The following is a 72,089-nucleotide window of genomic DNA, read 5'->3' as shown; positions in this document are numbered from 1 at the left end:
TTCTGATGAAAAAGCAGTTTCAGATGCAAAACTATGGCATGCTCGTTTTTGTCATCTAAACTTTGCTAGTTTGCTGCGTTTGCAGAAATTTGATATGGTTGCTTCATTGCCCCCTCTTGAGGCACCATTGAAACATGTTTGTGAAGGCTATATTTTGGGCAAAATGCAGCGTTCTGCGTTTCCAAAGGATGGTTCTGTGCGGGCCACTCGCAAATTGCAGCTTGTACATAGTGATGTATGTGGGCCTATGCAAACTCCGTCATTTGGTAAACACTTGTACTTCGTGACTTTCATTGATAATTACTCAAGGCATGCATGGGTATATCCACTGAAGGCAAAGTCCGAAGTGTTTTTGTGCTTCAAACATTTTTTTCTTATGGTTGAAAATGTATCCAATTGTACTGTGGGCACCCTCTGTTCTGATCGAGGAGGGGAGTACTTGTCTAAAGAGTTTGATGCATTTCTGGCTAGTCGTGGGATAAAACACCAATGTACAGTGCCGTATACCCCTCAGCAAAATGGTGTTGCTAAGAGAAAAAATAGGTCACTTATGGAGATGGCACGATGTATGGTCAAGAGCCAAGCTTTGCCACATGCGTTTTGGCTTGAGGCTGTCATGTGTACTGCATATGTACTCAATAGGTGTCCCACTAAGGCCTTGCAGTCTATTACTCCATATGAAGCCTGGCATGGCAGGAAGCCTTCTATTGGTCACTTGCGTGTCTTTGGTTGCTTGGCCTATGCTTTAGTGCATGTGCAACAACGCAGAAAATTGGATGATAAGGCTGTATTTTAAGTTTGATGGTAGGAAGGTTGGGAGTCAAAGTGAACATTGCAAAACATGCAAGCACTGTGTTGCTCCACACATCCTTGAAATTGTAGAGTCCATGTAATTCTTATTCTTTCAAGTGAATACTAAAAACTGTTTCTCTAAAAGTGTTGTAAATTTAATTTTATTTCATTTTCATAAATTATAGTGATTTTTTTAAGTCTACTGTGTTTCGAACCCATTAATATGTAAGAAAATAAAGATAAGTATAAGTTAGTACAATTATAAATATAAGTATAAATATATATTTAAGTGTAAACAATAATATAATTGATTATCCTAGAAATATAATATGATTTATGATTTCTTATATTTTAATGAAGTGTCATTAATTTTAAGTCTATGGATATAAGTATAAAAATACATATAACTTTAAGTATATATTTAAGTACAAATAATAATATAAGTAACTTTGTAAATAATAAAATATAATAATAATAATAATATGTAACAAGAAATAGAAGTATGATTTATTATTTATTATATTTTATTGAAGTGTCCTTTATTTACTAAAGTATAAACAGAAGGTATTAAAATAAATATAGGTTTATAGATATTTTAAGTACAATAATAAACATAAGTATAAATTGCATCCATCCAGTCTTACGAAACCCAAAGTCATGACCCACCACTAGCTTCATTGAGTGCCATCACCTCCTCATGAGTTTTAATGAAATAAATATTACTCCATTAAAATTTTAATAAAATATATATATTACTTTATTAAATTTTTAATGAAATAATATATAAACTTATATTTATAAGTATAAGTAGGGATTATTTTCATTCACTTCTTTTGCATTCTCTATCTCCCACGCCTTCACGATGGCTTCTCATCATGATGCATTCGCACATTGGATGAGTTTACGGTCAGATGTGGGACCATATCTACCCTACGTTTTGTCAGAGTGTTGAGCTAGAGAATATATTTAGGACTCTAGAGCCCGATAGCTCAGTGCTTGCATTTTTTGCACGGGATGTGATGATATCACATTTTTTATCCTTGAATCCACTGCTCGGTGAATACCCCTAGAGTTCCTCTTCTCCATGAAGAGTGGTGACAACCATAGAAAGGTTGTGCAAAGAGCACTTGCACACATTCCCCCCCTTTCGATCTACCTCTGTGCCCCTCACTTTTGAGGAGGTTGACCAGATCAATCTCATCGAGCGGGATATTGCCTTTGCTATTTATATATTATGCTTTGATTTTGAAGAGGAGAATGATGAGGAGCCAGTGGTGCCTCTTCTCACCTATGAAGAGAAGGAGCCAAAGGAGACAGTCCTAGTGACAAGCAAGAAGAGGAGGCACGTAGCTTGTCTTTGGACTTGTCGACTATCTGCCCCAAGAGGAGGCAGCCCATCCTACTGAGAATGCAAAACTTGCATCATTGAGTGCCATCACTATAGATGGTGTTGAGTACTTGCTCATGCAGGATGTTCTTGAGGTCTTGGATTTGACGGAGGAAGAGCTATACTGCCACCTTGTCCGGGATGTTGATGAAGACCTCGTTGACTTTGACACTGTGGATGTCCCTCCACAAGTAACTGAGATTGGCCGATACGATGGCATGAGCATGGATGATGTCTCTGCAATCATCCACATCCAAAGAAGTGCTATAGAAGATGCTCCTAAGTTTTTGAGAGGCTACATGAGGAGCTCTTTGGACCTCGACCACGCATTGACCTCTCAGACCCCATACATGGTGATAAAGCGATCCGAGGGCAGACCTAGAGGCATCGGATGGGAAATAGAATGATGAGGCTGAGAAGCTACGTTTAAAAAAAAATTTAATCTTCCTAAAAATTTCGGTGCAGGGTCTCAGGGGCCTAGGGTGTAGATTCAGGGCCATCCTCGCCAGCCTTCGGTTGGCATGCCTGGAGGGCCCTGATGTATCCCTGATGCATAGACGATTTCATCTCATTTGAAAATATTTTTTTTCATGCAATTGTATTTTTGAATAATTTTTTATATTTTATTTTTGCATGCAAATATTTTCTTCAGGAAATTATCTATGCCGATGAGTTTGCATCTAGAGCTAGTGGAACAAGGAGTGGCGGAGGAAGAGTCCAGGATGTAGCTTTGAAGGAGTACATTGGCAAAATCTTCCAAGACATTATTGTCTTTCACAAAGTATGCTCCCCTGATGGACAAGTCTCTCTCATGAAGATCAAGGCTTTAACAAAGGGTGCTGCATTCAAGTCCATGCATGTGAAATCAAGCTTAGAGAAGGTGGTGCTTGTGAAGCGCTGCAAGCTCCTATACTTGTTTGAAGCTCCTATACTTGTTCGAAGCTTAGTGTGGTGGAGGGAAGATTCATTCACTAGTTGGCCTAGGCCTTGCCACTATGAAGATTGATCTTCATGCTATCCATCTCGAGCTCGAAGGAAATTTTGTTGTAATTCCTTCGCTTAAACCTCCTACTGACTTTGCTGAACCTAGTTCTAAAAGGCGCAGAGTTCAAGGTTTTTGTACTTGCTTCTATGTCATGATGTAATAGTTTTTATATTAACAAAAATATATTTTTGAAGTTTTGTTATATTCGTGCGATCAACAAATAATATTTAATCATTAATTTAAAATTAAAATCAACAAATAATATTTAATCATTAATTTGAAATTGAAATCACAATACAAGTAGACACTTTGCAAGAATCAAAAAATATACATTTTCATTAAGTAAAGCATTTACATCATGATCACATGAGATTACATTGTGAAATATACATGAGCTTATCCTAAACCCTAAACTACGGCTCATCATCACCATAATCTTCCCTCCACTTCCGCATGCATAGAACTAGCTTCATATCTTTGTCAGTGATGGTGACTATCTTGGCATGGACTGCTACGTACACTGTGTCACCATATATGTCCATCAAAAAAGCTTCAATAGCCTCTTGAAGAGCTTCCAAAGCTACTGTTGTCCATCGTGTGGGAGCCTCACGATTGTCGACCCGATGATGCCATCGAGATAGCCGGCTCACGTTCAAATCATCCATAATCTCCCTAACAAGACGATGAAAAGGCCTCCTCGGGATCAGAAGGTCTGCCGTCTTTTGATACTTTCTGATTTTTCGAAGAGCGACGGTGCCGGTTCTCCACCGACGTTTGCGATGTGTGGGCAGTGGTGGGGGCCTAACCTTCACAGGATCAACCCTCTTGGTAGTCTGCTTCGTGCGAGCCATGTTCTTGAAGAAGATAAAACAAGAATAGAATGAAAACGAAAGACTCTAAACTTATATTTATAACTTCAAAAACTGAAAATATAACTTATATTTATATTTTTATAGAATGAAAATAAATAACTCTTAAATTTTTTAGTAATTTTTTATTATATTTAGTAATTTACTTATTTATAAGAGCCCCTCTGATGCAACATATCACTAATTTCCTAGGGTTTCTAGAACTTCGTTCCATGTTTAAAGTAATCTAATTTTTAGAGTAATTTTTATTATATTTTTTAGTAAAGACAAAATTTTTAAAACTTCTAAATTCATTGAAATTTTATACACTTATAATCTTTCATGCATACATGTTGTGTAAAAAATCCTAAATCCATATGAGGCCTGTGAACAAAAAAATAATGCTTTTGATAAACTTGAAAAACTATACGAGAGAAAAAGATAATAACACCCAAGATATTGAGAAAGAAACATCAAATTGTGCTTGTATTAAAAACACTTCTCATAGATTACAAGTACATTGAAACAAAGGTTTACAACGCATCATATGATTTACTCAAATCATATTATTCATATTCAAACTGAAGGCATCACCATTATTATGAATCCTTCGTACAAGTCTCAAATCCTTGTCCATAAGAGTGATACGCTTCGCATGAATAGCTGCCAACTGACCATCATGCATGAGGTCCACCGAATATGCCTCAGCTTATTCTTGAAGAGCTAGCAACGCTTGGGTTGACCATCGCTGCACATTATTGACTGTAGAACTAAGTCTTGCATAGAACCTATTACGAGACATTCGCTAGAGATCTTGCAATATCTCTCTCACCAGTCTTAAAAATGGCGCGCCCTCGGTATGATTAAGTTTGTGCTTTTCTAATACTTCCTTATTTCTCAAAGAGCAACAGTGCCTGGTCTCCATCTACGCTTCTTGTGACGTGGCGGATGTGGATGCGTTGTACCTGTAGTAGTGCCTCCTGGATTGTCAAATTGAGTGCGCTCACTATCAGTCTCCATTGGTATATTGACCTGGGGCTATGTTGGGCGAGTCTTAGTCGGGTTCCTCTTAGCACTTTTCTTGGTGCGTGCCATGGCTTGAAAGCTAGAAGACTATAAAATGTAAATGTCACCACTTATAAGTAATACTTTAGTCAACTTTAAAAATAACACAACTGTTCACACACAAGTATGCATATACTCTCACACATAAAATCGTTTAATATTATGGTTATAGTTAGTGAGATTATGGGTGATATATCACATCGGTTTACAAGCTCTATGTGAAAGCCATTTTGGTTTAGTAGAGTAATACTTGCATCAACAAAAAATTACAGAGTTTCAACTTGCATTTGCTCATTTGAAACACTTGACTCTCAGGTTTTCCACTTGCTTCCCTCTCTTTCTTGAGTTCTCAACCATTCAGCATGTTTCTCTCTACCTGATGAATTCTCAAATTGTGCCTTTCTAACCTCACATATGACTCTGTGTATTGCATGTGATCCATTGGACATAGGTTTCTTCTCCTCTAACCATATTACTATCTTTCTATACCACCATAGAAGCAATTGTTTCATTGGATTGACATCATAGATTCCACCTCCATGCGCAGTTGTCTTTTGGAAAGCACATCGTGCTTGCCAATGAGATTGCTCCATGCCCTATGTGGTGTAGACCATATCGCTAAACTTCCTTCATTTGCAAATTAAGGACCATGAGCATGCAATATATGCTACATCAATAAACAACGTAATCATAGTTAGTCTCTAAAACCATATAAATTAATTGTAATGTCACACTTATTGTAATGTCACACTTACCATGTAATGTGTTATACTACTTGAATTCCAGGATTCAACAACTGATGCATAGAATATACCAATCACCTCCTTAAACTCCTTGGAATCATTTGGTCCAAATGTCATCTTCTGTAAAAGCACTGCCAATTTGTCTCAAGAGCAATCCACACATTTGCTTTTGCTACTCTACTCTTTCCTCCATTGCTTCGATCAGGAACAGCCATATGTAACTTTTTCCATGCTTCATATTTCTCTGGTTGTTGTACTAGTAGTTCTCCATTTTCATTTGGTGGTGCAGAGAGGAATTTCCTTGCTTTTGAACCGCCAAAGCAAGGTTTGCATGGTACATCGCCGCTTTTTCGGACTTTTTTTCATCCTCCTTTATTTCTACCCGACCTCGATGTAAACCCATCCTAGATAATACTTCTTCCACCCTTTTACATGTTTCTTTGGCATCAGAAGCTGGCTGCATTTTATAAGCAAAACGCACATATTCATAAACCAATTTGTCTATGATCCTCACTAGTGCATGCAAAGTGCAAAAGTGTACTCTTGTCTAGGGGATGTCAAGAATAGGATCCCACTTAGGATATACTCGTCCCCACGGCAAACAAATTGATCACGTGTAGGACACCCTTCTCTACCTGTTTCTTCCCATTCTTACCTTTCTTTCTAGAACGCATACAATATATGTAAGAAAACTCTGCATTTGCTGTATTTGACACACCAAACATGCACTTCAAAGTTTTGAGATCTCCAGCAAGGTGCCATTCCACTTGATACTCACCATAACCTTTCACGTGCAAGCTTTCACCATGATTTTGATGTTGCACTGTATTAGGTATCTCTGTCAAGTTAAAGAAAATCTCATGATCTTCCTTTGGTACTTCAAATGCAACAAGCCACCAAATTTCATTATCAGACTGTACACTAAAGTAATCAGGATGACCAAGCAAGATGTTAGGATCCAGTGCTGTATTCATGAGAGTTAGACTAACACGTTCTAACTTCTGACCTTTGATAACCTCACTTTCATCAAGCTTCAAAATAAATTTTAGCTTGCCTCCACATTCTACAACAGATATACTATAAAATTTTACCATTAGAGATTGTAACTTGCATACATCTAATACAAAATTGTTATTTATGTCCAAGATAAACGGAACTTCCTTTGACCCATACTTGCATACATGTCTGTGACATAAGTGCATTGGCTCACCAATTAATTGTTCCACCTTAATGTTTAATGATTGTCGTGCTTGCACCACATGAAATGGTTTAGGAAGAGGCAATACCCTTTTCTTTTGCAACACTTTTTTAAACCTTGTATCTAAATGTTTGTATATCATGCCATAAGACTAAGAACTTATTCCTACCTTATCACATATTCCCTGCATATCATTTGATGTTGTGAAGTAACCACTTACCTCTTATAAGCATTGTATAATAACTTCATCACCAACTAACTTAAACTTTGGGCATTGAAGCGCGGACTTCACCATATCTTTAGTGAGTACCTTTTCAATTCCTTGATTCACTTCATTTTCTAGATTGCTAAACATCTTTTGCATGTTATCACGTTGTGCATAGATCCTTCGCCTGTATTGTCCACCTGTCTTTACCAACATTTTGGCGTTCACGTACCTCCCGTGTTGTTGTGGACCCATAAGTGACAATCTTTTCAACATTGTCTTCATCTTCTTATTGCTAGCCTGTAAATCATTAACATGGTTAATCAAACTGGCATTTTGCATTACCATGTCATGCATAGCATCTTGCAAAACATTGTTCTCTTCTTGTTCTGCCAACAATGATCTATTAAGTTTCATGATCTGTTGTGCAGAAATACGGGCTTGGGTTGCAAGTCTCCAAGTATAACCCTGTAACCCTGCATTACCCTCAGAAACATACTTGACAAATGATGTTAGTCCTGAGAATTGGGAAGATTGTTGTGTAATAGGATCAGGTGGATATATAGACCCATCAACCCAAAGATCTATATGTTTTTTCCGTGCTATTCTTGTAATTGCATCACCGATGGATTCATCATTCATGTGACGCAGCATTGGTCACACACGGGTGACACTGATCTAGCTCCCATCCATGTGACACCAAAAGTGTCACTGGCCCCATGTGAACATGGCACAAATCTAGCCGCTCTATGGAGTGACAGTCCCATAGAAGTGGCTCCAAAAATGGAGATGGACCAAATGGTGACATTCTCTCTGGCGGTGTATCATCTTGATGCTAAAGTTCCTTGGGTAATGCATGGGTTTGAGGTGGCTTGGTTTATTGTTTTGGCTTTTCGAGACAACCGTGTGTCCCCTCTTTCCACATTGGAAACACTTTCCTTCCTTGACATATTCTTCAAGTTGCTTGTGGGATAACTTCTTGCGAAAAAGTGGAGGTTAGTCCCCACTCCTATCCATCTTCTCTTGTGGCTTGTTCTTTGATTGGGATCCCACTTTGAACCTCTCTTTTGACAAGGATCTCGGTTGTCGTTCTTCGTCTTGCCCACCATCCAAGGCATGTGCAAGGCCTCCACTTGTAGAGCTTTGTCTTGTGCTTCCTCCAAGGACTTTGGACCAACCATGTACACTGCTTGCATAATCTTAGGTTGCAATCCATTCACAAACTTACGCATTTCTATCAGTGGTGGAATGGAAGTATAAGAAGTAAACTTTAATGAAGCGGCTAAAAAGTTGTTAAGGTAAGTTGCCACATTCTCACTAACCTTTTGCTTTACCTCATCCCATTTTTTTTGCACACCACTTCAAATTTTGTAGGTAGAAACCTCTTGTTGAACATAATCTTGAAATCGGTCCATGTCTTTGACTCGATCCCGTCTTGTACCACCTCTAGCCACCAATTCAAGGCGGCATCCTTTAAATGCATACGAACCATACGACGCTTGGACTTTTCAGAGAAGTCCTCTCCTCCAAAGACGGCATCGAATTACTTGACAAAAGATAAAGCTTTTTGAGTGTCCCGCTTTCCATAAAAAGCATCAAACTTGACACTCTTCTCTCCTGGCTTGAAGTCTACTTTGCCGGTTGTCGAATGCTCTTTTGCCTTCCTTTCCCTTACTTGACCCGAAGGCACTGCATCCAAGAGAGCGAGCCTAGGGATAGCCTCCTTGTCTCCTCCATGAGAAGCAAATCTGGTGGCTTTTGATCCTTCTCCAATGGTGACCCCTTTGGCTCGAAGATAGGCAGCTTCAATTCCTTCGGCTTCGATGGCTCGATCCTTGATGAAATCTTCAAACATTTGAGCCCTTCTTTGGTCATGTTCCCTCTTGGTTCTCCAAGCAAGGAATTCTTTGTCTCTCAAAAATCGTATGTACTATTGAAAGTCATGGTACTATGCTGATGACATGGCCGCGGTCTCATGAGTAATAACAAGATGTAACCATCAGTCATGGAAGGATCGAGAACAAGAATAAAAATTCGAGGTACTCCAAAGTTGGCAGTAACCGTTGCTACAGAAGAAGACGAAGGAAGCCCTAGAAGGACAGATACTTCCAAGACCTAACAAAATGCAAGTCCTATGGAAGCCAACAGCTTCCAAAAAAACCTGTGGAAGAGTGAGAAATCTAGGAGAGACTGGAGTAAGGCAGTGATTCTCTGCCACAAGACTTAGAAGAAACCTCGTCCAAGGAAAGGTGCATCAACAAAGTGCATAGCCAGCATCAGCCTAAAAGAGAAACCTACAGCTTACTATCCTTTCCTCAGCAGTTACTTGATAGCCTCAGCATTGCTCCCTCCACAAAACTCAATTAGAAATGCTAGCTGGTGTACCCTACACTGTCACTATAAACTCCAACCAGAGTCTCAGGGCAAAGCACCAGACTTGAAACTTACAATCCATTCAAATTTTACACAGTGCATGCCCTTACTACAATGAGAGAATACAAGCTAGCAAGATTTCAAACAGGAGCTGAGAACCTTCACCGTTGTTTTTAGCACTAAAGTGTTCGTATTGAAAAGAGTCTGAGAAAGGGTTTCTCAAGATAGATATATGATCAAATATGCACAGCCCCAGTTTGACATGTGCATGGGTCAAGCTTTTTATTGAATAAGCGATCCCCTTGATGTGTTTCTGTGGTCTGCACCCTTAAAGAGTAAACTGCTTTTCCAGTGCAGCAGCCTGTTCCAGAAATGCTGAGGAATGATGAATGGGCAAGACTCAAATCAGGAAAATCCATTCAGACAATACAACCAAGCGTTCCCCACGCCCCCATCCCCCCCCCCCCCACACACACACATACACACCCCCCTCCGCATCTAAGAGGAGTATTTAACCACGAACCAATGATGCATACATTGAGGACATGAGATTGTTGGGCTTACAGTAACCTAGCCCTTGAGTAATGAAAAAACACAACTAGAAGCAAGTAATCCAAACTGTGCACATGCTCATGATTGGAAAACAAACAAGCAACTCTCATTAATAAACAAAATGGTAGTTCAGGATGAATATCTTACAAGGCATTCGAATCCAATAATACTCAACTTGAGTTTGGAGGACTGGCACCTATAGATGTTTGCCAGCCATTCAAAAGACGAGAATTTGTTTAAAAACCTACAAAAAAGGACCAGCAAGATATACTGCATGAAAGTGATGAGTTGAACACAACTCATATTTACATATGAACATAAAGTAGTACCACATACACAATTTGGTTGCTGTCCACATCCCATAACTTGGGGCCTAGGGCCAATGTGTTCAATTGAAGGACTCTTCATACTCATGGAAGGGCCCTTCATGTGTGTCAGGCGCGTCCATACCTTCACCCCTCAGTCTTCCATGTAGACCTCCTAGAGGCCCTCGTGTACCCCACAGTCCACCTCTAAACGGTGTGTTACCAAAGGCAGGATAAATATCATAATCCCCACCAATGATGCCACCCATCCGAGGATATCGAGGAGCAAACCTTGACGAGATACCATACAGAGGTCTCTGAGGATGAGCTCTTCTAGCTAATGCCCTCTTTCTTTCCAAAAACCTCTGCTTATAAGCAGCCTTCCAGCCACGAAAACCTGGAAGTTGCTGACCTGCTGATGAAGATCCAAACTCTTCGAGAAAAAGTCTTTTCCATATCTCATCATTGGCTGACAGATGTCTAAGCTCGGAACAAGTACACCCAACTTTGGCAAGATCCGAGGCAGGAAGCCATTCCAGTATTTTCATCTTCAGATCCATTGGAATTACTAACAGGGATGAAGGCGCAGGCAAACCTGCCCTCTCACACAGGATGGTCAACAAAGGCAAAGACAATTCATCTTTGGCACATTTCCACAGTCCAAACAAGTCAGAAAACAAACTGATAAGATCATCACATGAGAGAAAATTTTCTGTTAGATACTTCGAGGTCCACAGGGAGAGCCTAAAGACTGGCAGCCGACTCCCTGTTGTGATGGTACCATAAATCACCACAGTGTTGCCAAGTGTCTGAGATCTCAAAATCACATGGCCTACATCATTTGATGCATCTCCTATCTCCCGGAGGGTGTAGTGGATATTCATGGTTCCACTTCCGGACCATCCAGTGGGGAGTGTACACCCTTCCACCATGGCATCCAAAACTACGAACCCTGTCTCCAGCATTACTGCATGTACTGCAAGCACAAGGAGATCGCTCCGCTTACTTACATTTCTATGCTCAGCCATCAAAACCCTCTTAAGGATGGCAGGGATGGAGTTGGAAACTCGAATGGGAGAGGCATCCACACCATCGATGGGTATATCATCAGGCAAATTCTCTCCATCAGTCTGGATCTCCATAGAAGTATCGGAAACATCTGTTACTGCACCAGGCCCATCCATGATCGTTGCAGCATCCCAAGAAGGACCGGAAGCCACGCTCACACTATTCATAGGCGACTGTAAAGCTGAAGACGCCCTTCTGCTTGCCGCCACAGCACAGAGCTCTCTGCGGATTTTTGCCATGTCCCCATCTGTAGTGTTTGCAGCCGCAGAAACCCTAGAGCTTGGCTGTGTTGCTCCAGAAACGCTATGAGAGTCCTGTGCTACCCTGGAGCTTTTCTGTACCGCTTCCGAAACCCTGGCCCTATTACCTGCTGCCTCCAAAGCCCTAGATCTTTTCTCCGTCGTCTCCGAAACCCTAGCCCCGTTCTCTGTAGCCTCCAAAATTCTCACACTCGCCCCGAGCAAATCCGAGACTCCGATCTCACCTGCAGATTGCCCACCTTCCATAGGCCTGTCTATCCCTCCGCTCTCAAAATAGAAGAGAAGATCCCCACTTCGGATACCGAATTGGCTGAGCATCGCAGAACCGTGGCCTTCGATCGCCTCTACCTTGTTGAGCGAGACCCCTATGGGCTGAGAGAAGGAAATCCCCTTCGAGTCCAGAGATTCCCTGATGGCATCCCGAAGCGACTGCAGAGAGCAGGTTGCCGGCACTTCTAACTTGAAGGTCGAACCACCACGCGCAGACCTGATGCGAAGCTTCATGATTTCTTGTCTAGACGACGCGTTGAACGGATACATACTAGAAAGGGGAAAAAAAACCTAAGCTATTGTCAAGAGTGTCATTTTTATCCAGTTTTCTCAAATTCGGAAATTTTACAAAATTTATCGCATCAAAAATATGTAAGTTTTCAAGATAAATGTCTAAAATCTTGTAGTTGGTGAGAAAAATGTGTTTCCTTCGCCACAGCAACTCCTAGGCCAAGCATAAAGATGGGATGGACCTTGAAGCAGGTGTGCCACATGCAAGCTCCTTTGTCTATAACTAGTTGGTTGACCCGTGCTTCGCATGTTTCCTCAAACCTCCAAATACAAATTGTACCCCAGCTCCTTTGTCTATAACTAGTTGGCTGACCCGTGCTTCACATGTCTCCTCAAATCTCCAAATACAAATTCTACCCCAACCTTCTCCGCCTCTTCTTGAATTTATACCACGTGTGGCAGCTTTGTGAAACTGTTCCTTTATATAATATAGAGAAGCAACGAGAAAGGCCATAAGCATACAAAGGTAAACACATTGTATTCAACCTTTCACTGATGCCATACATGTTGGCACACTCACTGTTACGCACATCCATCTCTTGCATCCGCCTCCGCATGTGTCGGCACAGTAGTGCGACTCTGAAGTGTGAGCCATTACATGGTCTCCTTGCAAAATAGTGTTAACCCATTTTAGGGTTGACAAGGTTTGCCACAGCCACTTATATGCCAAGAATGAGTAATCTACATCAAATGTCAAGCAAAATTATGTACAAACAAGCTATGAAGCATTGGTGTCCAAATCTCAAACTTCAACGGGTACTCTTAAAGGTCCAACAAATATTTAATGGTGTTTTCCGTTCCAAGTGTGTGTGGTAGTGAGCTAGGATGTGCTCCCTAGTGTTGTAATGCATCAATGTATTATGAGATGAAGTGATGTACAAGCAATCTCTAAGCAATAGGCTAAATAGAATCTTTAGGCACTTGCTCCGCCACCACAATTTAAGTGTGTATAAGGCAATTTCTTTCATAATGCAAGGACACTCTCCCATTGTGCAATTGAGCTTTCCCTCTTGCTAAACCTCTCTCTAATCTTACATGCTAATGAGAGTGTGAGAGTGATTTCAGGTGAGAGGAGGGAGTAGTGCCCATAGTGCACCGCAACGCTCCCGAGAGAAGGCGAATGGTAAGCTACCCATGGTGGTGTTGAGTTGGAGACCTCAAGGGTTATGAGCTTGGCCCCATCGGAAAGATCCCCATTTTTGGCGCCACTCTGTCTCGGGGAGCAATCCCTTGGCTTTATCATTTGTTTTTCTCTAATCTATGCTTTACCCACCATTGCTCACACTCTTGAATAGTGGAGTGCCACATTTGATGGAGATTTATGTGAAAATGGTGTGATTTTTCTTTTTTTTGCTCTCTTTTATGTGTTAGCATAGAGCCTAGATGCTTAATTTTGGCATGTTAATAGGGTTTTTTGTTGTAATGGATTACATTAGCATGTTAGCATTCATACTAGGTAGCCTAACCAACAATAAATTTCATTTAAAAACAAAAACTCTTGATTTTTGTTTTTAAATTTCATTTAACAACAAAAACTCTTGATTTTTGCTAATTTTCACAAATATAGTGGTTTTTTTTTATTAGTGAAGTCAAGAGACAAAAAGGGGACAAAAATAACAAAAAATTAGAGTTAGAGGGTAGATTGGGCGCTCCATTGAGCCCATATTCATGATCTTCATGCTTAGGAGACCCATACTAGACAATTTAGTCAAGCAAAAATATTAGAAACTTACCAAAGATCAAAATTTGAATTTCTTATAAAATCATGGCCGTGATTCCTCAGCGTTTATGCGATTACAAGGCCAAAAATAGTAAACCTTATCTTATCTTGATTGACATGATTTTCTAGTCACGATAAAAATTAGCGTTTTGACAGTTTTATAGTCTTGTAGTAAAATGCTCATAACTTTTCGCTCGATTGCCCGTTTTCAAAAGTTTTTATATAGACGCGAAGCTCTCTTCAAGCTCTACATACCTATGTAATCCTCTTTTGTACAGTCTGTATGGATTTAAAACTGTAATTCTCTGTGTATCTCTATTTTTATAGACTTTTGAGTCCCATATGCTAGAAACTTGAGAGAAAGGGAGCTCCTTAGCTAAGAGACTTGCAAGAACAAGGTCAAAAGAGGAAAGAATCGATAGTCTAGGAGGTCAAAGCTTACCCCTATACATGCAAATGTCTGATTTAGATCTTAAAGCCAGCCTTGAGATCTATATCACACATTGAGGCTTCAGACTTCTTAGGGATTTCATAGCCACATTCGACCAACACTGTATACATAAGTTCTCTACTAGGTTTCACCAAACCTGTAAATAACCATAACGCCACTAATTCCAAGTCCCTTGCATAACACTGCTTTCAACCCAATCATTTCTCAATCCCCTTTATCCTTTAGTGAACACACTCTTTCCATGCTGAGTGCTCTAGGAAGAGGGGTGGCACAAGGGTTGTCACACACATTGAACCTTTCTAAGCCACCTAAATATACCTTTATCATGGGACCTTATATATCTCTTGAAAAATTAATCAAGTTCACATACAAGTTAAAAGAACAAAGCACAGACTTGAATCAAATTGACAAGATTAAAGCATAACATAAAACCATGACATAGAGTAAACATCACCATTGACACACTATTGGGTGCAATCTCCCAAGACCCTCATGTGTGTAGCTTCCACTTTCTGACATGAGTATTTTTTAGAATTGTATTCAAAATATAGCCCAAAGAGCCAATAATAGTTTGCTTTTTCACTTTACAAAAATAACTCAAGTACTAAAGCTTTCTCACACAGTAAGTGTAAAATAACCGAAATTCCTATAACACACGTGCTAGTAAAATAGCAACATCATGCACAAGCGTGCATAAATAATATGTACAATCACTTGGCACATGGCCAACAAAATATCCCTTATGAAATAATAATCCGAGATGATTTAGACAAGATCCTCCATGTGCGACACACGCACTGCTCATCATCTATCTCACAAACATAAACACATTAGTTGTTCTAATTAATTTCTATCATAACAATTAATCCCAATATAAAACATTGATAGGCACAATCCTAACACACTCACCATTTGTTGTACTTCGATGAGCATATCACTATAAACATCAACTAGCATAGCATGTCTCACCACTTGTTGCACTTCGACAAGCGTATCACTATACACATCATCTAGCATGGCGTTTCTCAATACTTGTTACACTTCAATGAGCGTATTACTATGCACATCATCTATCATGGTGTGTCTCACTGCTTGTTACACTTCGATAAGCATATCAATATACACATCATCTAGCATGGTGTGTCATTTGCATAAAACACTTAGACCATGCAGTTGTCTAGCATAGTCCACTTGTTTCACTTTTACAACACATAGTCGTCAACCATGGCACTACTAGTTACACTTCGATAACATACGCCCATCAAACATGGTCTCAAGCTATACCAATAACACTAGCTAACTAGTATTTAATGTGGGGTCACCCACAATACTAATTCACTAGCATGACACACTAGCATCATAGGTGTCCCCGTTTAGCCAAAGGGTGGACATTATGTAACATCCCTCCTGCTTGGGTAAGCAATTGACCTCAATTGCATGTTTGCTTATTTCAAGTAAAAGAGATCAAGGTTTTACAAAATATAAATTCTAGTATTTTCTCTAATTATGATAAAAAAAATTTGTGTAATAAATTCTAGTGTCCCATACCTCCAGAAAATATCCCACATAAAGTCTAAAGATAAGTATGCATCAAGATACTTCACACAGTATTAATCTTTGTGTCTTATACCACGAAGACTAATATAATGTGAAAATTCATAAAGTAGAGTTTAAGATGGAAGTCCCAGTTCCTCCAAGAAGTTCTACTTTGATGCATGAAAACTCTCCTTGAAATTTATAAAAACTCTTGAATAAAATTTATTGTAGAAATTATTAAAAGACATGTGTATGTTACCTTAGGAGTCGGAATATACATCATAGTTGGAGTATTTTTGTTCATCGTTCATCGATCATATTTATCCCAATTGAAATATTCTTTGATTTTCATGGATAAGTCGATGCCATATGTCCAATCTCGTTGCACCTGAAACACTTCTTTGAATCCTATTTATTAGGTTATTGAGAATCATCAACCTTGGTATCAATACATGTGTTATTGCCATTGAGGGGTTTCTCAAATGGTGTTTGAAAGGTTTTAGGCTTCAGGAACTTTGATGTTGAGGTTTGAGGTGTTATTGCTTCCTTTGGGATTCCATTTTTCCTTTCACAATTTATCACTAAGGAAATAGCCGAGCTACGAGAGTGCGGTCAAAACATGTTCACTTCTGATCGAATTATGGGTTTCAAGCCTGCTATATAAACTTCCTTCTTTGACCCTTGCTACAAACTTTCTCAATTGCTTGTATTTATACAAGGTGTGCCAAATTCTATCCACATAAGCGGACAAATTCTCCTTCAAGCTATCTTAAGATGGCCCATCATTGTCTAGCCCTTGCTTTGTACTGTGAAGGTAAGAAATCCTTCTTAATGAGATTTTTAAATTTCTTCCAAGATTTAGGTTTGTTCTTAATGCTAGTTTGCCATGCAAGTGAATGGTATCGTGGGTGCCCCCGTATTAAATACTAGTTACCTAGTGTTATTGGTATATCTTAAGAGACCATGTGGTATACCAATAACACTAGTTACCTAGTGTTATTGGTATATCTTAAGAGACCATGCTTGACGGGTGGATGTTATCGAAGTGTAACAAGTAGTGCCATGCTTGTTGACACCTGTGTGTTGTTGAAGTGAAACAAGTGGACTACGATAAACAATTGCATGATCTAAGTGTAACAACTTACAAGTGGTTTATGCAAATGACATGCCATGCTAGATGATGTGTATAGTGATACGCTCATCTCGAAGCGTAACAAGTGTGGAGACACACCATGCTAGATGATGTGTATAGTGATATGCACATCAAAGTGTAACAAGTGGTGACTGTGTTGTGTTTGTGCCTATCAACGTTTCGTATTGGGATTAACTATTATGATAGTAATTAATTGGAACAACTAATGTGCTTGCGTTTATAAGAAAGGTGATGTGAGCAGTGTGTGCGTCACACATGGAGGATCTTGTCTAAATCATCTTGGATTATTATTTCATATGGGATATTTTGTTGGCCATGTGCCAAATGATTGTACATATTATTTATGCACACTTGTGTGTGGTGATACTATTTTACTAGCACGTGTGTTAGAGAAATTTTGGTTATTTTACACTTAGTGTGTGAACAAACTTTAGTACTTAAGTTATTTTTATAAAAGTGAAAAATCAAAGCCCTATTTTGTATGCACAACTATTATTGGCTCCTTGGACTATATTTTGAATACAATTCTAAAAAATACTCCTGTCATGAAAGTGGGAGCTGCATGCATAAGAGGGGAGATTGCACCAAATTGTGTGTCAATGGTGATGTTTACTCTATTTTATGTCTTCATGTTATGCTTTACTCTATTTTATGTCTTCATGTTATGCTTTACTCTTGTCAATTTGATTCAAGTTTATGCTTTGTTCCTTTAATGTGTGTGTGAGCTTGATTAATTCTTCAAGAGGTACATGAGATCGCGTGACAAGCTCTCTTCCCTTCCCCAATCTTTTCATGGTATCAGAGCCTGGTTCAGGCGAAGGAGCTAAGTAGTAAAGCAAAGGAAGCTATGAAGGCAAAGCAAGTGGTACACAGGTAAGAGATCATCATCGCTTCCCCTTCTTGTTTTGGTACAACACCCCTTGGGTAGCTCTAGGAGCTGCACACCTCCGATTAAGGAACTGTCTTTGTTGGTGCATAGGTACCTGTATGGTGCGTAGCACTTCATTGTTATAAGCAAAGATGTCTGACAACGTCAACCAAATTGTTAGTGAGAAGCTTGACACAAGGACAACTTCCATGCATGGAAGTTTAGAATGACCAATTTCTTGATGGGAAAAGGATTTTGGGACTATGTTGAAGGAGACAATGAGGAGCCTCTAGAATTGTATGAAGAAAACGTTACTCTAGCAGAGATAAAGGCATTCAAAGGCTGAAACTAGGACGCAAGGAAAGTTATGTATTGGGTTTTAGTCAGTGTGACAGACACTATGAGACAGGATGCCGACACCCCAGTAGTTACATGGCAAAACCTAGTGAAGATGTTCTAGATAAACACAAAGGCAAGGAAGTTAACGAAAACAAAATCTACATACAGATGGTTTGCAGTAGTAGAGCAAACACACACAGGTGGAAAATGCTAGCCTCAAGGAAGGGGGAGCCTGAGAGGCCGATGCAATTGAAAAAAAATAGCAATCGGGATTAGGTTCAAAGGATTACTTTTATTGTGACACACCAGGTCACTTTACATCAGAATGTCTCAACAAGAAGCAAAGTGATGTAAGAAGTGGCAAGTTGCAGCAAAACAATTCTACATCTTCAAGCAAGCAAGTTGAAGATAGACGTGAGCATTTGTTTGTAACAATACATGTTGAATTCAGTGAGCAGATGTATCCACAAATAGTGAGAAGATGTATCCACGTTGAATTTAGTGATGAGCAGATGTATCCACAAATAGTGATGATTTATGCTATGTAGATTTGGGAGCCTCTAACCACATGACTTATCATGGTGAGTGGTTTAGAGATGTCAAAAATCTAGAAAAAATAGGTTATGTAGAGACAAGGGATGACACAACTCATCCTATTACTCACACTGGGAATGTGTCATTGGCTATGCAAGATGGCAACATAACAAAAAAATTAGTTTATGTTGGTTAGATGGTTGAATAGGGTTTGAGGGCTACTAAGTTAAGGACTTCAATAACATATGTCATTTGGTTGGCAAAAGACAAAAGAGTGGGAAGAGTGTTTACTTTGGATATAAGGATGCCTGAGGTGAAAGCTACTATGTTTACACAAGGTGCATGTGTTGTGGCAGATATAGATATCTAGCACAAATGTATTGGTCATGTGAATGAGTAGCGATTAAAGTCTATGCAGAATTTAGAAATTGTTACATGTTTTAAGGTAGATGGAATGCACAAAGTATGAAGTATGCTAATTTGGAAAGCAAACAAAGAATGTATTTCCACATGACGATAGGAATGTAAGTAGGAGAATGCACTCAGATGTATGGGGGGGGTGATAAATACAACGTCAATGGGAGGATGTTGTTAGTATGTATCTTTCATTAATGACCACACAAGGAAAGTGTGGGTCTATTTCATGAAAGAAAAGTAAAGTGCTTACTCACTTTCAGAATGTTGGCTAAAAAGCAAATAGGTTTGTCGGTTAAGTGCCTAAGGTGAGATGGAAGGGGAGAGTACTTCTCCAATGAGTTGAGAAAGCATGGAATTCAGAGGCAATTCACATGCACGTACATTTTTTAGCAAAATGGTGTTACTGAATGGAAGAGTATGCACATTGCAAAGATTTCTTGTGCATTGATGAGCTGAGAAGAGCATGCCTCACCATTATTGGGCTAAAGTAGTTGACTATTGTTTACATTATGAACAAGACACCCACACCGGCGGTAGTGTATGGTGTGACTCCATACAAGAAGTATAATGGCCAGAAACCAATTTTTTCACACTTGAAATGTTTAGATTCATTGCATATGTACACATTCCTGATGAGAGAAACATAGTAAGTTGAATCCAAAGGCTTAAAAATGTGTGTTCACTGGTTACTCCCTTGAGCAAAAGGGGTACAGATGTTATAACCCTATCACACATGAGATGAGGGTGATCAGGGATGTTGTCTTTCATGAGATGGGTAGTTGGTATGCTGCTGTAAAAGACTCACTTGGGGCTAATGCAGTCAAATGCATAAATATGGTAAAACCAATTATTTTAAAGACTTAAATAGCACCACGCGTGCAATTTGTAATGCAAAGTCAAATGCATAAATATGGTAAAACCAGTTATTTTAGAGACTTAAATAGCACCACGCATGCAATTTGTAATGAAAAGTCTACTGCTAATGTAACTTATGCATACGACTGCTATATACTAATTAAAGGACACTTTACACATTGTTATAGTCATAGTAGTCTAAAGCATACATTTTGAGTCTCTATAGCAATCTAAACCCTACATTCTAAATACTCTTCTATAGTAGTCATTGTTTCTATGTAGTGATCATGATAGTCCCAAGTCTATTATGATTGCTATGTAGCACTCATAGTAGTCTGAAGTCTACATTGTGTGATGACTACTATTAATCAATCATGCTTGCTACATTACTACTATATAGCAATCACAACAAAATCATGTATGTTACACGACAATCATAGTAATTAGAATGCTACATGGCTGCTATTATGTGATTATCATAGTAATTAGAATGCTACACGACTGCTATTATGTGACAATCATAGTAATTAGAATGGCTCCAAAATCATATCTCTTGAAGACTCCAAGCTGCTATAGTGGTTCCTAGCTCCACTCATTTAGTCCTTCCTCAAGCTGTCACCAAGAGGTTTCCTCTCTCCATACAAGGACTCTCACTCCTCTCAACTCTCACACTCATAAATATAAGCATAAGAGGAACATGAACCAAGAATGAAGTACTCTCTCCTCTCAACTCTGTCTCACACACACACTATAGACACGAGAGTAAGGAGATAAGAGCTAGGCTGAATTGGCATAAAGGGGGATTTTTTCTTTACATTATAAGAATTTGATATTTATACAATTGGCTCTTATTCACTCTTGGGCACCCAAAACTTCATTTGATCTCTCATATGTAGTAGAGAGCTACTAAGGTTAACCTCAAAATGGGGTTAATATCCCCCCTTACCTAATATACAGATTTTATCCTCAAAATCTATTTCCACAGGGCATGTCGCCCTAGATATTCCTTGTACAACTTTTCCTAGTATGGAGCACGTGAGGAGTTCTTCAGAGAAAGAGTAGCATATTCCAAAAGTTGGTGTCTATAATGTCTTCAAAGGTAGTATGCATGTAGGATGCAAGAAAACAAAGCATGTGGTAATAGTACATTATTCCACTATCTAAATGCCCTATATTGAGATCAAATTTCATGCCCTCACGGTTGTAACTATGCACATCTAGTCATCTTGGATATCCATTAGAAGTATAGTAAGCTTGAAGAATTTGATTGTGGCAACAATTGCTAGATCTATAATGGCTCTCCATTCCTACACCGTTGTGAGCATAAATTGGTGCTATTTATTTAAAGTCTCAAACTTTGTGCTCAAAGTGAGGCAAGTGGTAAATGAAAAGTGAATTCCTAGCCTACCTTTCATTGAACTCCTTGTGTCAACAAATCTTCTTTTAATGGGCATCTATAATGGATCAATTCTAAGACGCCTTAGGGATGCCCAATAAATGTCTGCATCATAGAATGGCAACAGCCTCCAGGGTGGCTGGATACCAAAGTGGTCAACTGGAACTTACTGTGCTCAAAGTGAGGAAAGTGGTCGGTTGGAACTCACTGTGCTCAAAGTGAGGAAAGTGGTTTAAATGAAATGTGAATTCCTAGCCTGCCTTTAATTGAACTCCCTATCAATAAATCTTCTTTTAATGGGCATGTATAATGGATCAGTTCTAAGATGCCTTGGGGATGCCTGTTATGACCCATGTTATTTGAATAATAATCATGGTCATTTAAATTTGTATATATTTTTTTATGATGCCTATTTCTCATCATGAACACGTTAGGATTGATTGATGCGATGTCAATTGATTGTTACTACTGACGTGGTTTATGTTTATGAGTTTAGGTGATGGGGTGTGCAAGGGTACCGATTTAGGTGTTGCACAGTGCGAGGGTACCGATTTAGGTGTCGCACGGATGGTGGATTGAGTCATGGCATGTGGACTGATCTCACAATATTTTGTGGGTGTATTATGGCATTTGAAATTATTTTGACATCAGTGTGATGTGTGTGTCATGCGTCAATTTATTGTACAGTGTGTGTACGAGCATTAGTTGATTTATTTTGTAATGTGCATATGTGCACAAGTTAGATTATTGTATTAGAAAAATAGTGCAAACATTAGAAGGTTTGAGGACAAAGGCTAATTAAATGGCAAAGTCCAAATATGGATGTATACTTTATTTTTGGCTTAAAGCCTGCTTTTTGGAATATATAAAAATACCCACGCGAGAAGAAGCCACTCACGTTGGGAGGGGAAGATTGCACCCAGTCTTGTGTTGCCTTGTGTTGATGGTGATGTATTTCTTTCTCTTACTCTATGTTTTGTTATATGTTCTAATTTTTAATTTAATTCAAGTAGTTGTTTTGATGTTTGATATAATTTTTGTGAGTCTTTTGATTATTCTCTTCAAGAAAATTAAAGGTCCGGTTGCAGTGGTATCAGAGCTTTGGTGAAATTTAATTTTCTTGAAGGCGGTGAAAAGAGGTGAAAGAGACAAAAACAGAGGTGATTTTGGTAATTTTTTTGAATTTTAATTGAAGAAGAACACGTTTAGGGATTTTTGTTTATGTATGGATGAAATAAAGGTTGTTTTTGACCATTGGGTAATAAATCTCCATGAAGCTATTGTCCAAAGGATAAAATAAAGGTGGTAAACCATTCTATTCTCAGAAACCATGAAACCTCTCTCAAAAGTGAAAAGCGGTTTTGCTAAATTCTTGACCTCTTTGTGATCTGTCTGTATGGATGGGTTTCAAAATTGATAGTCAATCCAGCTTAGCTTTCCAATTGCTAAACCATTGAGGGAGGAAGCAATCTATAATGGACGGTGTATAATTCACCAAGAGCTAATTTATAGAGAAATAAGCTCTGTGAAAGAAAATTTATGAAATTGATTTTTTTCTCTCTCTCTCTCTCTTTCCCTCCTTCTTACCCCGGCGGCCAGCTCTGCGAATTCAGAGGGGGGGAGGAATTTTTTTAGACCCGGCGCTTCTCTCTCCATCCGGCCGACGGCCTGCGCCCTGCGCATCCAAGGTAGTTTCATAGATTTTAATATATATATATATATATATATATATATATATATATATATATATTATTTTTCCTCCTCTGCGCTGCGCTGGGCGCAAGCTTTGGGCTTTTATATATATATATATATATATATATATATATATATATATATATATAATTTCTTATTGATCTCTATCTCTCCCTCCTGCATACCCCGGCGGGCGGCCGCCTACGGCCTGCGCATGCTGCCCAAAAACCAGGAGGCGTGGATTTTCCCTCATCTTTTCAACCGACGACCTGCACGGAAGCGGTTTCCGCAATCTAGGAGGCATTATTTTTAATAAAAATAAAAATAAAAAAAATAAAATCTCCCTTTTTACTCTTACGGACTGCGGTGTGTGAATAACTGTGGGAGAAAAAGAAATTCTAAAGCTTATAAAAGCTTTAATAAGCTCAATTAAAGACTTATTAACCAAGCATAAAAGCTTTATATATATATACAAGTTGTAAATATTGAAATCATTATGCACTAATTATAATTTCTTCCAAAGTTTTTCTTTAACAAATCTACGTTGAACTTTATGAATTCCAAAGTTTTTCTTTAACAAATCTGCATTGAACTTTATGAATTCCAAGATGATTGAATTCACCTAATCATTTCATTTAAGCTTTTATTAAGCTTGGGTTTAACTTTGCGTTGGATTTAAATTAGTTTTAAAAAAATCATGTTAAGCAAAGCTTTATTTAGTAAGCTTAATTAACAAACTCTTTGAGCTTTAATTAATAAAGTTTTAATTTTAAAAGTACATGGATTATTTCTTGAAAAAAATTATGCATTAAGCTAACTTGGCAGGACTCACATCTAGTTCGACATTCCATATGAGATAAGAAACCCTATCTTTTCTCTTGTTTTAAATTTTTTTTCTATTCTTTTTAATTGTCAGGAAATGGGTGAATATCCGCAACATTATCGTACTATTCAGGAACAGCTTGATTCTCTCTATATTCTTTTGAATCAAGAACGAGAGCATCGGGACAAATTTCAAAGAAAGATTGAACGACGTCTATCTAGAATAAACAAATATATTAAGAAGAAAGTTAAAACTGTGGAAGCATCTGACATGCATAACCTGACTAATGACATCGTATCCAAGCTGCCTATTGTCAAGTGTTTCAGGTGTAAGATGTTGGGACATTATGCTAAATCTTGCCCAACTAGAAAGAAGAACCAAATTGCAGCAAAGGACATGCTTGACACCAAAGAAGTTAACGGACTCGACACATTAACCAAAGGTGAAGGTATGTGTTAAAAATTATTTATTGTATACAATTTCTTGTTTGCTTTTGTTGTATCTGTTTTCTGAATATTCTTTGTTTCTAGACCTAGTTAAAAAACTTTAGCTCCTGAAAAGAATTTTAGATACAGTGACCTAAGTAGAAAGATCAAGACAAGATTAGCAAAAGTTATCTTCAAGATCTAGTTGCCTAAATTCAAGTAAAAATGATTGCTAGACATTTCATAGAAGATTAAGACCAATCTGAAGATTCAAGAACCAAGCAAGTTTCTCCAGTCTTTGATTCAAGTTATCAATTGCTTCACCATCGAATTTAGTGATGATGAGAAAAGAAAAGAAATAGCTCTCAAGTGACTAGAAACCAAGTTTAAGTTATATAATCACAATTACGAAGTTTATACCAATTCAAGTAAAGTTTTGTTTAAATTTTCAAGTGTTCTAGTTTAAGATCTATCTGAGTACAAGATTCTTTCAAGTAAAGTTTTATCTAAATTTTCAAGTATTCTAGTTTAAGATCTATCCAAGTACAAGATTCTTTCTATACCAAGAATTACTCTAAGTCAAAGATATACTCAACCACAAGATTTAAACCCCTTAAGAACAAGATTTATTCAAGAATTATAATTATGATTAATTAAAGACTGATCTCTCAATTTTCGTCCATTCAAGTATTTTTAATCTAAGTCAAGATTCATTACTAGTATATCAAGTTCTTGCTATCAACTAGGACGCAAGATGTCTAATTTTATTCAAGTTTTGATTTCAAGTATAAGATTAAGCTTAAGATCAAGATTAAGATTAAGATCAAAAACAAATCTCAAGAATTCATCAAGATTAAGATCAAAAACAAATCCCAAGAATTTAGTTAGACAATTACAAGATCAAGATTAAGATCAAGAACAAATCCCCATAATTCATCAAGTTATTGACAGCAATGTAAGTGATTATTTTTCAATCTTAAGCTGATAAGAATTTCCATTTCAACCTAATTTATTTTTCGAATAAGACTTGTAGTTTAATTTTGAGGATAGAGAAAAGTTATGTCGGAATGAAAGTTTCAGAGGGAATTAGCTACTCCGTCTCAAACTTCTATTCTTAAGGTAGTGTTCGTGTGGAATTAATCTATGGTATGGGACATTAGATTGGTTTTACATACCTACCCCAGACGTATCTATGTCTTCTATCTTTTATCAGCGAGTGTTTGTATGTGGAAGGTACCTATGTGGTATGGGACACTTAGATCCTTTTCACATGCATTCATTTGTTTGGTTTTATTTTATTTTCAGAAATCGTTTGATGTGATGATCTCGTCCTCCACTTGTACCATGAAGCCATCCACTCATTGATTACGCAATTGAGGACAGTTGATTCCCAACAGGGAGGACTGTTATGACCCATGTTATTTAAATAATAATCATGGTCATTTAAATTTGTATATATTTTTTTATGATGCCTATTTCTCATCATGAACACATTAGGATTGATTGATGCGATGTCAATTGATTGTTACTACTGACGTGGTTTATGTTTATGAGTTTAGGTGATGAGGTGTGCAAGGGTACCGATTTAGGTGTTGCACAGTGCGAGGGTACTAATTTAGGTGTCGCACGGATGGTGGATTGAGTCATGGCGTGTGGACTGATCTCACAATATTTTGTGGGTGTATTATGGTATTTGAAATTATTTTGACATCAGTGTGATGTGTGTGTGCATGCGTCAATTTATTGTACAGTGTGTGTACGAGCATTAGTTGATTTATTTTGTAATGTGCATATGTGCACAAGGTAGATTATTGTATTAGAAAAATAGTGCAAACATTAGAAGGTTTGAGGACAAAGGTTAATTGAGGACAAAGGCTCAACTAGGCAAACACCATTCAAGCTCGTTTATGGGTTGGAAGCAGTTATGCCTATGGAATACGTATATGTGGTACCCAATGTGAGAGTGGCCATTCAAGAGAAGCTACCAATGGAAGAATCCCTGGAGCATAGAATATAGGAACTCCCAGCCTTAGAGGAAGGAAGGAAAATCAGCTCTCTAAAGGCAGACATAGTGCAGCGGAGAAGAAAGGCTTGGACTGATAGGCATCTCAAGTATAGGATTTTCAAGAAAGGAGATCTTATATTTGTCTACAATTCCAAGTTAGGACCTCACTCTAGAAAAATTCAAAATCCAGTTAGATAGGACCGCCACTCTTAGTAAAAGACCCAGTCAACCAAAATTCCTTTACCTTAGAAAGCTTAAATCTAACACCTTTTTCAAAGACAGTAAATGGCTTTAGGATGAGAAAATACAAGGGCCAATCGGTGGTAATTACACCGGAAGAAGAAGAAATATAAGACTAGGAGCCTGTCTAGAGCATATGCTGTGGCATTATGCAAAAAAATCAAAAAACCACAAATCCGCGAAGGGGTGGCAAGTCCGCAAAGGGTTGCCAGACCGCAAAAGCTTAGATCTCCACAACCAATCAAAGCCAAGATATTAAAAAAGTAGGTGACCAAGTGTACGCTAGTCCACGATGTCGGCATAGGCAACTGCATGGAGGACAGGTGTCACAACATCATTAAAACCCCACTCGCTAACAAGCATGGATAAGAGGGGAGGACAGAATGCTTTATTACCATTAAGCTGAATGGCGAACATGATTTGAATCAAGAGTCACATCACCTCAAAAATTAGGAAGATGAAAACGACAACGCCCCAAAAAAGGAAGCAAAAAGGAGAAAACATCGCAAGAAAGAACACAAGGAGTCTAAACACGCACATTCACAATCTACCCTCTTGCTCACAACTTTCTCACCCATCTGCAAACACTCTCTCAGAAGATAGTGCCATGCCAAAGATCAACAAGTCTCTGAGGCCAAACAAAAGGCCTGAGAAAAGCCTCTACATGCCCATGATCATTCCTGATATGAGGAAGAAAGAACATCAAGAGTTGGCAAAGAATTGTGGGTGTGAAAAGCTGTTGAAGCATCAATGGGAGGAGCTGCAGGACCCCGAGGATGGGGGGGAATATGATAAATCAATTTCTCAAGACCAATATAGTGCACGTAGAGGGAAAGGAGCCTTTAAAAGTTTCAGAGCTCGCAGTGCATCATGCACTGGGATCGTCAATCGATGGTGCAATGGAAATGAACTTGAGGTCGAGGATGGAAGAAGAAACTCCGAAGATTAGAAACATGCATCAGGTGAAGGACGTGGCAGATGAAACTTGACAAGAATAGTTCATCTTTTTCTTGCAGAACGTCATGTTCATGGGAAGATAGAGGATATGTTCAATAAAAACTATAGACTACTCAGAGCAACAAAAAACAGGAGAGAAAATGAACTAGGCTATCATCATTGACAAAAGAAAATCTGGCAAAGAGGGCAGCCACCCGGGCTAAGGAGAAACAGCCCACAATAGTACATGCACACCTAAGGGCAATTGCTCAGCTTGCTAGGTGGATGGATTGTTGGACAGGAGACGTCTATATCAAACAGCAACATAAGAAAGCCAGAGGATCCTCAAAAGCTACCTAGGTGACTTTCAGTTCGTTTGATGACATAGATGATGAGGAGGAATGGTGGAAGATTACCCCGAAAGCCAGCAACAAGAAGAGAAAAACATAATAAATGAAGAGATGCTGCGTGACCTGGAAGAGGTCAAGAAACAAAAGGCAGAACAAGAAAGAAAAAGGGAGCTAGAGGAGAGACAGAAGCACGAAGCCGCTGCAGAAACTAAAAGGAAGAAGAACCTTGAAGAAGATGAAAAGAAAAAGGACGAACAAGAAAAGAGACGGAAGGAGGAGAAGAGAAGAAGAGGACAGAAGGAGAATAGCAGAAAAAGAGAGAAGAAACAGCTCAAAAGGTGAAGCTGCCCACAAGAACAGAAGTTGTCATACTAGCAGAACTACAGCCTTGGGTGGCGACTCTGGCATAGAAGGTGCAAGAAGGCCCAAGCCATAGCTTCAAGCTACCCGGAGAGTTGGAAGCAACACTCCCCAGCCAATAGCTACATACAAACAAAGGTCTGATGTCCGTGGCCCAGAACATCCTCTCGTAGGCTCTCTCTTCTCGATGGAGGAGTATGAGACAAAGGCTTGGAGCACAATCTATCAAATGTGTGCCAAAAATCATAAACGTGGAATTCTAATAAATGCCACAGCTGAAGCCAAATAGTTAGAGAGAAAATCACAGATGATGGCACATCAAAACGAGGAGATGCAGAAAAAGACTGCCATGGCTGAAAGGACCCTAGTATAACAAATTTAGGAGGTGAGTGAGGGAAGATGAGAGCCCTCATCAGTGAAAGGCACCTGCTCCAAGCTCACGTGGAAGGGCTCCGTGTAGAATGAGCAGAAGCAAAAAAGCCAGCAAAGGTATGGGCTGACACCATCCAAGGACTGAAGGATGAAGTGCTGGACAGCACAACGACGCTAGCAGTCACCTAGTCAAAATCCCAAGCCCTAAAAAACCAAGAAGAAGAAGAAGTTATGTGCCTACCACTTGATGCCAAAGTAGCAATGATAAAAATAGCAAAGGCGAGACTCAGGAAGGTCTGGGATTAGGTGCTGCAAGCCCTTATAGAAATTCAATAAAAGATATCTTGCAAACTGCATTAAGTCATTCATGACCTGGAGGAAGATGATGATGCACACAGGGAGCCGTAGCAACAACAATAGTCAGTAGGCGAGGAGTCCCCTTAAATAAGTGCTTCAGGAAAGGGAAAACAAATAGAAAATCCCAAGCCCTAAAAAACCAAGAAGAAGAAGAAGTTATGTGCGTACCACTTGATGCCAAAGTAGCAATGATAAAAATAGCAAAGGCGAGACTCAGGAAGGTCTGGGATTAGGTGCTGCAAGCCCTTATAGAAATTCAATAAAAGATATCTTGCAAACTGCATTAAGTCATTCATGACCTGGAGGAAGATGATGATGCACACAGGGAGCCATAGCAACAATAATAGTCAGTAGGCGAGGAGTCCCCTTAAATAAGTGCTTCAGGAAAGGGAAAACAAATAGAAAATAAAGACCAAAATCTAGCACAAGCACTCAAGGCCATTAATTGGAAAGCAGAACACTAGGAAAAGGAGGCAAAAAAGTTAGTTGAAAGAAATAAGGCATTGCAATACGAGTTTCATGATGCCACACCCTCCAAACAATATACATATATATTGAGAGAAGCTCTTCAAGATAGAGACAAGGCTAAAGAGAAGGTAGAGGAGTAAAACAAATGCTTGAAAGGAGCACTAAATTTGAAATAGACACCATCAATGAGCTGAACGCACTGGAGTTGGAAATGCAGCACTGCATGGAGAATGAGAATCAGCTTAGAAAAAAGGGGCCCGAAGATTAGGAAAATTACAAAGCTGCCCTCCAGATGCAAATAGAGGAGGTAAAGCAAGTGGCAGAAAGGGTACAACAAACCCTGAAGTCAAGGCTACAGTGGAAGTTAGAGCTAAGGGAAGCAAAGGAAGAAGTGGCCACTAAACTCACAAAGCTAAAGGTTGATGCAGAGCTTGCCATAGAAAGCACAAAAATGTTATCGCCCTGGAGTACCCAAAAAGGAGCGCAGAGAGCTTGGTTGAGGTTCGGAAGTTGCATCACACCAACCAAGCCCTACACAAAGAGAACGAGCACCTAGAAGGCCGACTAGTCCAACAGCTCAGTAGCTCCGTGGGCCATCCTTGACAATCCATTCTTTGAAGCTTCACATGTGATGTTCTCTGAGCTACTGAGAGCTAACAAAGAGCTACCACCATATTTTCATAATGCAGATAGAATAAGATCCATGCTTACCAGGAAAGCCCTTCCTCCAGAACACCCATGCTCACAATTCTTGTTCTCATCACACAACTGCCGGAGGGAAGAAGGATGCTTCTGCGTAGAATGCAACCACCTACAAGTGTCAATGTCTGAAAGTGGGTCACCGGAGATCTCGAGGCAGAAAAGGTACAAAGCTCACCTTCAAATGATCCAGCACAATATGAAGAAGTTGTACAGGTTGAGTGGAGGCCCATACCAATGGCAAAAAATAAAATTCTAGGGCCAGACCAGTGGTTTTTAAAAAAAAATCACAAGAATCGACACCAGCGGTCTAGGTTGCTCAGAAGAATAGGCATAAATATTGAAGAGAATGTAAAAGCACTCCACCTAGTCAAATGATGTATATATCCCGGACCATACTCCCCCAGAAATGTTTATTAACCCAATTCTAGGGTTAACAAGAGCTACCGCCATTATCTTACATCAAGGAGTCACGGTAGATACACCCAAGGGTCATACATTCAAGATATGAAGCCATAGTGTCCAAAGCTACAACTTGGATGGGCACCCGCAATGGTGTCACGGAGTATTTATGGCGATTCCTACTTCAAGAGCATGTGGTAGCAAGATAGGATAAAATCCTAAGTGATGTACTTCATGGATATATTATGAGAGTAGTCATTGTAATAACATTAGGCCTCTTATGAGCCTAAAGTGCCCGATCGGCCACAGTTTAAGTGAGTGTGAACACTTATGGCCATGTATATAAGTGAATTTCTCTCATAATATAGGATACTCTCCTATTGTGCAATTGTGTCTTACTCTTGCTAATCCTCTTGCTAATCTCTCTCCCTAATGCATGCTAGTGAGTGTGTGTGGGTGAAGTGAGGTGAGAGGAGGAACGAGGAACCGTAGTGCAATGAGGCGGTGTGACAATGCTCACGCGGGAGACACGGTGGAATTGCTTCTCAAGGAGTTGTAGAGATTGGAGATCTCAAGGGTTACGAGCTCAGCCATTGGAAATATCCTCACGATAGTTGCGGTGCACCAGGTAATCTCTTTTTGAATATGTTTCAAGGAGGGTTAGGGTGACCCAAAACATTTTTGGCGCCACTGCCGGGGAGCCATCCCTTGGCTTTTTCCATTGTTTTGCCTCTAATCTATGCATAACTCCTTGCCCATTATCTTTATTAATGGTTTCCCGTGAAAAAGATGTGGATTTGATGGTGATTTGTGTGAGATTTGGTGTAGAATAGCTCTCTTTTTTGTTTTTGAAAAGAATGCTTTTTTGCTTATTTTTTAGAATAATTTGTTGTTTTTGTGGTTTTTCATGTTCTTAGGGCTTGCATATAGTTTGTATTAGGCTTAGTTTACATCCATTGCATCAAACAATGCAATAGAATGTAATTTTTAGTAAATGTTAACTCTCTTTAGTGCTAAACATGGAACTAAGATCATTAATTCTAGTTTAATTGTGTGTTTGTTATTGAAATTGTTTGGATTAGAGTGTTAGCAAGCATTAGAAGTAATTTAATCTTTCAAAAATTTTCTTAAAAACATGTAAAAAACCCTTGAATTTGACTAATTTCTCTTAATGGACTGGTTTTTGTCATTAAGGGTGGTTAATCTTGTTCAAGAGGCCAAAAAATAGAAAATATGTTAATTGGGGTCTAAATGGATCATATGAGTAGTCAAAATTGGTGTTTTTGAGTGTTTTGAGAGCATCTAGATGCATCAAAATACCAAATCACATCAATTTTTTCATCAATTAGAGAAATTTGACTCTCTTTGCTTAATTTTACTTTAAAAGAAGAGATCATAATTAAGAGTCTAATTAATCTCCTATTTTAGATTAATTTACACAATTATTGATGCATAAAGATTAGCATTCCCTTGCTCTGAATTAATTAGGAATTAGTGGTTAATTAGAGTCCTTGATTAGTGTAAAAGAGAGAAAGATTATTGAAATAATTAATTTTAGATTAATCCTTAATCACTTTTTTACATAACTCATTAAGGCTAATGAGCATATGCTCATGAGATCAAAATTGTCCATTTTGGGGGTCATTTATGAGGGGTGTAAGGGGTGTCATTAAAAGGTTGACTTTTTTTATTCCCACTTACCTTTTTGGGGAAATGCCCATACCCCTTTCCTTTTAAAATTCAAAAAATATTCCCCCCAAAACAGAAAAAATCATATTTTCCACTAGACTCCCAAAAAAAACGACAAAAAAATCCGGTCATTTGAAAGAAAATTACAACCGCGAAAAAAATCTAGTTATGAAAGAAATTCCGGCCGTGAAAGAAATTCCGACAAAAAATTCCAGCCATGAAAGAAATTCTCGCCATGAAAGAAATTCCAGCCGTGAAATAAATTCCTACGAAAAATTTTGGCCGTGAAAGAAATTCCGGCGAAAAATTCCGACCGCGAAAAATCAGGCGTTAAAAAAATCAAATTTTTCGTGGTCTGGTTCACGGCGTGAATTTAAAGTTTCACTGTGTGAAACTTTGGAGGCCCGTATCTCCTAAACTGTATATCCGATGAAGACGCTGGAGGGCTCATGGAAAAGCTGACATCGAGCTCTTCGACTTTGGATTGTGACTATTTGAAGTCGAAATCGATCATTTTGGCCTTCGACCACATCCTCAAAATTTGACCCAAAAGTTGAGGCAAAAACAACCCAAAAACCACAAAAAAACGTAAAAATTAGCGCGAATACGACGAGCCATATTCAGGCTACTTTTTGAGGGTCTAAACGACAAAATCACGGATGACTCAAGGAAACAAAGTTGTAGTACTCCAAAAATACTACAACTCCCTCATTCAGAGTTTTTCAAAATTCCTTTTGAAACACTCAAAAATGTGTAGCGAAACAGGGAAGAAATTTTGGAAAAGAAAATTCATCTTGAGACAGTGATGAAAATTAGGTTTTAGGACCTCTTCTTCCATCTGGGAAGCTCCTAGCATACGCTTTTTTTTAGAACCTCTTCTTCCATCTGGGAAGCTCTTAGCATACGCTCTTTTTAGAAAAATATCTTAGAGGTTGTTCACGTGCGTATAGCGCCTAAGCTAATTAGGGCGAACGGACACCCGTTTGACTCAACGAAGGGACGCTAAGCCTCTTGAGGCTGTAAATAACGGGCTGTGGGAGAATTCAAAAAAAAACTGTGATTGCTCATTAAGAAGAATTTAAGCACTCCGACATGGCCATGATAGAGGGAGTGCCAGGGATCACACAAGGACTAAATCCAATGGCTGACATCTTCGAGCCATTGAGATCTATGCCGCAAATTCACCTCCCAATACCATTGGCCATGCCTATAACAAGCGTGTCATTGGGTTTTACACCCCCTATCACTTCGATTCCACCGAGCTTTGGCCCCTTGCCTAATATTCCCACAAATCCTATAAGTACCAACCCTTTCCTGGATGCCCACACCTTGGACATACTGACTAGTCTAGAAAGGGGGGTGGCCCAAGGACTCACTAAGTCTCTTCCAACAAGAGCACCTACATACGGCCTCAGTGATTCATATAGAAATACGGCCGTACAAATTTCCAAAATTATGGGCAAATATGACAGAACAACAAACTCTGTTTAATTCATTCAAATCTTTAAACAGAGATGTGAAGCCTTTGGAAATCCCAACTGCCCCATTAAGGTACATGCGTTGAAATTATGCTTAGAGGAAAAAGTTAGTCAATGGTTCATCGCATTGATGTCGGCGATCAAGACCAACTTCAAAACCTTGAAATCAGCCTTTATACATGGCTTTTCCAGACAAGGTGATCAGTGGAGTGCAACAATAGAACTCTATTCAATTGAGCGTCAACCCAATGAATCCATTAGAGATTTTATCCTTCAGATAAAACTCTTTAGACTCACGTCGTGAGTCATGGGAAAAATTAAACGATGTTCAATTGAAAAGATGTTACATGATGGGCTTAAAGAATAACAGCTTACACAACTTGATCATTGTATCCAATCCGAAAATATTCGATCAATGTTGTAAAGAAGCAATACGTTTAGATAACAACATGCTAGAAGATGATCATGCTACGAGGTGTGTGCAATCACTACGACCATCCCAATCCTCATTATGCATACAAGGCACCTGTTCTTCTATACTGCATATATTGTAAAACCTTTGACCATGATGATAAAAAGTGTCCCACTTCATCCACAATGGACTCAAAACCTCCATCTCCCGTGCACCAAACAAGAACAATCCAAAGGGTAAAAACTACTCAGGAGGCAGTTAATAAAACACTTCAGTGTTTCTATTGATGTGGACCTCACAAGGTGGTAGACTGTACAGTTTGGAATACTTCCATGCCCATAGTCACTAACACCTTGTGAGACCAATGTGTGAACGATGTGGCATTGATCGCATGTTTCAATATTGCCCAAGACGAGTTGCTTCAATGCAACTTGTCTCACAAAATACAACTCTTAACATCTTAAGTGTACAAAATGGGAAACTGGCCACGGTGCCCTTGAATGTGCTTACACATTTACAAGACAAGGCAAAAGAAACAGTCAAAAGGAATGCAAAAAACAATACCTCAACATGGGTAGAAGAACATGCTTTAAAATAGAACCCATAAGAAAAAGCAAAACCTTATAAAACTAAGAAAAACAAAAGGACAACAAACTATCAAAACCAAGGTCGAATTAAAAGACAAGGAAAAGGAGCCTAGAAAGGATATAAACCCAAAAGGGGACATAAACACAAAAGAGCCAAAAGCTATACAAGATGTAGAAGCATCCACCTCAAAGACCACCACACAAACCGCAACACCCATATGTGCAACACGGAATACAAAAACCCAAAAGAAAATTCGATCTCATCGCATGGGTAAACATAATGAAAAATGGACAAACCAAAGAAAGTCAAAGAATGAAAGAAGTTCTAGTACATCACTAAGTGAGGATGTAACAAGTTCTTACTCTTCGCTCAGTGCACTACATAAACCAATCAAGAAACTAGAACCCACCCAACCACCCCAAATGGACAGTAATGATCACATGACATGTGCAGAACGCAAAAAGCAAGCTCAAGAGAGCATGCTTAGCTTGGTTGAATGTCTTACAGGGTCACCGATTGTGATTAAGCCTCATAATGCCAATTATAAAACAGTAACCAAAATATGCAAAGCCTAGATGAGTATCGCTTCCCCTTTCAAGAGGAAGACATACTCTCTACATAAGAGTCATTTGAAACAGATTATACGAACTATACGCTTGAGAAAGCACATGAGGAATTCAATAATTCCCTTACAAGATTATAATCGTCTCTCAAAACCTCATTCGGAGGAATGCTCTTCTCTCATAATAAAGCCACCATCACATCAGCACTTGCACTTTAAGGGCTCAACTTGAGTTATACAAGGACATAACGAACTCCATAAAATAGGACTATGAGGATTCGTAAGTTTCCAAACAGCCCTCATTAAGAATTGTCAGAGGGCCAAGTGTGCCAATGTACGCATTGGGTACTCTTGAAAAAGCTGAGACCCAAACAACAGACGATGAAAGTGAATGGGACTATGAAACAGAAACAGGATCTGAAGTTGAAATAATAACCGAAACACCTATGGTTCCTTTGGAAGATTCTATCATGGTATGGTTGGATTTTCCTATAAGCAATGATGTTAAGCGCAAACGTGCATTGATTAGCCATGGAGCTAGTCATAACATTGTGACAATAGACACTTGGGTATCATTAGGACAACCTAAACCCATCCCTACAAGCAATAGTCTTACAAAAGGAGCCAATGGACAAAACATTGAAGTTCCAGGTTACTTTAGATACACTACTCAAACAATCGATGTGGCGATATGGAATTTACATTCCATGTTACCCTAGATTCCCTTGAGTATGATGTCATCCTTTGGCAGAACTTGGGTAGGTGAATCGTTGTATTCACTAGATGATTCCATGCAAACAGTCACCTTGAACACTCCTACAAGCAATGTAAAATTGCTATTACGGGAGGAAGAAACCTTCCAGGAGCTAAAACTTCCAACATATCTTACTGAAAAGATCCCTAGGATTTTGGTGGATTGGAAATTGCAAATTAAATCACCACAGCTCAAGCACAACTTTATCCAACACAAGAACACAATCTCATGACCCTCGAGCTATGGGATTTTTTAGGTCAACAAACACGCATGGCACATCCTGAAAGAATAAACTTTACACAAGACTTGAACATGCCATGTGGGGTACTTTGAACCTACAATGTATATTGAAACTAACCCCCTCACTTGCAAGTTTTTTGTGGTTGAGTATGTATTAGAAGCAGATTTGATCTTGGGGTGGCATAAATGGACTATTGTTGCCTAAGCACCACTGTGCTTTGCTAGATAGAGTCATCACTCATGATGGTCAAAGACAAAAAGTTGACAATACCACACTGCAAGGAAGAGGATCCAACTTTAATGGATTTCTATGATACTGAATGCAAAAGGATACAAGCCTCTTCCACAAAAGCCCCTCTACACAATGACCTACCATCTTCGTCACACGACCGACTCCAATGGCATCTCCTTCAAACCCATCCTCACCTACGAAGTTCGATGCCAAAACCTCGCAATCAGCAGCTATTCTTGAAGAAGTTCCCAGGGCCAAACTATCTATCTCTGACAAGGAAATCAAAGGAAAGACCCCGGTGCCTATGCATCTTCATCGACAAACCTCACCAAAGGAGACAACCACATGCTCAAAGGCCTCGTCTCATCGACAGCCACTCCACAAGAGACTCTAACCTCATCATCATCAACAATGCCCCTGAGTCTCAAACTTGCAACCTCAGTGCTAACCAAAGTCAAGGAGGGTCCCAAACCTTCCACACCAACCCAAAAGAAAACTCCACCAAGACTACCACAATCACGATATCTTAATAGTATCAAAATGTGGGTGGAGAAGCAGCTACTTGTAGCTCAAGACTACTATGAAGATCCCAATCAAATTTGGGTGCCTCATCAATCAAAACCTCTTCCTCAACGCAGCACTCAAAGTCCAAGGAAGAAGAAGAGTACTCCACAACACCGTCCACAAAAGCCTATGCAAGTTCCTCAAAGAACTCCACCAATGCAACAAGTGTGGGTACGAAAAACACTACTCCAGACATAAGGGTACTACCAAACAAATACCACAACTTGGATACCCAAGCGCATAACAAAGTCACCTAAGCTTGCACAAAGAAAGAAGCCTCAGCAGCAAGCACATCGGCCACCAGTTTATAATGTTCACTCATAAAAAATGGGTGCATGTTCTTGTGCTTCAACAACAAGGATACTATGATGGTAATTCCATCATATGGTTGCCAAAATCAAACAATGTGAAGAAAACCTCACCACCGACTTCAACCCCAACAACTTCACCTAAAGTTTGACAAGAATGGAGACCCAAGCAACGACAAGAAAATCACTCAACAACTCTCGTGCATTCAGCACCAACACAAGAGCTTGTGTGTTCAAGAAAAAAATTAGCAGTCTTCCCTACTACCTTGACAACATCTGAGCAACAAATTCAAGAATCAATACCCACATCTGCAATGGAGACTTATGAATGCATCATGGATAAAATAATTGATTCCCCCTTCAAGAGCGTGTGGCAGCAAGATAGGATAAAGTCCTAAGTGATGTACTTCAGGATATATTATGAGAGTAGTCATTGTAATAGCACTAGGTCTTTTATGAGCCTAAAGTGCCTAGCTGGCCACAGTTTAAGTGAGTGTGAACACTTATGGCCATGTATATAAGTGAATTTCTCTCATAATACAGGATACTCTCCCATTGTGTAATTGAGTCTTGCTCTTGCTAATCTCTCTCCCTAATGCATGCTAGTGAGTGTATGTGAGTGAAGTGAGGTGAGAGGAGGGACGAGGACCCGTAGTGCAATGTGGCGGTGTGACAACGCTCGTGGGGAGATGCGATGGAATTGCTTCTCAAGGAGTTGCAGAGCTTGGAGACCTTAAGGGTTACGAGCTCGGCAATTGGAAAGATCCTCATGATAGTTGCAGTTCACCAAGTAATCTCTTTTTGAATGTGTTTCAAGGAGGGTTAGGGTGACCCATAACAATGTTCATAAGATTCAAAGAGAATTTTGTTAGGGAAACGGGTTCAAGAGCAGAATCTCAAGCACCAAGCGTGCTAGGTGTTGTGCCCAATAGCTCAGTGGTAATAGAAGGCGCAGGCAACCCACTCCACATGTTATGAGCGCCACCTCAGTATCACACGTGTGGAGGTGGTGAACTATAACCACTAGAGAGCCGTTGTTGCCAAGAACAAGAAGAATTAGCATAAAAGGGCAACTGGTCACTGCAGATACACAAGAGTAATATTGTAATAGACAGAAAGAGAGATAGACACTCATATAGAAGGAATGTATGAAGGGTGCAGTCATTAGTATGCTCTCAACTGGTAGTTGACAGTCGGTGTCATGAAGCTTGTTATAGTGATAGTACTTAGGAAATGGTAGTCTGTGTTGGGAAATTACTCTGTATTAGTTTGTAATAATTTTGAAATGTAACTAAGAGCAATCTTGCCATTTCATTATCTTTCTATGTTACTCTCTGCACTATGTGTATTAAGTATGCAGTGTCTCTGTTTTACTGAACATGTGTATGCGTGAGAGAGTGAGTGAGATAGTTAGTGGAGAGATGCAGAGTGAGAGTGAAGGTTTGCTCAGTAGAGTGGTGTTCAGTGTGTCCCCGTGATCATTTAAGAGTTGGTGTTTGTACCCGAAAACTCTGGTGGGTGACTGCACGTCTCCCGCGGCATTACTTGGCTGGTTTGTCACCCGAGACTAATGTCTTGCCATTCTACTTAGAGGGAAATCAGCAAGAAACATACCTCTAGAGGAGACTTTACTCGATTGCTGCTCTCTTGTAAAATGCCTTCCATTGTTGCTTGCCCATCATATAAGCTTCACATGGTTCTTGTAATTTTGCAAATGAAGGTAAATGTTCCACCATTCCCATTTTCTACATCTCCTTCAACATAGCAAATCCGATATGACCAAATTGCTCATGCCAATTTTTACTTGTGCCCTTATCTCCAAACAGCTGTCAGCTCGTACAAATTGTTATTCCTCAGAGCTTTTCCAATTGTCTTCCCGTCAGCATCTAAAATCCTTGCTCCTATTTTCTTGAAGCATACTTCAAGGCCACAATCTATTATTGCAACAACTGAGAGAAAGTTTCTCTTTATTTGAGGCACACAAACTATTATTGCGACTCAGAGAAAGTTCCTCTTTATTTGAGGCACATAGAGCACATCGGACAACTTCTTTTCTTCTCCTGTAGTAGCTACCACAAATGAGATTGTTCCCCAGACCCTTTGACTAGACATTTAACATTATTCTCCACAATAACATTGATGGATTCCTGTAAAGGCTGCCAGGAACTATCTGAGTCCTTTTTGCTGGTCATATGTCAGGATGCCTGAAAGAATCCATGAACTATCCAAAATCCATGAACACTCAACCAACTGGAGCCTAAAAGAATGAGCATACCTCTTCTATAGCAACCTAGAGTTCCAGCTTAGCTTGGGCATTGTTGGCTCACTCCTTTCCCTTCTATGAAGCCAAAAAAATCATCTTCTTGGGCTTCTTCTTCTTCTTGTCTTCAAAAATCGCCCCGCCTTTACCTTTTGCATTGGCTACAAATGTTGTGTCACCACCATCACGAGTCTTCAACCGCATCTCCTCCTCAAATAGCATAGCACTAAATTCTTCAAAAGAAAAAGGTAGTACTCTAACCTAGGTGTTTAGTTCCGTAACCAAGCCATCATACTTCTGCAGTAGTACTCTAACCTAGGTGTTTAGTTCCGTAACCAAGCCATCATACTTCTGCAGTAGAATTCATATGCATCTCCGAGAGCCAACTCTTCACTGGTCTTCATGATTCCCACAACAGCCATTTGGTCTCACAAGTTTTTGATCCGAGAGATAAACGGTTCTGCAGCCTCTCCTTCAGTAAACGTTTCAGGCAAGCTGATTCTCTAGGTTTTGAATCTGTCTAATTCTAGGTCTCATACTAGTTTCTCGATATGGTCGAAGCCACTGTTATGTGTTGAATCAGAGTAAGAATAGAATCACTTACACTGGTAACAAAGTGCATCTGCATCGTGCCACTTCTATGCCCGAAAAAGAGCAGCATCTAGTGAAATCATTCTTATGTTATCACTAGGGTCAATGGTTTTCATCGGTTCTTGGTCCGTTCCTAGAACGGTATCTAGCAGCTCATAGAAATCAAGGATGGCATTGATTTTGAACTTCAAAAGAGTATAGTTTATCCCATCTAACTTGCCTTTAGTGAAGGTAGGTGAATAGATGCGCAGCACTGGAATAGTAGCAGCGTCGGAGCTTGGAGCGGGCATCACTCCAAAGTACTTCTATACAAAGAAAGACAAGACTTAGTGTACTATTGTTGCTAAGAGCACCTACCACTCTGATACCATGTAAGAATATAGAAAGAGATACAGTAAGAGAAAATACACTAAACAATGCAATAGAGAGAATGGAGAGAATTTTAAAATTCTAATTACACCAAACAAGAGATCTAGGTACAATATGATGGTGTTGTCCACCCGTGCACTCTAGTGTAGAGGTTAGATGGAAATCTAGACAGACTCTGGATGGAGGGCGTACTGAGAGTATAGGGAACATATGCTCACAAGGATTGGATGACTCATCTTGTGCCAACTATGTCCATTTATATTTTTGCAGCAGGTAGTGCGGTGGACACGTCTAAGACATTGGCGACTACATTGTATTGACACAATTCACCACCCGTGTATCCATAATACGTCCCAACTAACCATCGCCCTCTAATAATGAAATTAGTATCTGAGGGAGTATTTCAAGGAACTAATGATAAAATTAGTATCCAAGGGAACGTTCCAAGGAATATTCCTCAAACCCTAGCTAACACTTGTACCCCTCATCATCTCCTAACCATCAACCTTCACAACTACAACCCCTTGAAACATTTAAGCTGGGGTTCCCACTAAAGATATGTGCACCAATGGCTTCTCCTCGTAATGCAGACTATACAAATGTGCACCATACATCAATGTGAGTTACGTGCTGAGAGGAGGGCATTGAACATGTACTAACAATCATCACCTCCTCGAGTTGCTCTTTTGATTATCTTAGATTGAGCTATCCTCTTCTCTGTGGAGAAGTTATACCCTATAATGTGTTGTTAACTACATTACATGCTAATGTAGTTAACTACATTTTTGAGGCCTATTTGCATGCTTTGAGTTTCTATCAACATCCAAGGAAAGTGTTAGTAAGAACTGCCTTTGTTTAATTTTAGGTTTCCTACACTACTAGAAAATACATTTAGGGTCGTCATTCACCACTTCGATATTACATCTTTAAGCTCATCAAAATAGCTTTAACAACAACATCATCATTGTCATTAATTTTTTGTATCCTTGCTAGTAACATTTCCACACTCTACCATTTTCATGGGATAGGATACTTATTCTTGACAGTGACTTGATTTTGCCCTCGATAATCTATGCAAAGGCGACGAGTTCTATCCTTCTTTTGGAAAAGAACAGGTGCTCCCCAAGGAGAGCTACTGGGGCATACAAATCCTTGCTCAGTGAGTTGGGAAAGTTGCTCCTTAAGTTCAATGGCTTCAGGGAGGGACATTTTATAGGGCATTTTTGAGATGGGTTGAGCTCCACGGATCACCTCGATTTCATGATCGACTTCTCGAGGAGGAGGTAGCCTTGTAAGCTCGTCTCAGGAAAGATGTCAGGGATTTCTTGGAGTCAAGAGGGTTATGTCTCCTTACTAGGTTCAATGGTTTTGTTGAGCTTAACTAGGAAAACTTGATGTCCCTTACGTGTGTTTCCTTGAGAAGATGTTTTGCCTTGACTACCCTAGATTTAGGTTTACTTGTTTTCCCCTGAACAGATACTACTTGGCCATGCTCATTTTCAAAAGTGATACTCCCCTGGTTACAATGAATACTAGCTTTGTTTGCAATTAGCCAGTCCATTCCATCATAAATTCCTAATGGCAAGACTCTAAAGTGGCCATGAGTTTGCTCATTACCCAGCTCAAAATCAATGTTTCCTACTACAGAGTGGCGAGATACTACTTCTTTTCCACTAGATAACTCTACAATCATTCTTCAAGCTATTTTTTGACCCAAGTTTAATTTTTGCAAACACCTACTAGGAGAAAAAAATGAATGGGTATTGCCATAATCAATCAAAAGCTGGAATGGCTTACCGTGATGAGTGGTTTGGGTTTGGATTACACAAATTGTTGATTTGGACCTAGAAATTCTACCGCCTTGCATAGACGGTGGTGCGCTGTTCTTCAGTCATTCTTCCCAAGGTTGGTTCTTCACTTATAGCACAGGTAGTTCTAGCAACTACTCCTCCGCAGTCTCTGCCACGTCCACTGCCACTTGCACCTTGGTGGATAGGGGTTCCACAGCTTTGTTTGCTCTGCCACCTTGGGAAAAAGATGTTGCTAACTTGGGACAGTTGGCCCTAAAGTGTCCCGGCTCATTGCATTCAAAACACAGAGGGCTTTCTCTGGAAGAAGCAGCAGACAAGCGGGAAACAAAAGAGTTGGTTTGCTGCCCTCAGTTATAGTAGGGAAAATTCTGTTGGAGAGCTGATCTTTAGGGTTTACCTTAGGGTAATATCTCTTTTGAGGCTAGCTTTGTCGGTCCTCAGTTCTTTCACAGGAGGCTTTGCTCGTATGAGAGCATCCTGTAATGTGCTTGGCCTTATTACTTCGAGGCAGGAATCTAAGGGTTCATTTAAACCTTGGAAAAAACAAGCCACTTGCTAGGAAGTAGTCATAGCTGGGGCATACTTCCAGAGAGTGATAAATTTGGAATAGTAGTCTTCGTCGAGAGTTAAGCTGCACTACCTAAGACTAAAAAACTCATTCATCTTTATGGATTCTTGGGATGGGGGAATATATCTTTCCTTCACAGCTTGCTTGATGTCTTCCCATGTTTGAGAATACTCGGTGATTCCCTTATTACGGCACCATTGTTTCCACTAGAGTTTAGCATCTCTGGTGAGGCAAAACCGTGCAAGCATAGACTGGTTTCTACTCCAGTACCAACAGAGCTGAGAAATAATTGCCCATCGCTTCAATCCAGACTTTAGCATCCTACTCAATCTTTGAACCTTGCCCCTTAAAGGAGGGAGGTTGCATTTGCTTAAGCAGGAGCTTCTTCTCTTGGGCATCGATGTATAGCGCATTGGGAAGTGGAGGCTGATCGTCCTGGCCATCATTGTAAGATTAAAATTTTAAGATTACAAGATTCATACTTTGCACAATGTTTAAGCTTTTTTGAAAGTAAAACATTGAAATCATTTTATTTCTCAAATATTTACAAGGAAAAGTTTTATTACAAAGATTTGAGACTAATATAATTAGTCTTATTTGTCATGAAGGGAAATCCTAAGCTCAACTGTGACATAAGGCTAGAGCGATCCACATAGGTGAAATATGGGGTTCAGTTGTAGTTTCTAAGACTCGAAAAACTGATGTGGTAAGGGTGCTAAACTCTGGATTGGGCTATGTCCCATCATAGCTACTCTATCGGCAGGTAAGACCTTCATCACTCGGTCATACACCCAGCGGTCCTGTGGTATGCGATTCCCACTTAGTCGCCTGGGAGTACCCCACGAACCAAAATAAACGGTCCATCTTCAACTTTTCAATCCAACAAAACGCTTTAGATCGATAGTAAGGTTTCCAACTCGATCTGCTCGGATGAAGAAATATCTCGGCCCACGACTCTAGAAATCTCTACCCCATCCTCTTTCAATATGAGAGAAATGGGGTAGGGACATTTTCTCTAGTATCTGTATCATGGTGTCACGGAACTCAAAATTTGAGGAGTGACAAGCAGTCTCGAAGATGCACTGAAAAACTAGAAATCTTGAGTAGGCATCTCCATCTTCCTACAATCATTTAAACATCAATTCAATTTGTTCTTAGTAAACATCAATTTGTTCTTAGTAAGATGTTTTTATTAATTAGCATTATGTAAGGTAAAACATACATTGCAAAACAGTCCTTAAATGGCAAGTCCTAGGAGCTAAGATCGACTCTAATACCAATTGTAAGGTTCCCCCCTTCCAAAATAGGGGAAACACTTAAGATAGTCTACTAAGTCTTAACTTGGAGAAAATTTCCTACTCGTCGACAACTTGAACATACAAAGATTCAAGGATATGATTTGTAGGTAAGTAAGACCTAGTCCTATCCCCCCCATAGGGGGAGCATGGTCTTCTAAAAATTAAATCACCCATAGGGTAATTGATCATAATTTGGGCAACTACTAATCTTGATTCCTAGAGACAACGCTTTTTTTCTCATCCATGCAAGGCACAACCGCTGGCCTAGTCTTCTAGAATAGAGTTGCCCGAGAATCTATTTATCTAGCATAGGGCTTTTACTTAATCTGTTGGAAAGCTACCCGACTAATCCGGTCCACCCATCCATAGGATGGTACCGTTGGGGCATTCCATCCTCCCACTTTCCACCGTACTCACGCACCAATTTGTTTTCTAAGTAATCCTACCACACTGTTTAACATAAATAAACATGTTCCTTAATTTAGGGCCCTTTCACAAGGTTCGTTAAAACAGCCTCTTTCCACAGTATAATAATGCTAAAGACAAGATATATATTTTAAAAACGTTTATACAAGAATCAATTCCATATAAGCCCAAACCGGCTCTCTTATTCTTTTCTTTTATACTGCCGATGATCTAGAATTCAACCTTCCAGCCTCTACAGACTTGGCAAATCCTATGGGACCATACACCTTGTCATCGATATAGCTGACGAGGACTCAAACTGGCATGTCGTCCCCTCAAGCTCCATTGCTCAATCCTCCCACCCCTCAGAGGGATGTCTACGCGCTAGGGTGGACTTATTCACCACACTAGCCTAGGCCCTCTGTACTAGGCAGCATCACAATTACTCACCTCAATACGACGAACCTCATTCTCCCAATGGGCTGAACTATGAGCCTTACTAAACGACGCCGCCTGGCTACACAAGCACGAAAACAGAGTTAGTGCGTCGAAGCAAGGAGAAAACACGTGTACTCTTTTTCTTAAAAATAACAATTTCAATACGAACTATCGATTACAAAATACATCATTTCAAATATAATAGCTTCATAGAATTTCTAACATTTTTCAATGGAACAATTTGCATCTTCTTTCTTGATTTATTGATATTAATATTAAAGAATAATTTAAAACTCCTTTTAAATGATGACCAAGCTAACCTGGCCACCGTTCCCTTGTGGAGCTTGCAAAACGGAAGGGTTGGAGCCGCATTAGGAGCATTTTCTCTAGTCTCATCGTTGTGAGCGTCTCCTGAGGTGATTTTTGGCATTTTCAGGATGGGACCATCTTGATGACCACCTCGTAGTTCGTGACATTGCGATCGTAGTGCTTCAATCGGATCTCGATTCTGAGATCGTTTGCTCACTCTATGAGCCAAAAATCGCAGCGTGGGAACCTCCTCTAAGCTCAAAAACCTCTTATTAAAGTCTATGCAAATGGGGGGGGGGAGAATTCCTAGATGTTCTAAAGGGCAAAAACGTTTTGCTTCAAGGGGGTGAGGGCTGTAAGTCCCTTCACACCACCGGGGGGGGGGGGGAGAGAGAGAGAGAGAGAGAGAGAGAGAGAGAGAGAGAGAGAGAGAGAAGTGTTAAGGACACCCTCTCCACAAGGGTGAGGTGACTAAAAAAAGGGCTTATTTAAGAGATGGCTGATTAGGGGGTGTTGTGAGGAAGGCGGTGAGGGTTCCAAGGAATGGCTGTAGGTACAGTAAGTACGATCAGGCACACGGCTGCATGTACAGCAAGTACAGTTGGGCAACAGCTTCTACACAGTATGCAGGCTAATGCTAGGGTTGCAGCTACTGTATAGTCTCGCACACAGAGTGGCGGTATGGACTAGCGGTACGGCCTCATGATAGGTGTCGGGTACTCTACGCAATGTGCTGCTGGCCATGGAGCACACAAGGGTTTATATAGGTGTGCAGGGTACTTTGTGGGTACATAGCAAAGTACGGGTGAAGGGACGGTGTACCATCAAAGTGCACCAGTCACTAGTTTGCATGAGCCTAGGGAAAGGTACGGTGGCGGTGCACAGTCAAAGGTGTGGAACGCATGTACCCTTTTGGCCAAAGGCAGCATGGGCATCCACATGGCGGTATGTGTGGACCACATAATGGGTGGTCGGCCTTTGGTCCTTACGCGACTAATTGTACGGGTGCCCTAGTGAGTGTGTACAGTCTTTTTGGGTTGGGTCTCCAAATTTGGGACACCGACCTCGATTTGCATGTCGGAGCGCCAAAGGGGCCAATTTTTTTTTCAACGAAAATGTCCGGGATGTTTCCTGGTCATTGGCGCGTGCAGATCGTCCATCAATCAAATGCCCAATCATGCATTTATTTAAGGTTTAAAGGTCATCATTTTTAAAATAAAGTAACTAAAATTCGCATATATATAAGTTTGATTTGGTGTCCGTTTTGGATGCTATAAAAACCTATCCTATGGTGAAATCCCACACAGATTCCAAATTTGGACTCAGAATTTGAAGATTCTAAGTGAAAATGGCCCGTTTAATAAAATCACTAATTTTTATACCATAAAAACTCATAAATTCATTTATTTACAGAGATATTTTTTTAATTAATGAAGATACTACTACCAAAATGGAGTCATATCCTCCTTGTACAGTGGGGAGACTTGTCACAAAATCCATACTAATGCATTCCCACTTCATTTGGGGAATAGTCAAGGGTTGAAGTTTCCTAAGCATCTTGACCCTTTCAGCTTTGATCCTTTGGCATGACAGACATTGCTTTAAGTACCGAAGGACATCATTTTTCACGCCTACCCAATGAAAGCTCCTCCTTACACATTTAATGTTTTCGCATAGCCTGGGTTCCGTGCAAGGGGACTATCATGAGCTTCATGTAGGATTAGTTTCTTTAAAGCAAGATCCTTAGGGATACCTAGTCTGTGATTGAAGTAGAGGTTTCCTTCATGAGTGTAGTATCCCTTGATTAGATTCTTCTCCTTCTTTGAATTTTCCCCTTTTTCTACTAACTTCACCATCCTTTGATAATCTGGATCATGAGATAAGACTTCTTTCACCTTGACTAGTATGGGATCATTTGGCATCGAAATTGTACTTAAGAAAGATTTGTGGCTAAGTGCATCTACTATCACATTATCTTTCCTAGGGAGGAATTTCATGTCAAATTCATATTCTTGTAGAATTTCAAACCATCTCCTTTGCCGCATGTTGAGGTGGTTAGGCTTGGTGAAGATCTACTTCAGACTTTTGTGGTCAGTTTACAAGCTGAAATTTGCTCCCCAAGAGATAATGTCTCCATAATTTGAGGCAATGAACAACTGCTAAGAGCTCCAAATCATGGGTGGCATAATTTGCTTCATATTGCTTCAACTTGTGGTATAAGCGATTGGTCTTCCTTCTTGGCCTAAGACACCACCAAGTGCTAGACTACTGGCATTAGTAGAAACCACTTCAAATTCCTTGGTAAAATCAGGAAGTTTCAGGACTGGGACAGAAGTAATAATGGCCTTGAGCCGATCAAAATTGTTTTGATGGATTGGCAGCCACACTATTTTGCAATCCTTCTTAAGAAGATCTGTCAAGGGTCCAGCTACCGAGGCATACTCTTTGATGAAAATCATGTACCATCCTGTGATTTCCAAAAACCCACAAACTTCACGAACTGATTTAGGGTGTGGCCACTCCAAAAACCCACGAACTTCACAAACTGATTTAGGGTGTGGCCACTCTAGTATATCTTTGACCTTGGTGGGATCTACTGAGATACCATATTCAGAGATGATGAATCCAAGATACTCAATTTGATGAGTAAAGAATATACATTTGCTCTTTTGAGCATAGAGTTTATGTCTACGCAGCAATTGCAGAACCCTATGCACATGCTCCTCATGCTCTTCCACTAACTTAGAGTAGGCTAAGATATCATCAAAAAAGATAAGCATAAATTCATCCAAGTACAGACAGAATATATCTTGCATTAGGCAGTTTAAGGTTGCAGGAGCATTGGTTAACCCGAATGATATTACAATAAACTCATAGTGGCCATAACGGGTATTGAAAGCTATCTTGGGTATATCTGCTTCCTTGACTCTGATCTGATAGTTACCAGACCTCAAATCTATTTTTGAGAGAACTTTGGCCCCATGAAGCATGTCAAGAAGCTCGTCGATGCAAGGGATAGGATACTTATTCTTGACAGTGACTTGATTTAGCCCTCAATATTCTATGCAGAGGCGAAGAGTTTCGTCCTTCTTCTTTTGGAAAAGAACAAGTGCTTCCCAAGGAGAGCTACTAGGGCATACAAATCCTTGCTCAATGAGTTGGGAAAGTTGCTCCTTAAGTTCAATGGCTTCAAGGACGGACATTTTATAGGGCATTTTTGAGATGGGTTGAGCTCAGGGATCACCTCAATTTCATGATCGACTTCTTGACGAGAAGGTAGCCCTCTAAGCTCGTCACAAAAGATGTCAAAGAATTCTTGGAGCCAAGAGGGTTCTGTCTCCTTACTAGGTTCAATAGTTTTGTTGAGCAGCCCAACTAGGAAATCTCGATGTCCCTTACATGCTCCCTTGAGAAGATGTTTTGCCTTGACTACCCTAGATTTAGGTTTACCTATTTTCCCCTGAATGGATACTACTTGGCCATGCTCATTTTTAAAAGAGATACTCCCCTGGTTATAGTGAATACTAGCTTTATTTGCAATTAGCCAGTCCATCCCAAGGATTCCATCATAAATTCCTAATGGCAGGACTCTAAAGTGGCTATGAGTTTGCTCATTACCCAGCTCAAAATCAAGGTTTCTTACAGAGTGGCGAGATACTAATCCTTTTCCACTAGCTAACTCTACAATCATTCTTTAAGCTGTTTTTTGACCCAAGTTTAATTTTTGCAAACACCTAGGAGAAAGAAATGAATGGGTACTGCCACAATCAATTAAAAGCTGGAATGGCTTACCGCGATGAGTGGCTGGGGTTTGGATTATGCCAAATTGTTGATTTGGACCTTGATACTCTACCACTGCATAGAGAGTGGCGCGCTCTTCTTCAGTCTTATTCCCAAGGATGGTTCTTCACTTATAGCACATGCGGTTCTAGCAACTGCTCCTCCGCGGCCTCTTCCACGTCCACCGCCTCTTGCACCTTGGTGGATAGGGGTTCCATGGCTTTGATTTGCTCTGTCACCTTGGGGAAAAGATGTTGCTAACTTGGGACAGTTGGCCCTAAAGTGTCCCGGCTCATTGCATTCAAAACACAAAGGGCCTTCTCTGGAAGAAGCAGCATATGAGCAGGGAACGAAAGAGTTGATTTGCCGCTCAACTGTAGTAGGAAAAATTCTGTTGGGTTTCTTATAGAGCTGATCTTTAGGGTTTACCTTAGAGTAAGATCTCTTTTGAGGCTTAGCTTTGTCGATCCTTAGTTCTTTCACAAGAGGCTTTTCTCGTATATGAGAGCATCCTGTAATGTGCTTGGCCTCATTGCTTCGAGGCAGGAATCTAAGGGTTCATTTAAACCTTGGCAGAAACAAGTCACTTTTGCTGGGAAGTAGTCATAGCTAGGACATACTTCCGGAGAGTGATAAATTTGGAATAGTAGTCTTCAAGAGTTAAGCTGCACTGCCTGAGAGACTAAAAAACTCATTCATCTTTATGGATTCATGGGATGGGAGAAGATATCTTTGCTTCATAGCTTGCTTAACGTCTTCCCATGTTTGAGAATGCTCGGTGATTCCCTTGTCCCACGACACCATTGTTTCCACCAGAGTTTAGCATCTCCGATGAGGCGAAACCGTGCAAGCATGAAATTGTTGATGAGGTTGGAAACCTGGATGCTTATGATAGCCTTGGAGGCCTGTGCTTGGTGTGGGTAGATTTTTCAGCAAATCTTTCTTTCTCCAAGACAAAGCATGTGGTTCCCGCCGATGGAATGTATTTAGGGAGGTGCTTCACTGTAGAGTTTCTACATGCCAATGGCACTATGGTTTCTACTCTATGTACAGAGCACTTGGATGTGGACGGGAATCCCATTCGATACGTTGTTGAACGTAGTAAGTCTTTTGTAAGGTAAGACTAGAGCTTCGTCTATGGCACTCACTTAATTGCAATTCATGTCAAGTAGTAGTGAACTCATTCTATATTCATTATCTTTTTTATTGTTGTTCATTCATATATATAAGTAAACGAAAGAAGCGTGTATGGCAAGTGGTTACTTGGGATGTTCATCGATCGAGGGGATACAGTTCTAGATTGCTTTGCCGAATCTGAGACTAGAGCATGCAAGGGACTACATTGGCATTACATTAGCATGGAGTGGGATGAGGTGTGCTTTAGTTCTTATATACGACCTCTTTTGCACGTTCCTAAAGATTTAGGGCTACAGTATTTCAAGGGTGAAATTAGTGATTATGCTCGACAGGACCAGTAGAGGGATATGGAGACCTCATCTCTAGATGTTCCTCACCACCCTCCTCCACCCGCCCCATTATCCATAAGCCCAGCAAGGTCAAACGCCTTGTCATGGCCACCCGCCGATGTTTCATTAAAGACCCCATTTTGACCTATTATGGCCAAATATATCCCCCTTGGCTCCTTTTACAATGCTCTCATCATGGACACAATGTCCCAAACTTGCAAGGCCGCTATTTCCACCTACACCATTTGTTAGAGCTCTCGACATGCAGCTACCTTCTTCCATCAACAGCCCACACACCCTTTTTGATGTAACCCATATCTTGTAATGACAATATGTATATATATATATATATATATATATATATATATATATATATATATATATATTGATTTTCACATTATTGTGATGCACTTTTGTACACTTAAATTGGTGCTATGACATTGTTTTTTGGTATTGTTGTAACATTTTAAATAATTGAATAGAGAGATGGATCGAGATGGTGAACAGAGTTTCTTACAAACCTAAAGTAGAGTGAAAACTAATTGTGGCAAATGCACAAGCCCATGAAAGTCTATCAAGTTTGTAACCATGAATGTTCGGTCTTGTCCTACACAAGAAAACAAAGCTTTGATCAAAACAAAAGAAAACTAAAAACTTTGGGTAATGAAAACTTACAATTGAGTTGAACAATGAGCTGATACACCATTGTTTAGCACTACTACAAGACTTCTACATAGCCAATAATGGCCATCCTATAATTTTGAACCAATTTGGTCGATGTCATCGAAAATGTCAGTTTTCACTTGAAAGAATCTTGTAATGTTTTATTTTTTGTGTGCGATCGCCTCTTATCTCTATAAAGACACACCAAGGATCCTAGGTTGAGAGTGCTAGCTTTAGAATAGGTGTTTACACTAGTTAGAGTGGCCAAATGAGCCCAAGGACCACACTTTTAACTTTGGCCACCCAAGAGTATCACCTACAAAACCTAAAATGTAACTCACCACTCATTCTCTTATGCATTACATAGTCTGCTCTTCTCTACTCACTTACATCATTGCCTCTTGTGCTTGAGATTTTGTGTGCCTGCATATCATTTTATGGGTGAGAATCGAGCTACGAGGAGAGTGTGGAAGTGAGGATGATGGATCAAGCTCCTAAGTTCTCTTCATGACCGAGCGTCTTTCGAGAATCTCGCATATAAGCAATCCGAGGTGAGTGACGGACACAACACAACCCGTTTATGTGAGCTAGCTATAGCATAATAGTTGTTCATTCGAGTATGTGGTGTGTCTCAAACAAACATTGTGAGTGTAACCTATGCCTTGTGGTGCAAGAAACCTCCATAAGTGGCACTGCTACACTACTGGGAAAAAATTCCTACTGTTTAGCCCCATAGCAAGTTGAATGCTTGCATTCGGTTCAAGTTGAGCTTAAGAAATCACCAATTTTGTTGTTTATTTCTTCAATTCTTTTTTCCCCTCTTGCTACCTCTTAAAACCCCTTGATTTTTGCTTCTTTCAACACCCTAAATCTTAAATTTCATGTGATTTTCAAAGCTTTTCTATTATCCATTGTTATTATGCTTGTTTTTTCAATTTCGTAAATAAAAAATAGTAAATTGGACTTAAATTTAAGAAATAAAGTAAAATAAGCCTTAAAATTGGTTTTGAGACAACAAGGTTTACCCTAATTTAGACTCATTACATGAAAAAATTGGATTAGAAACAACAATTTGAGATAAGAATTACAAACCAAAATTATGTGTTTTGTAGTTTTTTAGATTTTGCATTAATACAAATTATATAGATTAACCTAGCTTAATCTACCTGTAATTTGAACCCCAAGTTGTAAGTCTTTTGACTAGCTGCATTTAATGCATACAAGCTTTAGGTCCCAAGTCAAAAAAGAAATCTTAAAAAACTCAAAAACCCAGACTATAAAGAAACCAAGATCTATGTTACCATTAGATGAGCCAGAGATGAAGTGGCAATGTATATCAATGGACTTTGTTGCTAGGCTACCAAGAAGTAGAGGAGGTTATGATAGCATTTTGTGGTGGTAGATAGGCTTACAAAATTCGCTCATTTCTTACCTATCAAGAGTACATATACCACTATGAATGTGGCAAATGTGTTTGTGAAGAATATCTTCAAGTTACTTGATGTGCCTGAAAGTATAGTATCAGATCGAAATGCTCGATTCACTTCAAATTTTTGATAGGCATTCTTTAAAGTTGTTGGGACATCACTTGATATGAGTACAATATATCATCCTCAAAGTGATGGGATAACAAAAAGAGTGAATTAGATCTTGGAGGACAATGTATTGCACGGACAAACCTAGAAAGTGGGATGAATACTTGTATATGGTGAAATATGTATACAATATTAGTCCACAATCTACTATTGGAATGTCGCCTCCATTCTATGAGTGAGAGAGAGAGAGAGAGAGAGAGAGAGAGAGCACAAACTAGTAAATTCAAAAGAGCTCTCTACTTCACAAGTCGAGAAAGCAAGTGTGTGATGGCCATAGAATACTTACTCGAGGCCTCCCTATACTATCTCGACGGTTTTGCCTATCCCAAACAGCTCTCTGAGGATGTGGTGGCTGTTGCTGAAGTTACTAGTAATGACATAGTGATAGTAGACGAGGTAGTACGGTGGACCAGCATGAAAAAAAATCGAGGCCAACGTTTCTGCATGTGTACAGAGAGAGAGAGAGCGCACAAGGTGTAACGAGTTCAGAGGGCGAGGTATACAGAGAGAGAGAAAACTGAGGGGACAGGCCGGAGGGGGTTAGCCTTGCATAAAGCGTAAGGTAGTATACAAAAATGTGCAGAGAAATCTGCAGGCTGAAAGCGGGGAGGGGCGTTTTAGGGCCTCTTGGTTTTGAGATCGACCACTACAACAGAGATGTTGTCGCCGCTGCCTTTCTCATGGGCTGCATGGGCCAAGGCGGATGCTGCTGACTGGGCCTCCCGGGTGGCCGAGAGGCACCTCCTTGCGATTGTGCAAGCGTCCTGGTTGGTCACCACGTCCCACAGCCCATCGCTTGCCAGGATGAGGCAGTCGTCGTCGTCCGATCTCGGCGTTATAGTCACATCCGGGTCTGCTATCACGTATGGTTTCAAGAAATGGTCGCCTGTGACATGAGTACACGGAACTCATTGTATTAGCCGTCTCCTATGTAGACGCAACCATCATGTAAGCAGTATTTATCACGGGCTTTTAATTAATCCTGGAACCTTAAAAAGAGTACAGAAAGGTGCTGAAGGGGATTGCCTACCTATAGCTCTGGACATGGCAAGCACGCCCAAAACTCTGTAGCCGTTCCAGCAGATCACTCTGCCACCAGCTGCTTCGATCCGAGCCATCTCATCTTCTCTCTCAGGCTTAGATGGAGCGAGGTCAGGCAGCAGTCATGAAACACAGCAAGACTTGTCAGTGAGATAGAGAAAGAGAGAGAAGGAGGGGGGGGGTATGGGTTGTGTTTTTTAGATATAACCCTTCTCACGCTGTGCGCGCTGGCTGCGTCTTCTCAATTTTGGGAAGTGTGTTTCTGTGCATGAGAGAGGGGCCTTCACTTGTGTGTGTGTGTGTGTGTGTGTGTGTGTGTGAGTGAGAGAGTGAGAGAGGAGAGAGAGAGAAGTGAGACGGTTACTTTACTTTGTGATCGTGATTGCGTGTGAGTGTGTGAAGGAGGGAGGGCTCGCTTCTCACTGTGCGCTGGCTCTCTCCTCTCTCTTGTTAGGTGTGAAACTGTGTGTGAGAGAGTGTGTGTGTGTGAGCGAGAGAGAGAAGGGGGGCTCACTTTGTGATCTTGAGAGAGAGCAATGGCCTGACCCCTCCGGCACAATACAGCGCGAGAGTCGCCGCAGTTGGCGACGATGATGTGACGACAGCTAAGCACTGCCACGACGGCTGTGGATCCGACGGTATCCGAAGAGGTATTGCTAGCGGCCTGCTCAACGTTTGTACCTGCGCGTGACCCCACCTCTCCGTCCATCCTCAAGAAGCTGGCCTTCATCGCTTTCTCCCACACCTCCCCCTCAGAGAGACTTCCCTCCACGTCATCCTCCACCAACACCCTTGCTCTCATCTCCTCCGCCAATGCCATGTGCAGACGCTCCCGGCAGAGGTTAGCCGCCTGCGGGGCCAAAAAAAAACCCCCCAAAAAAAGCCAGAAACAAGAAAAAAAAACCATGGCTGTAACCATTTTTCGAAATTGACCAAAATTAAGGAATTCGTAAACGATCTTGCAACATAATGATAAGATTATTTACAAATTATTGAGCACATGTACAGACATTGGGGTTCGTTTCTTCCACCTACCTGAGCACCCCCATGGCCATCATAGACTCCGAAGAAATGCAGATCAGAGCCCCCGGATCCATTTTCAAGCTCATGAGCGAGCGGAAGCGAGAGAAATCTGTGCACTACAGCCACAGCATCCTCCATCTCTTTTCTTCTGCCACAGACAGACCTCACTCCTGTGCTCGGGGGCTCATCTCTTTCACCCCTCGCATCCGAGGGCACATCATCGTTCACACTGTAGCTGCTGCTCGCTTCTGCAAATGAAGACCTCACCACCACATCTCCGCCTGCACTAACCGCCTCCTCTCTAGAGCCCTCATGGCCGTTAACCTCCGGTCCCGATCCACGTGTCACTTCTTGATCACCTCCACCTACACAATCTACACTTCTTGAAGATGAAGAAGAAGAGGAAGGCCCTTCATCCATTTCTCCAACAAGACAAGTACCACCTTATGTATGTGCAGCATTTGAAAGCCCTCCAGCACGAGTTTAGGGGACCACAAAAACATTAATCAAAGGCTAATCAGACAGGCATATGGCCATAGCAGCGACAAATTTGTGGTCTCTCCACCTTGGCAACACCCTAAAGGCCTTCAGACCTTCTTCACCCCTGGATAAAACCAGAGCAGGAGTACATCTTTCACCGAAATGACCTCCAATCCATGGCTGGTTTTGGCAAATATTAACCTTTGTAGTTCCCTAGGCATGGGCACTGCGGCCTCTGGGTACTTCCAGCTGGCACCGGTAGGCCACAACATTGAACTGATGTGTGTGTGTGTTTTCAGATTGAACGACCCAAGACGCACCCCTTGGTGTACTTGCGGTAGGTAGTGGGTGGCACTAACCTCACAGAGCGCATGAGCTTACACTCACGGGCGACTTTTCTCTACTTTGAAAAGATCCGATGCAAACGAGGCTTACTAGTAGCAAATTGTGTGCCACCCATCAAGGGAAACTGTGAGCCACGCATGGACTTGCACTATCTGCTGTGATTAACCTTGGCAATTAAATTGCTGATCCGTGTCATTGAAAAAAAGCAAAGGAAAAGGATGGGGGGAGAGAGACACACACACAGAGAGAGAGAGAGAGAGAAAGGCGCTTTAGAGACTAGATTACCTTGGCGGAAGGGGGAGGGGAGAGAGAGAGAGAGAGAGAGAGGGGGGGTTCTAGAGTACCCAGGTGTAGAGAGAGAGAGAGAGAGAGAGAAGAGATGGTGATAAGAAAGGTAAAGCTTTTCCTGTGCGGAAGGGCGTTTGCAAAGCAACCCTAACAACAGTGCAGCTGGTGATATGGCGTGTAGTTTCGTGTCTTTTGGGCTTGCAGGGTTGGGGGGTTCTTTTCATTCCAGCCTACCCACTTACTTCTCTGCGACGCGTGGCATGCAATAATTGTCTTGCCCTCAGCCAATAGGATCCCAACACCTCGCCCATTCAGTACCTGGTCTGTTTATGTCGGACAGTGATGAGGTGATGTGTTGCAGCAGTACCCCTCTCTCTCTCTCTCTCTCTCTCTCTCTCTTCAAAGTTCAAACCACCTCTCTCTCTCTCTCTCTCTCTCTCTCTCTCTCTCTCCTCTCAACATACACACCCTCGTTCCCCTTGGCATATAATAATGTACCTTTCCACCATTATACTTTTCCCTTGAAATGAAGTGTGCTTCAGCTCATAGGCCTAGTCTAGAAAAGAGTGTCCTAGCTGTGCATGGTTGCCACATGTCGCCTTGCCACTCTCCCCTTCTCTCTAGTCTCTTTCACATGTCTCACGTTCATCTCTTTTCTATGGCCTTTCCATTTCTCAATTTCTGAGCTCCTTAGGAACTTGGAAGTCCCCATGTGAAGAAAGTAGACTCCAAGGCTTCTCAACTACCATGTGTAGCCGACATGTAGCAATCCAAAAGGCAAGATGTATATGTATAAGTTAACAATTTGTATATAGAGTGTCGTCACTCAAATAATGTTATAGATTCTCTATTTGTGTTCTATAGTTTTTGCATATCTTTTGTGGACCTTAGATGCCCCACCTTAGAGTTATACATGCCTTTAATAATATTTGGGCCTTGAAATCTTCATATGTAGACAGGCTATACCTATTCATCTTCTATGAAGGGCAATTCTCACCTTTCCAAATGGCAATCCTTGCCTCCTCGTGTCCGCATGGGGTAGAACGGCTCCCTTCCCCCTCCCTCACAAAATTTCTGCTTTATCGAAAGGCATTTCTCCTTTCTCTTTCAATACATGAGAATTTTAAACACGTGGAGCATATCTCCTCTTTCCTTGTTCGTGTAAATAGGCATTTCATCATTTATTTATTTTTGCTTCAACACTCTACTATCCTTTACTTTTTTGCAAGTATAATACTAAAAACCTCTCTCTCTCTCTCTCTCTCTCTCTCTCTCTCTCTCTCTCTCTCTCTCTCTCTCTCTCTCTCTCTCTCTCTCTCTCTCTGCGTGCATGTATAAAGAGGAAGCATGCAAACACACTACAAAGAGGTAGCTAAGTGAGAAAATTGATAGTGGGGGCCAAGAGAGTGGCAATGACGAATTGCCATGGGGTGGGTTGAGCAATCGAGTTGGGTAGGCAATAGCATTGGATATGGTCAAGCAATAATGAGTGTGGTCAAGCCACTACAGCATGTAAGGGTCAGAGGTGGAAGGATTGCACATTTGTAAACACCTATTACACATGTGACATATCAATTTATTACTATGCCTTGAGATTTTAGATCCAGCACCTATGTATATAGCACTATTAGTTTTATTGAAGGCAATCCTTCAAATTTTAAGTTTTATGGAAGGAAATCCTCTAAATTTTAGAATCATGTTTTAGTCTTTGAAGTCTATAGGCACATAATAATGCAATCTTGTATGAAAGTGCTTGAAGATAGTGAACTCTTACAAAAGGGGCTTATTGGATAGGTTTAATGTATGCATGTTGACCACATATGAGGTGGAAAACTCAAAAATTATTTTGAAATTCCCATTTATACTTGCAAAGTACATGCATTTTGACTTATGTACATAAAGAATATTTACATGCATTTTGACTTATATATATAAAGAATAGTTACATTCTAAAAAATGGTGCGATAATGATACCTCTAATTATTGCTCTCTCCTCTCTCTCTCTCTCTCTCTCTCTCTCTCTCTCTCTCTCTCTCTCTCTCTCTCTCTCTCTCTCTCAGAAAACTAAATAGTGGAAGCAAGATCTTCACAATACAAAGCACTGGATTACAGAAAGAAATGGAGAGTAAACAATATTACTGCTTGCAAACTTTGATTATAAATTGATGGATATCTACCCACCCATGTGATTCGAGTAAGGAGCTTTAATAGCAATCTACTTAGACTCTGGATAAAGGATGTCTTGCATACAAGAGTGCTTGAATACAATTAACTCGATGATGACCAAAGGCTACCAAACTAGTCTATATATAGTGCCCAAGGTCGACATGGATGTAGTTCGGCCGCGTCTACCAAACCCACAACTTGGTCCAAAATAACCAACTGACCGTCCATCTAATGTGTGTGTGTGTGTGTGTGTTCGCATGTGCGTGTACGTGTGAGTTCATGCATGTGAGTGTACATGTGTGCATTAGGTGGGTCTGTATGTGTGTGTGTGTGTGCGCGCGCGCGTACATGTACATGTACATATGTGCATGTGTGTGTGTGTGCATGCGTGTGTGTGAACATATGTACTACTAATCGTCATCTTACTCATAAGGTGATAGAACACTAGTATTATAAGATTATAGAATATGCTTCATTGGGAATTAAGATTAAATTTTAAGATAATAATACAAAAAAATACACATTAAATAGCTAAATGTTATGCTTGCAAAAAAATAAGAGTTGTAGACCATCATCCAAGGGTAGCACCTCGCTTGTATCCATCCGATGAGAATATATGATTAGAACCAAGATATATTACAAGCTATGTAAGGTTCTAAACTATAACTTGGTTATTATCCCTATTATTAAGGTATATCTACATAGTTTCAAAATAGTTCCCTTCTTGTATTTATAGGGCAAAGTATTAAGATATGAAGTACGCTAACCACTACTATAATAGGCTTGGGGTAAACCATAGGTTTTTAACATGATGTGTGTGTGTGTGTGTAATATTTGCCTCTTGTCAATATTCTTTATTACATTTCAATAGCAAGGATGTAGTTTTTTCTTCCAATTGTGTATCACTTCAATTTAAAGGAGTGCAAAATTTAATCTCTCATAAGAGTCAAAGATGCAGCCAGTCTTCATTTAAGAGAATCACATATTCTAGCTCACTCTTTAGGGGAATTTCAAAAATAATTCCTTAACAATGTGTTTCCTAGCTATGATAATTTTAATAATTTTTCTCAACAATGATAAATAGCATTTAAATTATCCTTTTAATGATATAACTAAGGGTTTTATGGTGTTTTGGATATTTAAAAGTGATCTAATCATTATCGTAATATTTCACACTCCACAAATCCTCTGCATCATGTGTGTGCAAGGGACAATTAAAAATACATTGGTTTCATGTTTTTTTAAATTATTTGCATCTGGTTTGATTAGTATAAACATTATGAATAAACTTTGTGAGAAAACTAATATTATGTTATTACCACATGGTCTATGACTTTTGTTTGAGTAAATCTATTAAATTAATAAGCTAAATGCTTTATTAAAAATAAAAGGTAGAGTTGCCAAATGTTGGGAAAAATCTCATCTCTTTTTACACATGTCTAGTTCAACAGTAAGTGTGCCTTCGCTTTGAGAATCTATGTTGTCAAAAAAAATCAAAGTAGCTTCAATTACCAAAAAGAAAATGTATGCTAAACTAGCATGTAAAAATAAAGAGGTAAGAATACAAGTCCATTTTTGCACAAAATAATTTCATGTTTTCTTGACAATACATAAATTTAGGAATAAATCAAAAGAAGAAAGTTATTTCATATAGGTTGTCTCAATGAGACAGACCCTTCCTAAACCTAACTTATGTATATCATGTTTAAAAAAGGATCTTCACCTCATCTTTAAGGAGAGATTTGGCAAAAATGACAGCATTCTTATTTCAAGAATTAAAAGGTGACACAAATCTATGCTTTTTTATACTTTCCTCATTTTAATGTATTCACTACATGAACATGCAGAGTAGTCATCTTGTTAAATACACAATATAGGAATCGGCTTTTTGTAAATTTAGAGAGGTAGCTATCATGTCTGTAATAGTTCTTTATACATTTACAGCTCTTTTAGAGTAGGAAAGTCAAGTCAATTACACTTTTTGCAAGATCTCTCATTCTTATATCTTTCACATGTCTCCATTAACTATTCCTTTCACATATTCTAACTAGCCACTCCCTTGTTTATTATATGAATAAATGAAGACCTATAGTTAAATCACCAAAGTAGGGGAGTGAAGTAGTTAATGTTGAAAGTGATAAAAACACTATAATATTAAGTTGTGTGAACATCATGAAGTACATTATTATACATGGATCTCTCTCCCATATATTCTATTTTAGGAAAATTTAGAACTTAGGACTACATTTTTCTTTCATTTAAATTGCCTTTTGATGGGGATCTTTCTAATATTATCATATCGCTTAGTTAAATGGTTAATAAACTGACATTTAAACACTTTAGAAAATAAACCATAGTTTGAGAAACAAAGAACCCTTTTGATACAAAATCATTTTAAAGTGGTCTTGATTAAGTAAAAGTTTATAGCAACACTTATTCTTATAGCATGGGTCCATTCTAGTGACCAAATGGTTTTATTTTATCCTTGTTTTATCTCCCACAAATTAATCTTGAACTCATTAGAAATAAATGCTCTACCCTCGTCTCACTGTGTAAGGTTCCCCCCTTCTAAAATAGGAGAAACACTTAAGATAGTCCACTAAGTCTTACTTGGAGAAAATTTCCTATTTATCGACACCTTGACCATGTAGAGATTCAAGGATACGATTCATAGGTAAGACCACAGGGGAGCCGTGATCTTCTAAAAGTCAAATCACCCATTGGTAATTTATCATAAATTGGGCAGCTACTAAACTTGATTTCTAGAGGCAACGCTTTTTTCCTCATCCATGCAAGGCACAGCCGCCGCTGACCTAGTCTTCTAGAATAGAGTTGCCCAAGAACCTAATTATCTAGCATAGGGCTTTCACTTAATCTGTTGGAAAGCTACTCGACTAATCGGGTCCACCCGTCCGTAGGATGGTGCCATTGGGGCATTCCATCCTCCCACTTTCCACCCTACTTACGCGTCAATTTGTTTTTTAATTAATCCTACCACACTGTTTGACATAAATAAACATGTTCCTTAATTACAGCCCTTTTCACAAGGTTTGTTAAAACAACCTTTTTACACAATACAATCATGCCAAAGACAAGATATATATATAAAAAGTTGATACATGAATCAATTCCATACAAGCCAAACCGGCTCTCTTATTCTTTTCCTTTATTCTGTCAATGATCTAGAATTCGGCCTTCCAGCCTCTACATGCTGTGGGCAAAACCCTACGGGTACACCTCATCGTCGGCCCCGCTGGCGCGAGGACTCAAGCCGGCCTATCGCCCTCTCAGGCTCCATCGCGCTCGATCCTCCCGCCCCTCAGAGGGATGTCTGCACACTAGGGGGGGCTTATTCACCGCACTAGCCTCGGCCCTCAGAACTAGGCAGCATCATAATCTCTCGCCTCCATCGGCGAACCTTATTCACCCAATGGTATGAGGGATACCTTGGGTCAATCCCGGGCGTTGCTAACGACCCCGCCCAGCTACACAAGCACGGAACGGAGTTAGCGTTGAAGCCAGGAAAAACTTGCACTCTTTAAAGATAACACTTTCAATGCAATTTATTGAATACAGCATCACACAATTCATAACTTCATACAATTTTATGTCATTATTTTTAAAAGAAAAAGATACGAATTTATTAGCACTAATATAGAAAAAAAAACTCTTCTTTAAAATATAACCGAGCTAACCTGGCCACCATTTCCTTGAGGAGCTTGTAAAGGGAGGGTTGGAGCCGCATCGGGAGCATCTTCCCTAGTCTCGTTGCACGCTCCTCTTGGGGTAATATTCTGATGTTTTTGGGAAGGGGCCATTCTGGATGGCGTCTTGTAGGGCTCGCTGTCGCAGTCCAAATGCTTCAGTCAGATCTCAAGTTCTGAGATCGTTTGCTCACTGTATGAGCAAAAGACTATAGTGCACGAACCCTTTCTTAAGGCAAAAAACCCTTATTAAAGTCTACGCAAATGGGGGGGGGAATTGTGAGATGTCCTTAAGACCAAAAACATGGAGGAGGGCTGTGAGGGCTGCTGTAAGTCTATTCACACCAGGGGGGAAGGGAGGAGAAGAGTTAAGGACACTGTCTCCTAGCAAGAGGGGGGATGGAGAAAAATTGGCTTATCTGAAAAGAGGCAAATGAGGGCGGCTGCAAGGGGCGACTGTACTGCAGCGAGTACACTACGCAAGGACGGACGACGGTACAACGGGGCATACGCTGCGCAGAAATGTGTATAGCCTGTGGAGCACCCGGGGAGCACCCCGGGGGTTTATATAGCTGAGGGGTGCGGGTACGGGCGCTGTGCAAACCAAGGATGAAAGGACGGTGTACCATCAAAGGCTATGGATCAGTGGCCTGCATGGGTCTAGGGGAAAGGTACGGTGTCGGTTGCCAAGGAAAGGAGTGGTACGCATGTACCTTATCTGGTCTGGGGCAGCTTGGGTGTCCACGTAGGGGTATGTGTGGAACACACAGTGGGCGACCGTCCTTTGGTTCTTGGGCGACCATCGTATGGGCACCCTAGTAAGTGTGCACGATCCAAATTTTGGGACGGGTATCCAAATTTGGGGTGCGACCTTGATTGCGTGCCGGATCGCCCCGAGGGGTGAAATTTTTTTTTGTCCTGAAGGTTCTCTTGGTCATTAGGGTTCAGACCGTTCGTCAATCGGACGCCCAGTCATGCATTTATTAAGGTTTAAAGGTCGTCGCTTTTTAACTAAAATGATTAAAATTTACATATAAGCTTGATCCGGTGTCCGTTTTGGATGCTATAAAATCCCACACAGATTCTAAATTTGGGCTCAGAATTTTAAGATTCTAAGTAGAAATGACTCAAATAATAAAATCATTGATTTTTATAGCATAAAAACTCATAAATTTATCTATTACATGAACATTTCTTTATTAGTGAAGATGGGTATGTTACATCCTTCCCCCCTTAAAGAAATCGAGATGTCGTCATCTCGTCATGAATTGGGGATAATCCTTTAAGAGTGTAGCTTCATCTTCCCAAGTTGCATCCTCTTCAGGGTAATCTTTCCAATGTACTAGATGTTCTACAAGAGTTCTATTTCGGAGTTGCCTTTCCCTAGAATCTATGATGCTACTGGGCTGTAATTCAAGGACTCCTTGAGTAGGGATTACAACTTGTTCATCATCAAGAATATGATGGAGACTGGGTACATATGGTTTTAACAAACTTACATGAAATACATTGTGGACTTTGATATGGGCTGGGAACTGGAGTTTATAGGCACTTTTACCTAGACACTTGATAACTGTATAGGGACCACAATACCTAGGGCTGAGTTTCTTATATTTCCCAAGTGATAGAGAACTTCGTTTGGGTCGCACTCGTAGAAGAACTCTATCTCCTTCCTTGAAGATCTTTTCAGACCTCTTGGTGTCAGCATAATGCTTTTGTCGATCTTGGGCAACTTTAATATCTTGTTGGATTACCTTGGTTTGTTCCTCCATCTCTTCGAGCATTTTCCTGGATGCCTCAACTCTTATGGTCGGATCAGAGAAATTTAGAGGAGACAAGCATTCTTGCCCATAGAGTGCTTTGAATGGTGACATTCCTATGCTCTGATGATAAGATGCATTTTAGGCGAATTCTACCAGAGGAAGGTATTGAATCCACCTTCTTGGTTCCCGTCCACAATATGCTCTGAGAATGTCTTCAATTACTTGATTGACTCTCTCAGTCTTCTGGCCATCGATCTCTGGATGATAAGCTGTGCTAACGCAAAGTTGAGTTCCCAGGGCTTGAAATAAGGACTGCCATAACTTTGAAGTGAAGTCAGAATCCCGATCACTTACTATCCTTTTTGGGAGACCATGAAGTTTGAGGACTTCTTTAATGAATATTCGAGCAACATTAGAAGCTTTGAAGGTTTTCTTCGCTGGTATAAGGTGAGCTACTTTGGTAAGTAAGTCCACTACTACCAGGATGGAGTCATATCCTCCTTGAATAGTGGGGAGACTTGTGACAAAATCCATACTAATGCACTCCCACTTCATTTGGGGAATATCTAAGGGTTGAAGTTTTCCAGGCATCTTGACCCTTTCAGCTTTGATCCTTTGGCATGAGAGACATTGCTTCAAGTACCGAAGGACATCATTTTTCAAGCGTGCCCAATGAAAGCTCCTTCTTATGGCATTTAATGTTTTTGCATAGCCTGGGTGTCCTGCAGAAGCAGGACTATCATGAGCTTCATGGAGGATTAGTTTCTTTAAAGCAAGATCCTTAGGGATACATAGCCTGTGATTGAAGTAGAGGCTTCCTTCATCAGTGGAGTATCCCTTGATTAGATTCTTCTCTTTCTCTGAATTTTTCCCTTCTTCTGCTAACTTCATCATCCTGTGATAATCTAGATCATGAGATGAGACTTTTTCCACCTTGACCAGTATGGGATTATTTTGGCATTGAAATTGCACTCAAGAAAGATTTGCGGCTAAGTGCATCTGCTACCACATTATCTTTCCCAGGGTGAAATTTGATGTCGAAGTCATATATTGTTGTAGAATTTCAATCCATCTCCTTTGCCGCATGTTGAGGTTAGGTTGGGTGAAGATCCACTTTAGACTTTTGTGGTCAGTTATTACAAGCTGGAATTTGCCCCCCAAGAGATAACGTCTCCATAATTTGAGGCAATGAACAACTGCTAAGAGCTCCAAATCATGGGTGGCATAATTTACTTCAGCTTGCTTCAGCTTGCGGGAAGTATAAGCGACTGGTCTTCCTTCTTGGCCTAAGACACCACCAAGTGCTAGACTACTAGCATCAGTAACCATTTCAAATTCCTTGGCAAAATCAGGAAGTTTCAGGACTGGGGCAGAAGTAATAATGACCTTGAGTTGATCAAAACTGTTTTGATGGATTGGAAGCCACACTATTTTGCAATCCTTCTTAAGAAGATCCGTCAAAGGTGCAGCTACCAAGGCATAATCTTTGATAAAAATCCTATACCATCCCGTGATTCCCAAAAACCCATGAACTTCACGAACTGATTTAGGGGGTGGCCACTCCAGAATATCCTTGACCTTGGCGGGGTCTACTGAAATGCCATCTTTGGAGACGATGAATCCAAGATACTCAATTTGATGAGTAAAGAAGGTACATTTTCTCTTCTTGGCATAGAGTTTGTGTTTGCGCAAAAATTACAGAACTCTACGCACATACTCCTCATGCTCTTCCATTGATTTGGAGTAGATTAAGATGTCATCAAAGAAAACAAGCACAAAATCATCCAAGTAAGGATGGAATATATCTTGCATTAGGCGGTTGAATGTTGTAGGAGCATTGGTTAACCCGAATGACATTACAGTAAACTCATAGTGGCCATAACGGGTATTGAAGGCTGTCTTGGGTATATCTACTTCCTTGACTTTGATCTGATAGTAACCAGACCTCAAATCTATTTTTGAGAAGACTTTGGCCCCATGAAGCCTGTCAAGAAGTTCGTCGATGCGAGGGATAGGATACTTATTCTTGATAGTGACTTGATTTAGTCCTCGATAATCTATGCAGAGGGCGGAGAGTTCTGTCCTTCTTTTTTTGGAAAAGAACAGGTGTCCCCCAAGGAGAGCTACTGGGGCGTACGAATCCTTGCTCAATGAGTTGGGAAAGTTATTCCTTAAGTTCGATGGCTTCAGGAAGGGACATTTTATAGGGAGTTTTTGAGACGGGTTGAGCTCCAAGGGTCACCTCGATTTCATGATCAACTTCTCAAGGAGACATAGCCCTGTAAGCTCATCAGGGAAGATGTCAAAGAATTCTTGGAGCCAAGAGGATTCTGTCTCCATACTAGGTTCAATGGCTTTGTTGCGCTTGACTAAGAAAACTTGTTGACCCTTACGTGTTCCCTTGAGAAGATGTTTTGCTTTGACTACCCTAGATCTAGGTTTTCCTGTTATCCCCTGAACAGATATTACTTGGCCATGCTCATTTTCAAAAGTGATACTCCCCTGGTTATAATGAATGCTAGCTTTGTTTGCAATTAACCAATCCATCCCAAGGATTCCATCATAAATTCCTAATGGCAAGACTCTAAAGTGGCCATGAGTTTGCTCATTACCGAGCTCAAAATCAAGCTTTCCTATAGAGTGGCGAGATACTACTTCTTTCCCACTGGCTAACTCTACAATCATTCTTCTAGCTGTTTTTTGACCGAAGTTTAATTTTTGCAAAGACCTAGGAGAAAGGAATGAATGGGTACTACCACAATCAATCAAAAGCTGAAATAGCTTACCGTGATGAGTGGCTGGGGTTTGGATTACACTAAATTGTTTATTCGGACCTTGGTGTTTGATTGCCGCATGGACGGTGGCGCGCTCTTCTTCAGCCATTTCTAAGGTCGGTTCTTCACTTATAATACAGGCGATTCTAGCAACTGCTCCTCCGCGGCCTCTGCCACGCCCACCGCCTCTTGCACCTTGGTGGATAGGGGTTCCACGGCCTTAATTTCCTCTGCTACCTTGGGGAAATGATGTTGCCATCTTGGGATAGTTGGCTCTAAAGTGTCCAAGCTCATTGCACTCAAAACACAGAGGGCCTTCTCTGGAAGAAGCAGCATACGAGAGGGGGACCCCCAATAGTGGAACCCCAACAGAATTTTAAGATTACAAGATTCATATTTGCACAACGCTTATTTTTGGAGAGTAAAACATTGAAATCATTTTATTTCCAAATATTTACAAGGACGAGTTTTATTACAAAGATTTGAGACCAATATAATTAGTCTTATTTGCATCAAGGGAAATTCCTAAGCTTGACTATGACATAAGGATAGAGCGGTCCACATAGGTGAAATATGGGGGTTCCACTGTAGTTTCTAAGACTCTAAAAACTGATTGGTAAGGGTGGTAGACTCTAGATTGGGGTAGATCCCAACACAGCTACTCTATCAGTAGGTAAAATCTGCATCACTTGGTCATACACCCAGCAATCCTGAGGTATGCGAATCCCATCTACAGTCACAGACATGTCGGCCCTGGGGGTACCGACAAACCAAAATAACCGGATCATCTTCAACTTTTCAATCCAACGAATCCGTCGGTGGTGAGGTTCCCAATTCGATCTGCTTGGATGAAGAAATATCTCGGCCCACGACTCCAGAAATCTCTACCCCATCCTCTTTCAATATGAGAGAAATGAGGGAGAGACATCTTCTCTAGTATCTGCAACATGGTGTCACGAAACTCAAAATTTGAGGAGTGACTAGCAGTCTCGAAGATGCATTGGAAAACTAGAAACTTCGAGTAGGCATCTTCCTCTTCCTACAATCATTCAAACATCAATTCAACTTGTTTGTTTTAGTAAGATGTTTTTATTAATTAGCATTATGTTAGGTAAAACATTCATTACAAAACAGTCCTTAAATGGCAAATCTTAGGAGCTAAGATCGGCTCTGATACCAATTGTAAGGTTCCCCCCTTCTAAAATAGGAGAAACACTTAAGATAGTCCACTAAGTCTTAACTTGGAGAAAATTTCCTATTTATCGACACCTTGACCATGTAGAGATTCAAGGATACGATTCATAGGTAAGACCTAGTCCTATCCCGCAGGAAAAGCGTGATCTTGTAAAAGTCAAATCACCCATAGGGTAATTTATCATAAATTGGGCAACTACTAGACTTGATTTCTAGAGGCAACGCTTTTTTCCTCATCCATGCAAGGCACAGCCGCTAACCTAGTCTTCTAGAATAGAGTTGCCCAAGAACCTAATTATCTAGTGTAGGGCTTTCACTTAATCTGTTGGAAAGCTACCCGACTAATCAGGTCCACCCGTCCGTAGGATGGTGCCATCGGGGCATTCCGTCCTCCCACTTTCCACCCTACTCACGCGTCAATTTGTTTTCTAATTAATATACCACACTGTTTGACATAAATAAACATGTTTCTTAATTACAACCCTTTTCACAATGTTTGTTAAAACAACCTTTTTACACAATACAATCATGCCAAAGACAAGATATATATATAAAAAGTTGATACATGAATCAATTCCATACAAGCCAAACCGGCTCTCTTATTCTTTTCCTTTATTCTGCCGATGATCTAGAATTCGGCCTTCCAGCCTCTACATGTTGGGCAAAACCCTATGGGACCATACACCTCATCGTCGGCTCTGCTGGCGAGGACTCAAGCCGGCCTATCGCCCTCTCAGGCTCCATCGCGCTCGATCCTCCCGCCCCTCAGAGGGATGTCTACACACTAGGGTGGGCTTATTCACCGCACTAGCCTGGGCCCTCAGAACTAGGCAGCCTCATAATCTCTCGCCTCAATCGGCGAATCTTATTCTCCCAATGGTATAAGGGATACCTTGGGCCAATCTCGGGCTTTGCTAACGATGCCGCCCGGCTACACAAGCACGGAACGGAGTTAGCGTTGAAGCCAGGAAAAACTTGCACTCTTTAAAGATAACACTTTCAATGCAATTTATTGAATACAGCATCACACAATTCATAACTTCATACAATTTTATGTCATTATTTTTAAAAGGAAAAGATACGCATTTATTAGCACTAATATAGAAAAAAAACTCTTCTTTAAAATATAACCGAGCTAACCTGGCCACCATTTCCTTGAGGAGCTTGTAAAGGGAGGGTTGGAGCCGCATTGGGAGCATCTTCCCTAATCTCGTTGTTGCGCGCTCCTCTCGGGACAATATTTTGACGTTTCTAGGAAGGGGCCATTCTGGATGGCGTCTTGTAGGGCTCGCTACCGCGGTCAAAACGCTTCAGTCGGATCTCAATTCTGAGATCGTTTGCTCACCGTATGAGCAAAAGACTATAGCGCACGAATCCTTTCTTAAGGCAAAAAACCCTTATTAAAGTCTACACAAATGGGGGCGGGGAATTGTGAGATGTCCTTAAGACCAAAAACATGGAGGAGGACTGTGAGGGCTGCTGTACGTCTATTCACACGGGGGGGAGGGGGGTGGTGGAAGAAGAGTTAAGGACCTCCTAGCAAGAGAGGGATGGAGAAAAATTGGCTTATTTTGAAAAGAGGCAAATGAGGGGGTGTGAGAGGGGCGGCTGCAAAGGGCGGCTGTACTGCAGCGAGTACACTACGCAGGGACGGACGGCAGTACAACAGGGCATACGCTACGCAGAAATGCGTATAGCCTATGGAGCACCCCGGGGGTTTATATAGTTGAGGGGTGCGGGTACGGGCGCTGCGCAAAGCAAGGACGAAAGGACGGTGTACCATCAAAGGCTATGGATCAGTGGCCTGCATGGGTTTAGGAAAAAGGTACGGTGTCGGTTGCCAGGGAAAGGAGTGGTACGCATGTACCTTATCTGGTCTGGGGCAGCATGGGTGTCCACGTAGGGGTACGTGTAGACCACATAGTGGGCGACTGTCCTTTGGTTCTTGGGTGGCCATCGTACGGGCACCCTAGTAAGTATGTACGATCTAAATTTTGGGGCGAGGTACCCAAATTTGGGACGTCCGCCTCGATTTGCGTGTCGGACCGCCCCGGGGAGCAAAAAAATTTTTTGTCCGAAAGGTTCTCCTGGTCGTTGGGGTTTAGACCGTTCGTCGATCGGACGCCCGGTCGTGCATTTATTAAGGTTTAAAGGTCGTCGCTTTTTAACTAAAATGACTAAAATTTACGTATAAGCTTGATCCAGTGTCCGTTTTGGATGCTGTAAAATCTTATATTAGGGTAAAATCGCACGCAGATTCTAAATTTGGGCTCAAAATTTGAAGATTCTAAGTAGAAATGACTCAAATAATAAAATCATTGATTTTTATACCATAAAAACTCATAAACTTATCTATTACATGAACATTTCTTTATTAGTGAAGATGGGTATGTTACACACTGTCACTTTTTTCGGTGAGAAGTAGCCCCAGAGCACGCTTGATGGTTCCTAGTTTAGATAGTGGATATTAGTTAATACTAAATAGTTATCAGATTTCCTCTATATATAAGATAACAAGCAGAATATACTCTTCATTTTGTGGCTGCTATCACATGATATGTGACCTAAGGGTTCACTTTGATTTGGTCAATGTTGTAGCCATCTTGGATGTCAATAGTAATTTCATTGGGAGAGATACCAGGCTAACAATATGTATGAATCACCAACCTTTTCTACCCAAGACAATGTGGACACTAGAAGGTTGTGACATGAGAGATACGAGCACCTCAATTATGTTGTCTAGAAAGAGATGTAGAATTCTAGGATTGTAATTTATCTACTAGCATTTTTAGAGAAATCACATGCATGTGAAGCTTGTACAATGGGCAAGTAGTATCGATAACCCTTTTTACAAGAGTAGTAGAAGTTTAGGATTCTGATGTATCTACCACCAACATTTTTAGAGATGTTTCATGCATGTGAAGATATTGTATGATGGGCAAGAAGTATTGATAAAACTTTTTGCAAGAGAGTAATGGCAATGAGGTAAGTCTCCTCTAGAGCTACATGATGCTGATCTTTGTGTTAAGATGGCCACCTGGTTTTTCCACTTTTTGCTACTAATTAATGACTTTACTAGGAAGATGTGGGTAGCATAAGTTAGATATAGAAGTTTTAGATAGACTAGGGTAGAGAGTTTGCATTATAGAGGTGAATTTAATACCTACTTAGAGGTGGAGAGTTTTAGATAGACCGGGGTGGAGAGTTTACATCAAAGGTAAATTCAATACCTACTCAAATGTGGACAGTTTAGATAGACAAGCTAGTAGATGGTTCATCATAGATGGATCATCACTTTGACACATGCGATTAAGGTAAATTTTAGAACTCTGAAGATAACATTTATCTATTGATTCTCAAGACAAGGCCCTAGGTGGAGTTTTGCAACATAACACTATGTGATAAAGGAGAGGCCTGGAAACTAGACAGGATTACATCTTACGCATGAAATCCCTGAACTCACAATGTGAGAGTTGGATTAAAGAAAAACACTTTATACAATTTCATCATAATTTCAAATCCATATTCTTTTGATCAGTGTTACAAATGAGCAATCCACTTAAAGAATAACATGATAGAAGATACCATTGAGATGAACTCTTCCTTCATCTTTTGATTGGCAATTTAACTTCTTCGATTGATCGATTCGACTTCTTCAATCACCCTATTATGCTCTTGCAGTTCGATCACTCTCAATTCTACTTCAATAATCATCCGATCTAGAGCTTTAATCATCCAATTTTATTGTAATTTGATTGCTCGATTCTACTTTAACGCTCGTCTAATCTCCAAGAATTTAATCATCCAATTTAATTGTAGATTTTCAACAAACTGAGAGATTGGTCTCATCAGCATCTGGTGACTTTTATCTCTCTTTCTCAAATTCAATAGTAGTTAGGTATGGCCATACTCTCATCCAATGATTTGTTTGGCATTATTTTAAAAGAAGACAAGTAGATGGGCCAAAGTACTCCCTCTATAGTTTTATGGTCAGAAATGTTCTTATTGCCAAGGGTTTATAAGGTCTCTTAATGGTGATGAGCCTCGCTCTTGCATAATTTCTCATGCTACTTCTCAACAAGGTGAGGGCCGATAGACCCAGTCTCAAGTAATCTAATGAAGCAGCATAAGCTTTGGAATTAATTACTTTGTCTATCAAAAGGTCAATTGTTCCACATATTTGTTCTTGGC

The 72,089-nt window shown here is 40.3% G+C and overlaps 2 protein-coding genes across 2 annotated transcripts; both read right to left on the bottom strand.

Annotated features, from left to right (window-relative positions):
- Window positions 1-10,232: 10,232 nt before the first annotated feature.
- Window positions 10,233-12,337, bottom strand: LOC147636481 (uncharacterized). Its single transcript, XM_086801935.1, has one exon. The coding sequence runs from the start codon at window positions 12,319-12,321 to the stop codon at window positions 10,537-10,539; it is 1,785 nt and encodes a 594-aa protein (XP_086658061.1). The 5' UTR covers window positions 12,322-12,337; the 3' UTR covers window positions 10,233-10,536.
- Window positions 12,338-53,064: 40,727 nt separating this feature from the next.
- On the bottom strand, window positions 53,065-56,462 carry LOC147636480 (protein phosphatase 2C 53-like). Its single transcript, XM_086801934.1, has 4 exons — window positions 55,197-56,462; window positions 54,676-55,011; window positions 54,151-54,256; window positions 53,065-54,006 (listed from the first exon to the last, which is right to left on the bottom strand). Exons 1-4 carry the CDS (start codon window positions 55,602-55,604, stop codon window positions 53,738-53,740), a joined length of 1,119 nt encoding a protein of 372 aa, XP_086658060.1. The 5' UTR covers window positions 55,605-56,462; the 3' UTR covers window positions 53,065-53,737.
- Window positions 56,463-72,089: the final 15,627 nt, after the last annotated feature.

This window comes from Cibotium barometz, chromosome 8 (assembly GCF_041138505.1).
Source record: "Cibotium barometz isolate CiBa-2024 chromosome 8, ASM4113850v1, whole genome shotgun sequence".
Taxonomy (NCBI): Eukaryota; Viridiplantae; Streptophyta; class Polypodiopsida; order Cyatheales; family Cibotiaceae; genus Cibotium; species Cibotium barometz.
Note: the sequence above shows the minus strand (reverse complement) of the source record. Positions and strands in the feature narration are given on the sequence as shown.

Coding starts and splice junctions, on each gene's coding strand:
- LOC147636481 (XM_086801935.1), bottom strand. CDS start 12,321: ATGTATCCGTTCAACGCGTCGTCTAGACAAGAAATCATGAAGCTTCGC.
- LOC147636480 (XM_086801934.1), bottom strand. CDS start 55,604: ATGGATGAAGGGCCTTCCTCTTCTTCTTCATCTTCAAGAAGTGTAGAT. Junction 54,257..54,675: donor CTCTCTCTCAAGATCACAAA/GTGAGCCCCCCT, acceptor GCTCCATCTAAG/CCTGAGAGAGAAGATGAGAT. Junction 54,007..54,150: donor TGCCATGTCCAGAGCTATAG/GTAGGCAATCCC, acceptor CTCATGTCACAG/GCGACCATTTCTTGAAACCA.